We start from the raw sequence: 72,089 nt of genomic DNA, 5'->3' as shown, positions 1-72,089 counted from the left end.
ATTACAGTTATCCTAAATTTCTTTTATTTTTCAGCCCAGTCTTCTAGCTCCTCCATCTTATTAATTCTCCTGTTTAAATTCTCTTCAATATGTCCATATCTTTCCAGAAGTTTAGGCATGTCTGTTTACAGAAAATTCAGAATTAACATCTTATTCATTACAATTCATTGTCATGTCTCACCTTCAAGCCCCATTGGAATACCATCTTTATTTTTCCATCACCTTAATCTCACGCTTGTCTTAGCACTGCTAGCTCCCTTGTTTCTCCCCTCTTCTAAGAACAGAATTTACAAATCCCTTTTCCAGATGTTTATAGTTTTGCCTTATTCCACTCGTGATAAATTTTACACTTAAACTATTGTTTTCATAACCTTAGTGTTTATTCCTTCCTCCAGATCAGTAAGAAAGCTGTGATATTACTCTGATAAAATAATTGGCTTTCTAGACAAAAGAAATACAGTAGATCCACTTTATCAAGGATTCAGTGAAGTGGTTGATATGGGTCATTCAGGTGACACAGTTCAAGAGCAGAAAATGGAGTTTAATAAAAAAGAATAATAGAACAGCTAAAGAAACAGCTAAACAAAAAACAACAAGTATTTCTTAAGGGAGATCTCTGATGTCTGCTCTTGGGACCAATTTTATTTAATATTTTCTTTAACAGTCTTGGAAGAAAATACAGAAAAGCTATACTAAGATTTTTGAAGGTACTTAAATTCGAGTCCAGAAAAGGGCAACAAAGATGGTGAAAGGGCTGTTGAAAGGCTGGAAAGGGATTAGTCTCCTAAGAGGAGCACCAAGGACTTTAGAAGAGGAGACTGAGGGATGAACTCGTTGCTCTCAGCAGGTTTCTGAGAAGGGGAAATGGAGAAGCAGGTTCTGCTCTCTTCTTCCTGGTATCTGGTGATAGGACAGGTGGGAATGTTCAAAGCTGAATCAGGAGCGGTTTAGCTGGATATTAGGAAGCATTCCTTTACTGAGAGGAACTGAGAATTTCTTTACACTAGAACAGGCTACCTAGAGAGGTGGTTGATGTCCCAAACTTGTCAGTGTTTAAGAGTCATTAAGGACATATTTTAACTTTTGGTCAGTCCTGAAGTGGTCAGACAGTTGGACTAGATTATCATTGCAGGCCCCTTCCAACAGAACTATTCTATTCTATTCTATTCTATTCTAGAGACAGAGATCCATGAGCCACCACTGTGATGCTACTGGCTGAAGAACTAGTATGGCTGTGGATAGTAGGAATCTGCAAACATTTTTGCAAATGTACTTTTGAAGTTTTTGGAAGCATTCATATGTTTTATACTTTATATATGCTATATACTTTTTATATATGCTATATACTTTAAACTAACCAGTGTTGACACTTCTCACCCATAAATCATCAGGGAATTCTCTGTAGTTGATAGAAAATAATACACATTCCCTGACTATACTTTATCTCAATGTGTGCCGATTCAATTTAATATTGAAAAAAAATTAGCATGCAGGTTTTATTTACTGAGAAATACTCAATTAAAACAAAATCAGATATAAACAGGTTCATTAAAATAGATGCTTTTTAAAATTCTTTAAAATGGAAGAATTTTAAAGGACTATATTTTATCTCTATGTGTAGATTGACATTTCTAAAGAATCTGAAGATACTCTGCATTTGGCAGTTCTTCAGAATAGTACTGTTACTGTATAATATTGGAACTGAAGACTGTTTATTAGCTTATATGTGAAAAGTAGTAACTCAGCAAGCTCCTGGGAGGTCCTAAAACACATAACCATATTGTGGGTATATACATACGCCTGATGGATACTTGTAAAGACAGAACCAGGCTCTTTTCTGTGGTGTTCAGTGACAGTAGCAGAGACAATAAGTACACCCAAAACCACAGGATGGTCCACTTGAACATCAGGAAAGCCTTTTTCACTGTATGAACAGGATTCCTAGGAAGGTTGAGGAGTCTCCATCCCTGGATTTATTCAGACGTCATCTGGACATGGTCCTGAGCAAGTTGTTCTGGGTGATTCTGCTTGAATGGGGTCTTTTCCAACCTCAACCATTCAGTGATTCTGTGTTTAAGTGTAGTGGTTTGGTCCAAAAGACTCATTACTGTTTACCTTCGGTGAGATAAGAATTAAGAGAAAAGCAAAGCAGGCACCAAACTTGAAAGAATATAAAGAAGTTTATTAACAGACCTAACAGAAGGAAAAAAAAAAACAAAACATACAATACCTTCAGAACACTTCTCCTCCCCCCACCTTTCCTCCTTCTCCCACTGTAAAAAGACAACCCTTGAGATGTTCAGTCAGTTTACCACTTCCATAATAACCTTGTTTAGTTCATTTAGGAAGAGGAGTCTCTCTTGCTTGTACTATGGAGACATTATCACAACGAGACAGCTGCCTGGGTTGGTTCTCTGCTCGCTTCAGTATCACGAGACAGCCGCCTCGGTTGGTTCTCTGCTCACATCATGTGAGAGTCCCTTCTCCTGACTTGCAGCTTTTCCCACAACTGCTTTCAAGGGTCCAATCTTGAGCTACTGGGGTACCATTTTAAGGTTGAGCCATTCAGAAACAAAAGTTCTCTTCACCCATCTCTGGGAGCATTTTCATCTCTAAGAATAGAGGCCCTCCTCCATTCCTGAGAGACAAGGGTCCTCATCATCTTCATCTCTAGGACTATCTCTGGGAGCATCTCTAGGAACAGAGGTCTTTCTCCTTCCAATCGGAGCAAGAGTCCTCATCACTTCCATCTCTCCCTGTTCAAACTTCTCATCAAATTACAACTGCTTCAGCATTTGCTTGTTTCAGGCACAGGTGCTTTTGCTCACAAGTGCAGTTTGAACGCTCCACCTCCCATGCTTTCATGAAATTACGATGGGTACTCTGATATATCATAGTCCGTCACCACCATAGCTTCACAACAGTTTCAGCTTTAAGCATCTCCTCTTTTTCCTCCCTCAAGATTTCAGCTCTTCTTTCTTTAATTAATGTCTGCAGGCTCCATCTTTTCTGGAGGAAACTTACAGCACTAAAAGGGTTAATCTCACCCAGGCCTTGCAGCTGGAATGTCGCTTATTGCTGTTGGTCACATGATCTTTGCTGGGCAGCGGAGCAGCTTCAGCTGAATCTTCGGCTGCACTGGAGAGGGGGAAGCAGGGGTGCACTGTCTGCACGTAGCAGGGAAGGGGGGCACAGGTGGAACAGGGCCCATCAGCTCCAGGACGGCTGTGTCCCAGCCCGGGCCCAGCCCGAGCAGGTCCCAGCAGGGCCCAGCAGGCCCTGCTGGGCCCCACATGGGCCCAGCCCAGTTACCTGTCCCCCGGCCGGAAGCAAGAGAGAGGGCTTCCCAGGGTTTGTCCATTCTTAAATGTGGACCACAGAGGCGTGTCAAAATTCTAAGTGGCTTAAAAATTTGTCAATATTCAAACTAGCCAGCTGATAGGTTCTGTTAGATCATAGAGGAGCTGCAAGCACCTCTTTGCAGGAGCATCACTTCCGGGACTATGCTTGCTAACCCATGACATTCTATTTGGTCTAAGACTGTCAAGACGCATAATGGATAAATAGACAGTGGGGTGGGTGGGAAATTAGCTGACAGGCTGCACTGAGAATGTGGTTGTTGCTGGTTTTAATGTTGCGATGATGCTTCCCAGTGATTAACACAGGGCCCCATCCTGTTTAACATCTTCAATAACGATCTGGATGATGTGATTGAAAACCCCACTGCCTCATTTGCTGATGACACCAGGCTGAGCAATGTGTTCAAAATGTCACATGTATTGAGCCATCTTACAAAGAGACCTGTACAGGCTGGAAGAGTGGGCTAGCAAGAACAGTATGAAGTTTAATAAAGATGAGTGTAGAGTCCTACACCTGGGATTGAGCAATCAAAAAGTCCAGAATAGGCTGGGGTCTGTTGTGCTTGGAAATAGCCATGCCGAAAGGAATGTGGGGTTCATGGCAGAAAACAACAAAAATAAGTAGGATGTCACAGCAGTAATAAAGGCAAGTCAGATCCTGAGCTGGACCTTCAGGAGCATTACTAACAGAAGTAGAGATGTGATCATCCCACTCTATTCAGTGTTTGTCAGGTCTAACCCCAAATGTTTTGTCCAGTTCTGGTCCCCACAATTCCAAAAAGATGCAGACTGAATGGAGCAGGTCCAAGGTAGATCAAAGGGCTGAATAACCTGTCCTATGAGGAATGACTGAAGGAGTTAGTTCTTTTCTCCCAGAGAAGAGAAGATGTCAACAGACCTCTTCACAGTATTCAAATACTTAAAGGGTGCCTACAAAGAGAATAGAAGCTCTCTCTTACGAGGAGAGACATGGAGAAGGATACAAGTTCCAGCAGGAGAGGTTTTATCTTGATATAAGAAAGAAATTTTACACAGTGAGAGCAATCAATCACTAGAACAACCTCCCCAGAGATGTGGTAGAATCCCCATCACTGGAGGTTTTTAAAATGCAATTGGACATGGTGCTGATAATCTCGTCCGGGTTTCCTCTACCATGAAAAGTTGGAACAGATGATCTTTTGAGTTCCCATCCTACCTGGGCTATGCTAGTACTCTATGATTCCTAATCTTTTAATCATGAATAGTCGTTGAATCTTATTCATGCTGCATACTTATACGTCAGTTTTCTTGTGTAGATAGTAAGTATAGAGTCATTGAAATAAATGGAAATAATAGATTCTGCAAGCTTTAAGGGTTCTATACTGTAAATCAGACATTTAGGGTTTTTTCTGTTTGATATATATTCACAGCCTAAAATTGAGATGTCTAGATTAATCCAGCCTTTAAGAACTCAGTGCGACAAAGGCAATATCTCCAGTGTTTGATTCATCAGACTACCTGTAGAGAGCTTTCATAGAGTAAGAAGGTATGTTCTCTTTGAGGTATCTATTCTTGTTTCTTAATTTGAATTGCTCAGAGTAGGCCTACATGTTGAACAAATTAGGACATAACATTTAGAAAACAAAACAGTTGTTAAATATGCACCCTGGCTTGGATCACTTTGAAGAATTATGACTTTTCTGACAACAATGGACAATACTGCAAAATAGGCTTTATAATGGAAAGCCTTGAACACTGAAGGATGCAAGAATGAAGTACATTATCACATGAGCTTAAAGAATTATTTACATTGACTACATATTTTCTTTTTGTAACTACAATATCTAAATTTTACTTTATGCAGTCTCCTGCTTGGTCTCTTTGCCTTTCTGTACCTTGCTTTCCTAGCCTCTTCATTTACAGTGTCCCAGCCTGACTCCAGCAGTTATTTAGAGTCAGCAAAAATCAATTTCTCAATTTACTTACATCTACCTCACAAGTTGTCTCCTGTCATCCAAGTGTTTAAACCAGGAAGTCTGCTCACTGAACAGAAATATTTTTAACTTTCTGTCTGATTCAGTCTGAACAGTATCTCCATTAAAATGACAAATTAATACATACTCAGTTTGGTGGCTGTATCAGCTTCATTGTTTCTGGTTTAGCCTACCAGCTGCTTTATGCAGTTAACTTTTTATACAGTCACAAAATTATTTATTTAATTAATCAACTTGTTTATTTATGTATAACTCTTGTTCGTTTGCATGCGATATTTCATATTATTTAATCATCTTTGGCATCTTCTTATCCAAGAATCAGAGAATGGCCTGAGTTGGAAGGGATCTTAAATATCATCTAGTTTCAAATCCCTTGCCATTGGCAGAGGCATTTTCACTAGGCCAGGTTACTCAGAGCTCCATCCAACCTGGCCTTGAACACTTCCAGGATGGGACATCCACAGATTCTCTGGGCAACCTGTTCCAGTGCCTCACAACCCTCACAGAAAAGAGTTTTTTCCTAATATCTAATCTAAACCTAACCTCTTTCAGTTTGAAGCCATTCCTTCTTGTCCTGTCACTTCATTTTCTTGTACAAAGTTCTATTCCATCTTTCCTGTAGGTCCCCTTATGGCACTGGAAGGTCACAATTAGGTCACCCTGAAGCTGCCTTTTTTCCAGGCTGAACAATCCCAATTCCTTTAGGCTTTCCTTGTAGGAGAGGTTCTTCCCTCTAGTCATCTTGCTGACCCTCCTCTGAACCTGGTCCAAGAAGTCAATGTCCTTCCTGTGCTGGAGATCCCAGAGCTGAATGGAGCTTCTTTTGTATGATATGTCTATGCAATTATTTAACTCATGTAACCCATTGTAATCTTGGTCAAATAAAGGTAGAGGGAAAAAAAACAACATCTCTGTCACTTCAAATCTTTGCTGTGCTGTTATAGATATAAATCAAAACCAATACCAAAGTCCAATAAATGATAACTCATGCAAAAAGAACATACAATTCATCACTTACATTTTCTGTGATAAAAGGAGATTTGTAATGGATACAAGATTTCTCAATAAATGATAAGCTTGTATGAAATTAGAGGTTTACTCCCTCTTTGTTAACAGAAAGGGGTCAAAAAATTGGGGGAAATAAAGACTCTATGAAAGAAATTGTCAGCTTCTTGAACATGGTATTGTAAAAAAGAATTTGCATGTAAACATTATTTACTGTTTCCCTGATAAGTAAATAGGTTAAGGTGACTTTGACTTAACAGTGGGAATACAATCAGGGAATGGTTATGTCATTTGGATTTGCCTCTTGATAAAGCCACAGGGAAAGATGTAATTTTACAGTAACTTGGTCAACTATCTTTTCTGCAATTTGCTACTCTACAGTGTCATATAACTGGAGTAGCATGAAGAAAAAGTGAATATTTGCAAGGAGGGAAAATTCTGCAGTTCTGTCATCAACAAACAGGAGAGTTCAGGGGAGAGAATATGACATAAAAGATCACCATATTGCAGTGCAGAGTGGACACAGTCCAAATGTGATCTTTACTGATGCAAAATGTTCTTCTTGTCTCTAAACAGAACTCCCTGATAAACTCAAAGCATGTTTGAACAAAATTAAGTCTCTGAAATTGTTTTTTACACTTTTTTGTATACAAACAGGCCACTAAATTATTAAGTAGTGAATAACTGTTTATATTTTAAAATTATGTAAAAATTCTAGTATAGTCATTTTCTTTCTCATTTACTGGAGTAGGGCCACATATACTTTTTCCAACAAACTATTCTTAATTCACTGTAGAGAGGGGAGAAACAGAAAAAAGAGAAGCACTGAAGTTAAAAAGAAAGAGAAGAACAGATAAGTGAGCCTTCTAATCAAATACATAATTAACAGTATGAAAAATTTCTAAGTGATTAGAAAATGGTTGCTTTCAAAATTTGTAAATTTTCAGTTTACACAATTTTAATATATTTTAATGATTTTTTAAAGAAAATGTTATTTGTTCATTGGAGGAATATATGTGGAAGATTTAAATATTCTAAATCATAAATATAACATCTTGAAGAGATGTTAATAAAACTCTCTACTTTCCACATTCTTTATACTTTTAAATCTCACAGGCTGAGGATTTAAATCTTATTTTATAGATTGAGGAAGAACAGTTTTAGTTCAGCTCCTTTGTAAAGGAACAGTGAGATCTAGCAGTGATTTGCTTTCTTTAGTCTATTTTAGCAATTTAAAATCACTGTCTCAGATATGTTACTCTACATGGTTATTGTCCTAGGTTACAATGTAGGACGTAACCAAAAGCATGTATTCTATTATCACAAGCTGCTAAAGCAGGTGGGGCAATGTTTGTTATCTCCTACCACGACTCATCCCTGATAACTCCCTCCAGGGACTATCTCTGTTTAATGGGCTATCAAGGACCCACGGCATGACTCATAGAATTACACCATCCCATTGTGAGATGCTCTGCCCAGGGGGAGGAACCAAGCATACCCACCTGGATATAATCTGGGGTTTGGAACAGCACAAGTAGTCCTACCTACTGGGGTCCCAGAGGACCAGAGCCACCACTGGACCTTCAGGTGAAGACCAGACCCTTTTCTACAGGATCACTGCTTCAACAGCACCACTTCATCTGGACTGCTACCACCATCCTGACTGCCAGTGTGTCAGGTTGTATCCTGACTCTGTCAGTGTTCTTGTACTACTGTATTTATTTTAATTTTCCTATCAAATTATAATTCTGACTTGTGATCTCCCACTGGTTTGTTTTCAAACTAGTACAGTTATTTATACAGTTTGTTAAAAGATGGTATCCTACAAAGTGACAGAATTGCTTGCAAGATTTTCCTGCTGCCACCATTAGCATTTTGTAATCTAATTTTGATTGTGGAGTATAATCAATTTACTTTGCATAAAAAGTGACCTAAACTGTTTTTAGTTGTATAAAGTTTGTTAAAACTTTAAAGAAAGGCAAATATACTTTGTATGGCCAAATATGGCTGATTTCAAATAGTCTGATTTCGGGAATATAATAACTGTGAATATGACACTAACAGTTGCAAAATATTGTAAAAGATGAAATTTCACAGCCATCAAGGGTGAACTCACAAGGCACTGTTCCTAGCAATTATCTTGCTATTCAAATCAGTAAGATTGCAGCAAACTGATAGATTTATTCTGTCACCTAGAAGTGGATCAGAGGGTCACAAGCGGATTTATCTTTTGAGAGACGCATGATGGAATAACATGCAAGCATTGAAGTCATTACCTTTATATAGGCTAAAAGCTATACTTTTTCAATAGATCACATTTTTTGCCATTACACTTTCTCTCAAAATATCTCTTTCCAAGTTTTAAAAAAGAAAAGAGAATCAACTGTAGTAGCACATGGAAAAATGTGCCATGTTAACACCTTAAAATATAAGTCACTGTTTGAGATCAGTTTTAAATCCTAGGTATTACTTTCCTATTTGGAGGGAGAAATTACTTTGAATTTTTTTCCCATTTGTGGTGGTTTAGCAGTTTAGAACAGTTGGTTTGTAGAGACAGAAGAAAAAAACCGCTGCTTGAACCTTCTGTGACTGGCACAGAGCCGAGTAGCTGATGGGCAGGTTGCTAGACCAATGGGACAGGCTGGTAACGCCTCTGTTATGACATATTTTAAGGAAGGAGGAAGCATAAAAAGTTTGTTTTTTCCCTGCTTCCCCACCGAGGGTGAGGGGGGGTTTCTGGGGCCTGGCGGTGCAGGGCTGGGCCACCAGGAGAACGACCCTGGAGCCACAAGCAGCTGTGAGCAGCCGGGACCGCACGGCACGGGCCTCTGGGGCCAGCGCAGCCCATGTGGGGCCCGGCAGGCCCTTCCACGTGGCCGGTGCAGCTCGTGCCAAATCGGGAAAAAAACAACACGCGGCCAGCAACGAGACACATGGCAAGTATTTCCCTGATGCAGAGCCCAGACAAAATCAACTTCTCAGCTGCAACTTAACAGACACCAATTTTCTTCCAAGTCAGAAAGAAAGGAAAAGTGAGGAAGAAGAAAACATGGCGGCACCAAGGTCGGTGGAGGGAAGGGAGAGGACAGAGGCAGTCCAAACACCAGAGCTGAGATTCTACTGCAAGCCACGGTGAGGACTATAATATAACCAACTGTTTCTCTATAATTCATTGAAGTGCATGGGGGGTGCAGAGATCCACACGCAGCCCATTAAAAAAGAGTGCTCATGCCAGAGTGCATAGATTGTGTGAGAGACTTTTAGAAATTGAAAAAGAGAGCCCTTGCTTTCAGGCTGGGATAGCTCATCCTTAAAAGACTAAAACTCCATGAACCATGATGACCCACACTGGCAGTTGTGAAAAGACTGAGAGACCTGTGGGAGAGATTTTTTTTTTCACTGAAGCAGATTTGGGTGGGACTGTCATTTGTGAAGTTTGAAACCATGCTAGACGAGTTTGCAGAAAACAATCTTCTGTGAGAAGAATCCCACGGCACAGCAGAAGGAACTTTTTCCATAAACATAAAAAAAGACTTAAGAAATTAAACACTGACCAAAACCCCATGTTTGTTTCCCTTGGGCAGGTTGGTGAAAAGAGGGAGGTACTAGAAGAGAAAGGTGTTCTGAAAGTTTGCTTTGGTTTCTCATTATTCTTGTTACTTTTAATTCTGTTAGTAATAAATCTTCTTTATACTGTTTAAGTTTAGACCTGTTTTGCCTTGAAGTTTTCCTTTTTCCTCAATAATCCTTATTTTGCCTCATGAAAATGAGGTTTTAATTTCCCCTTCTCTGCTCAGCTATAGCAGATGCAAGTAAGTTAATATTTTTCCATGGTGCTTGGTGCCTAACCAGCGTCAAACTGCCACACCATTTTAAGACTGTCAGTCTAAATGTTGCATACTTCTTTCTCTGTAACTTTTTAAAGTGTTCCTCCTCCATATTTTAACACAAAATTCTTGCAGGTAGCATAGAGATATGAACCAACTGAATATAAATTTTGACTCTGAATGTTCAGATCTTAACACAAACCCTTCCAGGAAAAGTTCTGAATCCCTTCAGCTAGCTTTTATGAGTGCCTTTTTTATTAATTACTCTGATTTCATTTTCTTTATTATTATTTTTGAGTTCTCATGATTTTCTTTATAAATTTCTCATAAATTTCCTTCAATTATATTTATAACAATTTACTAAAAGTAGGGTATGATAACTCTTATTTATAGAACAAATTATGAAAACACTTCAGGCAAAGATTATGATCATTTTTTTTTCTCTCCTGGAATACAATAAAAGATAGTGTTTGCAGGCTCATGAGTAGCATTTCAACATTCATGGAATCATAGAATGGTTTTTGTTGGAAGGGACCTTAAAGATCATTTATTTCCAACTCCCTTGCCATGGGCAGGGACACTTTCCATGAGATCAGGTTGCTCAGAGCCCCAGTCCAACCTGGTCTTGAACACCTCCAGGGACGATCCCTGGGCAACCTGTTCCAGTACCATACCATTGTCGTAGTAAAAAATTTTTTCTTAATATCTAATCTAAACCTACCCTCTTTCAGTTTGAAGTCATTCCCCTTTTTTCTATCACCACATGCCCTTGAAGAAAGTCTCTTGTAGGCTCCCTTCTGGTACTGGGAAGTCCCAGTTAAGTCACCCTGAAGCTGCCTTTTTTCCAGGCTGAACAATCCCAATTCTCTTAGCCTTTCCTCATAGGAGAGGTTCTCCATCCTTCTGATCGTCTTGCTGACCTCCTCTGGACTCACTCCAAAAAGCTGATGTTTTTCCTGTGCTGGGGATCCAAAAACTGAATGCAGCACTCAACGTGGAGTCTCACCAGAGCAGAGTAGAGGGGCAGAATCACCCTCAAAGCCTTAAAACCAGGGTAATTGCTTACCACTTACCATAGGAGGTAGAACAGGCTCAACTTGGGAAGAGTAATTTAACTTTTTGTCGATTAAAAGTAGAATAGAATGATGAAAAACAAAGAAAAAACTAAAATATCTGTCCTCCCCTTCCTCTTCTTTCTAGATTGATTGAACCTAGACATGAATGAACTTAATTCATAGCTTTTTTGCTTCTTCTCACTCCAAGTAGCACAGGGGGATGAGGAATGGGGGCTGAAGTCAGTTTATAACACTCTACCTCTGTCAGTCATTCGTCATCACAGTTTTCCCATGCTCTGGCATGGGCTTTCTCCCATGAGATACATGGGAGGAAACTCTACAAACATCTCCAACATCAGTCCTTGCCATGGGCTGCAGTTCTTGAAGAATGTGTCCTATGAATGGGGTGCAGTCCTTCAAGAATGGACTGCTCCAGCCTGGGTCCCTCACAGGCCACAGTTTCTGCCAGGAAACTGCTCCAGCATGGATGCTCCATGGGTTGCAGCTTCCTTCAAGAAGGTCCTTGACAGACAGCAGCATGGATATCTCTACTGTATTCTTCCATGAACTGCAAGGGAACAACCATTCTCCACTGGCTGGAGATGAACCTCAGATCCAGCATCTGGAGCACCTCCCTCCCTCCTTCCTCACTGATCCAGGAGTCTGCAACATTGTTTCTCTCACATTTTCCTCACTCCTCTGTCACAGGTCCTGTATAGCATTTTTTACTCTTTCTTAAATATGTTTTTGCAGAGGCTGCACCAGCCTGGCTGGTGGGCTCAGCTTTGCCCTGCAGTGGGTCCCTTTGAACTGCCTGGAACCATCTGTGTCCAGCACATGACCTCTTATCACAGAGGCCTGCAGCATCCCTGTTAGCAAAACTTTGCCAAGTAAATTAAATGCATCTAGACATGTCTAGAGAGAAATTTATGCCACACCAGGATGAATCTCTGTGATATGTCTAAAATGTGTCTCAGGGTAAATTTGAAGAGAGAGGAACAATTTAGACAAGTTTAACGCAGTGGATCAGATGATGTCATCTCATTTCTGAATGAATCTCAGGAGTGTTTGATCCTCGTGAAACTGATAGCTCCATGGATAATTTGAACAGCACACTCAAAAGTAATCTTGAGGTGATTGGGTTTTGGCTAAACTTGATTAGGGAATACATTGTAATTTTTTCATGCTTTTCCAAAAAATCAAAATTTTCACTTAATTCTGACTTGACTTCCTTTTTTTTTTTCCTAAGTATAAAACACAAAACTCAAGGAGCTTTCATCCCCAGTGGTGTAGAGTAACAATTAAAAAATGCTTTCAGAATTCTTTATAAAGCAAACTCACCAACTTCATACTTCCACAGAGTTATGGTTTAAAGAAAGTTTTCTAATTTGTTTTGTCTTTGGAAACTACAAAGTGACTGATGGCATGCAGCACTTTGGTAAGCAGCATATTAGTCACAATGAAAGATCACTATCACAAATAGTACATTGCTGAATTAGGGAATTACAGCCCTAGTGGAGCTGTACAGAAACTTTCATACATACCTGATAAAAAAGAGAAAACTTTCTCCACCTTTTTTTTTTGCCCAGTTTCTTTTAAATTTCAAGTTTTTGAACAATTGATGGATGAGTCTTTATAAGCATTCTCCTGGATTTTGTTCAAAAGTTCAAACCAGTCTAGGAACCAGGACAGACATTTGATGTAACCTTATGACCTTGAAAAAAAAAAGAATATTTTCTCAAAGTGTCACAAAAAGTGCCAGGCTCTATCAAACATTACAACTAGTGTAAGGTTTTAAAGGTACATATAAAGGTTTTATTATACTTTGTTTAGAAAAAATATGCATCTAGAAAAACAGAAGAATCAAGAAATTACCTTATATAATAACAAGTTCAAGATTTTTAGGGGAATACTGCCTTTTGGAGGAGCTTCTGTTAAAACTTTTCAAATGCTGAGAGAAACATTTATTCAACTATAAAGAAACTGGCCTTTAAAAAGGACTTGGAGATTAGGTTCCAAATGCTATTTGCTGCCAAATGCACTGTTAAACTTACTGAAGGACATTTATGAGCAGCACTGCATTTCTGGTTTTACAGTATGTTTGTATGTTGTAAACTTTGAGAATAAAATCTTCAGTTTACTTACAGAAAGCATTGCCTGAGTAAATGACATACAGAGGTCACAGTGTGTCCTAAAAGTTAATATAATTATTTAGGTAAAACTAGTTTATTATGTTCTTATCATCTCAAAGTATGTAGGAAAGAGAATGTTAATTCAAAACTTTGATTTTTCTCTTTCTCCTCCCTTTTCAATCAAAGCAAAAAGTCGAAAATAAAAAACTGCTTTGAGAATTTTTTCAAGTTTCTCACAGTCATATCATGTTTGCAATTTTTGAGTTATTCTACTGTTACAATTTTGTTATCTTTTTATGTTAACATAATGGCATTTTTATTTTGGGGAAAAAAATTCAGAACATGTTTTGTGATGAGTCACTGGGACCACAAGATATCTTGTAACTTGTAAATCAGAATGTGGTGGTGATGGTATAATATTAAATCAATCATAATATATTAAAAAACCAAACCCAACATTCAAAAAACAAAAAAATCTGCTGCCATGTTTCCTTATGACGTCTATCCATGCTCATAAGATGTTTTATAATTTAATGCTCTGTGTAGCAGTCTCAGTTCTTATTTACAAGTACTTTTCGAGGTCCATGTCAGACCCTGTGACAGGTAATCCTTCAGAGAAAAACCCAAAGACTTCACATGAACTCATATTATATGTTGAAGGAAATGTTTCAAAATTACTAACCTTTAAAATTTCAAATTTTTTTTCAGTGGAACAGTAAATTCTTTAATCCTGAAAAATTTTTAGTTCACCTTTTCCTTAACAAGACAGGAAGGCCTTACTGACTGCTCTGTTGATTCAGCATCATATCTTCTAAAGGCATCCTTTTATACATCTCCTTTCACAAATGTTGCTTTATCACTTCTCTGCTTTTTCTACTAATATATATCAATTTTACAGCAAAGGTATGAATACTAATACCTGAAATGTCATTGACTGGGTAAAGTACCTCTTATAACTGGTTTTCTTAGATATATTTTGAGAAATATAGATTGACCTTTTACTTGTCTTCCTACAGAAAACTTAAGCATTATTGCTGTAATCCTTTGGTTTATATCCTCAAAATTTTCCAGTGTATTTTGTAATCAAATAGTCTATTGACAGATACAGAGATTTGGATGAAATGGGAGCTGATTAATCATTCTTTATAAATATCTAACAATTTATAGTATTTTTATTCACCCCAGTGAAAGACAAGGCATCCTAATAGTACTTTCTTTGTATTTTAACCTTTAAAAAGTGGATTTTAGTAAACATAAGTGGGATTCCAAAAAATCTTGGCATTCCAAATTCCCTTCTTTTGCTATCAAAGTAATCACGTTAAACAGGTAAGTACAGTTATTTCTCCTGCTCTAATAAAAAATACCAAATGCAGTCATAAGGAGTTAAATTTATGATCTACAAACTGAGCTCATCAGTGAAACAAAGATATTGGTGATGTGTTATCCTACACTCAGCTTTACTTCAGATGGAAAGAACCTCCTATTGAAGATGATCACAAAGGAAAAACAAGGCAATAAAATACACAATTGCCTTCCATGAAAATAAATGAGATCATTGCTTCAACCTATACTGATGTATTATAAGTTGATGAATTAGACAAAAACTAAACAAAAAAAATATTTATAGAGAATTCATACATCCTGTTAATGTACTTTTTGATTCTGGTGCCGCATAAAAATATTTTGCTACAGAACCTGGCAACTGCATAAGAATAATAAATGTAACATATTGTGTTCAGGAGTCTAAAACCACCATTCACTATGACCTTGAAACTCTGAAAATGAAAATTACCAAAAAATGTTATGTGTTACTTGGAAATATTTGTTCCACCAGTTAAAAACTATTGCAGTGGAAAGGATGATCTAGATGAACATGTAGCATTTCAGCAGCTCTTATTGTCCTCTACTCACTCAGCTTCATCCTGTTTCTGTTTGGGTTTCTGTGCCTTCTGGAACAGTACAATCTCTGTATATATTTGCTCAGGAGACCTCAGTTCAGGAGGTAATTTTTTAATTTCCCAAAAGAGAATAATTAATAGGAAAATTGTTTACCTACAATAAAATACAACATTGTTGACACAAAATAATGGATCATGTTTGAGAAGTATTGTTAAGTCTTTATTCCACTGTTATAGAAAGGATAAGATTAAATTACACAAATTGGCTCTGATGAACTGATTGTGAAGTTACAAATACGAGAGTCTCCCTGCTGAAATGTAATTCTTAATTATTAGAAGATATCCAGAGATATCCGTGTTTTTTCTTTCTCTATAATAGCTTATTTTCTTTTTTATGTATTAGATACATTTCTTTTTCTGTGTTTCATAATGGTTTGACATTGCACCACTTTGATTTTTGAGATAATATGAGACACACTAATAATATGCTTTATAAATCACTTCACATACATGCACACACAAACTTCATGTGACCCAGGAAGGAGCAATGCTTTTGTTTAAACTCTTCCTGCTAGCTGTTGTGTATCACACAGGTGCTGAACAAGGCCATATTGCTTTACCAGTCTCCTTTTGTTGATGGCAAATACACAGCTGAAAATAGTGTATGTTTTCTTGTACACTGACATGTTGACTGGGAACTAGACTACTACATGCTCTAATAACATGAAACAGCTTGAATATTGTTCATTTGACAGAATTTCTCAAAACACTTCAAAAAATAAATCATCAAACAGCATTTTGGGCTCCATTTAGGAAAAAAAATCCTCTTCTTTCAATATGCAAAATGATACTCATAGGTTATTTTCAAAACTAACTCTGTTTTCTTTCCTAAGATTTCCAGTTTATTTTAAAAGCCAGCCACACAGTGATAGAAATAGAGGAAAATTGCTGCTATTAAGTGCAGACAGGAAGTGCATGCACCAGCTTTAGCTCAATGTGAAAATTAAATCCAAACTGCTACAAACTAGGTCTGGGTTTTAATGTTAATTGTTCACATGCCCTCAATACAAATTATTCACACTAATGTACTACATTAGCCAAGCCTGTCACTTTCACAATTATTATTTTGGTTGCTACTGTTGTTGTTTTGTAAATGCCATCTCATTTTGTGCCCATTGTGGGAATTTAGGTAAGCTGCTTTAGTTGTAAGAAAGTTCTGAGCGTAACATTTAAGGCTGCTGCTGCAGTTTCATGGATCATTAACAATTTGCTAATATTGTTTTAGCTTGCAAATTAGTGCAGCTTAGTGACTAAGGAAAGGTTCCATAGCTGTCATCAATCAGACTAAAATTCTTCATGCATGAGATGAAAAACGATTTTTAGCCTTTGAGGCTCAGACAGCAATTATTGTAACAAAAAAAAAAAAAAAAAGAAAGAAAAAAAGAAGGTGGGGGGGTAGATGGTGGAGTGAAGGAGAGAAAGCAAGCTATAGAAAATGCTGTTAGCAATTCTACTAAATTTATTTCTTGTTGCATTAGAAAAGAACTAACACATGCTGTGTAATCATTCTTTAGCTTCCTGCTATATTAATGAAGTGACAAATTTTAGAGGGAAAAAGAGAACCTTTCCTAGGAAATGACAAGAGATGAGTCAATAAAGAAAGAGAATTTCAGAAAATCCCAGAGTCCCAGAATCATTAAGGTTGGAAAAGACCTCCAAGATCATCGAGTCCAACCTTTGCCCAATTACCACCTTGTAAACTTGACCATGGCACTAAGTGCCATGTCCAGTCATTCCTTGAACACCTCCAGGGATGGTGACTCCACCACCTCCCTGGACAGCCCATTCCAATGCTTAACCACCCTTTCAGTGAAAAAATTCTTCCTGATGTCCAACATAAACCTCACCTGGCATGGTTTGAGGCTATGTCCTCTTGTCTTGCCGACAGTTGCCTGGGAGAAGAGACCAACCCCCACCTGGCTGCAACCTCCTTTCAGGGAATTGCAGAGGGTGATAAGGTCTCCCCTGAGCCTCCTTTTCTTCAGACTAAACACCTGCAGCTCCCTCAGCTGCTCCTCTTCTGACTTGTGTTCCAGATCCTTCACCAGCTTCTGGACATGCTCCAGTACCTCCTGAACAAAGGATTTGAGGTGCGGCCTCACCAGTGCCAAGAACAGGGGGACAATGACTTCCTTGGTCCTGCTGGCCACACTGTTGCTGATACGGTACAGGATAGCATTGATCTTCCTGGCCGCCTGGGCACACTCTAACTCATGCTGTGCTGCTGTTGACCAGCATCTCTACAGACTTCTGCTGGGCTGCTTTCCAGCCACTATTCCCTAAGCCTGCAGTGCTGCATGGGGTTGTTGTGACAGAAGTGGAGATTGTCTTTTATTTTGTCTTTAAACAAGCTTTCTCAGTCAAATTTCTCTTCTCTCATCTGTCATCTTCATGCACTCTCTTTTCCTATTGCCTTTTCTGCACACCTCTTTGCAGCCTTTTCCTGTTTCATACTTTCTCAAAACCTTCTATCAAATCTTCCCCTTTCCCATGCCTCTCCTCTGTCACTTCTCCTGCCTGCGTCGATCTCGTTGTAGCTGTACAGTCTTCTCTTTAAAATATTTCACTTTATGGAAGCAAATAAACTCCATATATCAATATAGAAACTGTATTAAAGAATTAGAGAAAGTACAATAAAAACTGCCAGCAGTATCACTGTCATAACACCCTTTGTCTTCAAACTATATACTTCTCTTTATATCAGGGGTTGTACAGGTTGTTTTTCATTTGTCAATCAGAAATGCATGCAGGAAAGGGCACGTGCCTGTAAAGCAGCCATTGCAGGTCTCACCTGTGTTTAGCATATCAGACTGGTGTCTTTGGAAGACAGGTGGGACATTAATGTGAGACTGCACTGGAGTGACATCATATTTTGTAAAATTCTTTCAAAGCCATTGGAAAGAAAAACCAAAATTTTCAAATTTATCAAAATGCTTTTCAGGATTAGATTCAGGATTAGAATGTATGATTTTTATGTTTAGGGAGAGATGGAATTTAAGAGTCAGATATATCTATCCAGAAGACTCCATAAACAATGCATAACTCTGTGTTAGCATTCAAGATCATGCACAAGTATGGAAACATAACATACTGAGACAGCTCTATTTTATCACTGTGCCACAAGTTAGAATCTTAAGATAATAAATATTTTCTAAAAAAACCCTAGAGACTATTGGGAGAAAAAAAAAAGAAGGTATTAAAATATTCTCTAATGTTTCTTTTTGGGACTTTGTTTGCAAAAAATCCCACTTTTTTCCTGCTTTCTAAAATATCTTAGTTCTGTGTGTTTTCCAAGTGTCTCAGATCAGTTATTTTTCTGAGGCACAGAAATCATAACATTTATGTTACAAACCAAAACCCAAACAAACTCTTTTTTTGCACAGTTGCAAAATTTTTACAATCAATATTGTAAGAAACCAGGAGCAAAGAAATGGACAAATTAGTTTTGTAAGCAAGAAAAATAAAGGTTTTCTAAGTTATTTAGTAGAAATTATTTGCTGATCTTTGCTTTAAAATAAAAATTAATTAAGGTATTAATTACATTTATCAGAGAAAACTGATTAACCATTATTATAACAAGGCTTTTAATAAGTATTATTTTTAAAAAATATATATCTTAAAATGGCAAAAAAAAGTTCCCAGCTCTGATTTCAAATTCAGCTTAACTTAATGCAAAATAAGTGATCTAAGTTAGTAGTGACTTAGATAAGTACATGGATATCTATAGTTATCTATGCATATTATATAGATGTGTTAATTCTATGTCAAATAATGCTGGAGTTAAGATCTTACACTTGGCTTAAGTTTTATGCAAAAGGCTGCTCCCAACAGATGTAATGGTACACAGTCAGAGCTATCTCATCGCGTCCAGTGTAAAATGTCAATAGATCTTCATCTTTGCACCAAAAATGCACAGCATAAATACATTTTGTGAGCTTGTTAAATAAAATAAGGGTCACAATTTCAAGGTTTTTTTAAAGTTTCTCTGAGTGATGAACTTTAAGCTTAGGAACCATTAAAAAAAAATAAAATGCTGCCCCTTACTGAACCAGGGAGGAACAATATATAAAATAACATTTCAAAGAAGATTTTAACTGGGTTTTGGTGTTGTCATTTTGAAGATAACTATATGCAAAATAGCAGGTGATTGCATTTTAACACTTCACCTTGATTGCTGTAAAAATTACAGTTTCAACAAGAATCTTAATTTGTCAAAAAGTTTACTTAATCATGTTTTGCATTTCAGAAGATCTCAAAGTGTACATAGATAACATATATTTTCTCAGTATGTTAAGTGTTAATCATGCTTCTGGTACTATAAGGCATGTATATATTTCTAATTAGGAAATTTATAATAATATCCAACAGAGCAGTTATTAAAGTAAGATTTATTTTATACCCCTACTGTATCTGAACAACATAATGTAATCTATCAATCAAAAAAGTAATAATTTATTGCTGTTTCTTTTCATTTATAAATATATTTTTTATCAGCTTGACAAAATGAGTTATGAGTCCTATTTTTCAGCCTTCACTTTCCTTTAAAATTTAATTTATAAACATCAGATACTAAAATTAAAAATAAAAAATAATAATGGATTAAATAAAAGAAGAGGGAGAAAGAAAACATTTCTCTTTAAACATTTTTGAGAGTGTCTTTTACTTATTGTACTACTGCAATAAATCTGATGTTCTGTTTTACCTAACAAGAATGTGTCAACTTGTTCTGGTAAAATAATTTATTTTGCAGTCAGCCCATATTTATGCATTTAGTACAAGGAAAAATAAAAGAGAAAAAAGAGGAATATGAAATATATATTCAAATATATAACAAATTTCCCACTTTATGTTTCAGAAAATGATTAATCAAATATTTCATTCAATAGGTGTTGATGAAAATATCTAAAATTGTAATCAGTAAAGGTGTTTTATCTTTGGGTTGTAGAATATGTCTTTATTGTCAAGCTTAGAGTATTTAATTATTTATTCCTTTTTATGTGCTTGTTTAATTATAACTATTCCATTCATGTCTAAATTATTACACAACTCAAATTTCCAGCACAGCAGCCAGGATAACCACTGATTAATTAAAAACTAAAAAAACTCCCTCCCTTACAACAAGTTAAGTTTTCTCCATGGCACACAGAATAGAAACTGAAAAGAAAACAATAATATTTTAATAAATTATCTCCTTACAGGTAAGCAATTAGGGATGACTCTGGTGGAGCTTGCTAAATAAAATGCCTAGTATTTATGTGGAACAAACACTTCCTAAATAATCTGTAAGTATTAGTCTAGTGTCTTTAGCTCTTCTAAAGACATAAATGAGAAAATTAATTAAAGAAAAATTTATTTGTTTTCTTGAAAATACTCAAATCATCAAAAACTCACTAGGCTCACTGCAAATGGCTCACTACAAATTTGTGGAAACAATATTCACTTGGTCATAATTTAAAAGTATTAAAAATATTTAGAATAATTTACTAAGCACAGTACACCCACCAAAATAATACTGTAAGGAGCATAGACAATATCTGCACTGGAGCTTAGAAATATATTACTCTTTTTCTAAAAAACTGGAATGATTTGTAGTTCATTCCTCATTAATATTTTCTATGCATAAGGTAAAGGAAACTGTATTGCCTATTAACCACAATTTTTACTATTTTAGCACAGGATATATTTGGCCTATATTCTGTCAAAGGCCATGTAAATCTCATTAAAGATCATAAACAAGTAAAAATGACAACCAAAGCAAAATAAACTTGAAAATGCAACTGTCATCTGGTTTTTTTCCAAGAATGGTCATGCACATCTTGGCAACAATCACAGTCAGTAAAATACTATTCTAAAAATTCAATATAAATGTCATTATTTAATAAATAGTCTCACAATACCTATCTTACAATACCCAACAACACATTGCAAATGAACATAGCTCAAACTATGCCGAAAACACTGCTGTAGGCAGAATAACAACAAGGCATTAACTCCTTTCAGCACTCAGAATTTTTTATGGTTTTTAATAGCATGCCATGAAAAAGAAACAAGGAAAAACCCCCCAAACCTAGAATACATCAATGGAGAATATGATTTTATTCAATCATTGCTAACTATTTATTATAAACATTTTAATAAAAGTAACTGACAGACAATCTGGTCTCCATCTCTCATCAATATTTTAACTGGACTAAAGCTCCGTTCAGAATGTATTTTCAAAAATCAATAAACTACATCTAAAATCAAACTAAGAGATGAAGAACAGGTTCATTCATTGCTTCCTATGCAGGAAGAAAGAGGATTCAAATTAATATAATTAAAAATCTCTTTTTATGGTCATTCTGAAACTGAAAAGAAATTGCATGTTCCAGATACTTGCTCTGCATTTCCATCTTCAAAGAAATTTTGAGGCATGTAGAAGAGTTTTGTGGGAGGATAACAAGCCTCAAGAGCTAAAAGATATAGTGTAGTAAAAAATACAGGCTTATTCTTTTCCTCATAAGAAGGCTGAATATGGATCACATCTTGAAAAGAGTCTTAAGAAGACTATTAGTGACCTGGGAAAGCAATCTGTTGCTTACAAATATGAAATATCTATATATGAATTTATCCACATATATATTTGTACACACACATAAATGTGTATGTATTTGTGTATGTGTATCTATCAGTACATATGATATATACATATGTTGGCATATTTGAGACTAATGTGAGGGGAGTGGTAAGACTGAAAAATCAGACAATTTAAAACTAAAATTATTAAATTAATGAATTACCCCTTTGTACTGAGGTTTGACTAACACAGAGAATACATTACAGAGCTGGTGCATGGATATGTACGGTCATGGAAGGTACTTGGTCACCCCTACATTCATACCATTATGGTAAGTACATCTTTTTAAGGAAATTAATATTTTTATATTTTGATTGTAAATGAATATTAACTATATCCAGGTTTATACAATTCTAATTAAGAGGTGTCAGAGGCTTCTGCACAGGCAACAAATGGAGAGACAAATGAACATGTATTTTACACAATGTTGTTCTTTTTTCTCAGAAAAGTAAAACAAAGACTTTCCTATTTCACTACAAGAGGAATCAGATACAGTAGCTATGAAAACTTACACATTTATTTGAGTCAACTTTTATTTCTAATATTAATAAATTTACCGTTCATATGATACAAATCTCAGGCCATTTCTTGCATAACATAATGAAAATTGTTCATGGTATATATTCCTAGGAAAGTGAAACTGTCAAAATAATACCACAGAGGAATGAAAATAATAGCCCAAAAGTCACAGAAATCAGAGGAAGTATAGATGAAAGAAGCAAAAAAAAAAAAAGAAAAACCCAGGCAAACAAACCATGGCTGCAAATATTACTGCCTGGTTTAGTGCACTGGCGGAAATGTGATGTCTCTAAAGGCCAAGATACTGGTAGGTTTGTGTGTGAACTGAATTCCATAGAACTATATCAGGTTCAACAAAAGAGGACTCCTATCAGGCAGGTCTAGATGAATATTCCTGCTCTTTAGGTCCAACATTAAAGGTTAGATTTGCTTCATCTTCCTGATCTATGTAAATAAGTTAAATTTGCTCCGTTTTCAGCCTACATTTCTTTAGTAATTCTGAAGTCAAAGAAAACCAAGTTTATCTAATGACTTAACTTTTGGATGAACATTTAGGTCAGCAAAAATCTATGCTATGCTAGAGTTATATGTAACTCTTAATTATTTAAATTGATTTGCTTGCTGCTATAAATTATGGTGTTGGTTGTTTTATTTTAAACATTTAACCTGAAACACATATTTTAAGACATCATATTCTTCACTGAAAAGAAACCCCTAAACCAAAACCAAACACTTCTCTCCTTCCCCCACCCTGCAAAAAAAAAAAAACACAACAAAAAAAACCCAAAAAACCAACCAACCAACCAACAACAACAAAAAACAAACAAAAAAAACACGTTCAAAAAAGATAAGACAAAAGGCAGAAGAGGGCATCAGAAATAGGGAATAGGCTGTGAGATCTCTAGCAATTTCATGTGAAGAAAGACAAAATTTCACTTCCCAAACTGGTAGATAACAGTTGGCAATTATAACAATCTCATTTAGTCTCATCTTTAGAGCTGTGCTTTTTTATGTAAATAAAGAAATACAAACTGTATTTGCCAAGTTTTTATACCCTACATGAGGGAAAGTTATTTAATTCTGGGTTCAGTCTTATAGTGGCCAAATGCATGTTTAGTTTTATAGACACATAAATTGCCAGCAAGATGAAATACCAAAAAAAGAGACTACTGATGAATTAGGCACAAAGCTGGAATATAAAAGAGAACCTGTGAGGCAGGTATCCTGGGGTCATCAGATGAGTTTGCAGCCAAAACTCTCCTGTGTAACTCTTTTCTTATGCTCTTCAATTTTAACTGAAACTTTTCTATGTTTGAAAAAATATATTTTTTGGAGAAAAGCCAGTCTATACTAAGGGCTTTACTAAGGGCTTTAAATGTTTGGGGTTTTTTTTCTGATAGAGAAAAATATGGGGTTTTAGTAAGTTTCTGATGACTTTTAAATAGAAATAGGAATAGGAATAAACAGGTGTTTTAGAATTAAAATACTGATTTAAATCTATCCCTGGCTCCCAAGGTCCTCCAATATTTGGTGTCTTAAGCAAGATCAAATATGTATTTCCTCAAGATAGGCAAGCATATATGAAGCACTATTTATTTTACTTCCAAATGAACAAAATAGAAAAGGATGAATATACCAAGATGTAATGTAACAAAAATGTCACAGGAACGTAGGAGAATCTGGGAAAATTTGCCAGCTATTTTGACATATAGGAAGTTTCAGTATGCAGTACAGGTCATCTTTGTATCAGTCTCAGGATCAAAAAGAAAAAAAAATATCATTTCATACCCAGTTTTAAAATCAGTTCTACAAAACCATTAATCCGTCAGATGAGCTTTTCACTAGCAGGTAACAGCAAGCCTGTACTGCTGTGCATGGAGAATGGAGCCAGGAACTGGAAATGCAGCAGGCAGGCAGTGCAGCAGCTTCACCACTGTGACACCATTACAGAGTACAAAAGCAAGAGGAGAAGATGATTGGTGGCAGTGACCAGGGTCAGCCAACAGCCCTGTGAATGCCAGCCACGTCCTTAGTGACAATTCAGGTCTGACACATGGCCCAGAAGCCAAGTCAGTGAGGCCAGGTCAGGGACAGTGGGGTGCAATGCCAGGTATAGGCAGAGCTGCCACAAAACTCTCACATGGACAGAGGTCAAGGGCCTGAGCTTAACACAGCTTTCAAGAAAAGAGGAAAGAGACCATAGTCAAGACTCCCTCTTCAGATTCTCATAGCTTATATTTTCACAGCAGTTTGATCCCATTTGAGCAAAATCAGAGATGACTTTGAACATGGCCAAACTCCTAGGACTTGGGGAAAGCGGCTGGCAGAGCCTTTTAGTTTGCTCAGCATTGTGGTGCCTGCAACAGTCAATTTTTTTCCCCAGAAAGCAGCAGTTTAAATACTGTGAGAATTTAAATCTTTGGCCTTTGGAGAAAACAGAACATTTCACAGAATATTGCCTAAAGATTTTCTTATGTTTGGCTCAGCTTAATAATGGACAGCCTTTTCTGTTTTGGCAGGTACTGAGATTGGAGGGTATAAAAAAATTATAAAAATAACAACTAGCTTTACACACAACAGAAAAAAAAAAAAAAACCAACAAAAAAGTGGGGGGTTTTGTACAGTTTTGAAGGATTCCATTTTAACTTTGCAGATATGAAGAACTGGGAAATAGAAGTGTATATAGAAGTCCCAGTTATCTAACTAATTTGCCATCTTTTAGCCAGAAGAAGGCATTCTTCCATCTTTCTCATTAAGACTTTCAGGGTACTGTAATGCATTCAAACTGTTTCAATGAAACTTGATTATAGCTTCTTGTTTAGGTCTTCTACCAAATTTTGACTATAATACAAATTCTTCACTGTATTTTTTACATTGAAGAATATTTTACTTTACAGATGGGGAGATGTTAAAGTGTGGTATAGAAAATCTCATTATTTTCATATTCCTTTACCACTTTAACTAAGGATCTTCCTTAAGCTGAAATTTAGGACATTTTTAAACTTTGGGAGCTGAAAAGTGGACAACAAATTTCTACATCACATAGAGAAATGTTTCCTCAAAAGGCTACTGGTTCATGTGGAGTATGACTACCAAAGATGTGAGACTTGTTTTCATCTCAGAGTTTTTTTTCTTTCTGATAGGCTGATTTGGATGCTATGAAGTTTTGTGCCCTCCTTAGTACAGAATTCTTCTATGTCACCTGTACTGTAAAATCCATGGATCATACCACACAGCTTTCTATCCTAAAGTTATTGAGTTTGAACACTACCATCATGCATTTCAAATCTTCATATTGTAAAGTTCACTTGCAAAAGGTATTTGGTCTATTTGGACAGGAAGTCATGCTCTAGTGTTTCTTCCCCTCCACAGTAATCTGCAGAGAGGTTTATTGAATTCTTTTAAAAACAGAAGGCAATAAATATAGCGAAAGTATTTCAAAGTAATACATTTTTTAAAACTAATGTCTGTCACACTGTTTCTAAGCATTGGTTCAATTGCTGTGAAACTGTGACTTCTGGTTGTGGTTAATGGTATGGAAAAAGTACGTGATGAGGTCTAAAGTCAGATCACTACCAGGTGCTACAAATTACAGAAAGATGAGTTACTTGCTTTGAACCATTTATTGCTAAATAATACCCAGCCTGCTTGAAATCTATTCCTAAGAGCCTCATTTTTACTGGTGACACTTAACAGCATAAGGAATAAAGTAACTTAACTCAGCATATTTGAATTAACACTAATCAAAATAATGAAAAGAAACACATTTTTTTCCATGTTAGAAAACCCCAATATAGTAAACATAGGTCAAAATATAATTAAGGTGGTTTGGAGAGCTACATTTGTTCCACTTTTTTTTCTCCAGGACTAGCTCCTTCCCAGAGGTATGAAAACTGTTTTGATAGAAAATCAGGAAAATTACATTTCCACAGAGTAAATGCAGAATCATACTCTTCTATTAATGAAGAAAAGACAGCAAAACCACCTCTGATATTCTACTCCTGTAATCACATCTATAAAAACAGATTAGGAACATTTTTCTTTTGAAAATTAAATGCAAATATGCGAGCTGCAGAAGGAACAATGCACTAGAGAATCAGACCTATTGTCCACAGAAGAGATCTTCAGTTAATGCTCAACATCACAGAATTCCATCAAAAAAGAAAGAATTGGTTTACAAACTGCTAGGGACTTTTCCCTCCATTTAAAACAACCTAAACCACATAATTTGTGATAAAACTTATTACATATAGAATTAGTTTTCATTCTTTGGCAGGTTGCTGACCATTTAGGACATCATTAGAAGTAGTCATAGTAATTCTGCTATTCCAGTTGAATATCTCCCTGCTAAGTTAAATTCCCCCAATTACCATAATCAATTTAGAACAACTGTCTTGAATTTTAAAATGGTATAGCCTTATGCTTATTTTTGAGTGATATAGATAGAAGCTTGAAGACTACATAAGAATTTCTGATAGTGCATTTTTGAGCTTCTCATGTTCTGAGTTCCTGGGAACACAAGATGCTTTTCCAGAGCTCCTCTGACACCTTTTTCAGTACAAAAGATAGGTATCCCAATTTTGGCTAAACTGCCTCTGATAAATTACCTTATCCTAGCTGTTTTCCTAATTTTCACTAATCTACTAGTTTCACAGTGTTCACTAGTGAACAAGTTCACTAGTTTCACAAGACTCACCGTGTTTGCAGGCTTGGGATTGATGATGTGGGTGAGATCAAGATTGTGTTAATCACTACCAAGGAAAATGACACTTAGGAACTTCCTGCATTGTCTCCTGCCCCTGGCCTAGGACCTCTTTTCCTCCCCTGTGGAGCTCTCGGTCCTTGTCCCAGCAATGCCCTAACAGGACAATCCTTGGCCCATCTCCATCCCCATGGAGATGCCCAATTCCCCCAGATGGCTCCTGGACTGCTCTGTGCCCCGGCTGGGAGCAGGCAGACCTGGGACTCCCAGCCAGGGTCCATCCGACTGACTTTGTCTTTTGGCAATGGGATTGGGCATGGAGCCCTGTCCTGACACCCTGTGGGGAGGTCCCTTTGCCCCAGACACCTGGCCCATGAGAGACACCAGCCCTCCCAGTACCCTGATACAGGACAAAAAGCTTTAGCTTTTACCCAATAGTGTTCTGACCAGAGGGGATTAATATTTGAGTTCTTTATGCATATTCTGTTTAGCGTCTAAAGGTGCATAATAGAGTTTATGTTATGATGTAAATAAAGGCTTGCAGTGCATACCTTTTTCATGTACAGCAATTTTGCATTGCTTTCAATGTGAAGCTAAACTAATCTGTTTGGACTTCAAGTATCTCATCATGGGTTCTTTGTCTGGGCTGTGCCTGACGTGTGTTAGGCAGAATTCCTCATACAGGTGTTTCAAGGGATGTAAGGCTGACACCAAGGAATATTAACAGAGCTGGTTGGTTCTATTTTATTTTATCACTTAGACACGTGGTGTTGTTCATGGGTTAGCCGTGTTGCATCCTGAATTATTTCAGAATTGTAATCATAGAGTATCCTGAGCTGGAAGGGACCCACAAGGATCATCAACTCCACCTCCTGGATCTGCACATGACAACCCCAAAAATCACACCATAAATAAGTCAGATTATTGACAATCAGTATTATTGGATTCAAGGAAGCTGGTTTTCTTGACTTTCCTTTTTTTCAGAACAAGTAATTAATTTTAAATACATACTTTAGGATTACTGTCTCAGTCACACATGCACACACATATATATGAAGACAGTATCAATTAATCATACCAGCCATGTCACAGTATAGATAGTATCCTATTATTGATTGTTACCCCAGACCTTTCTGATCAAAATTATGTCAGGGGAAAACTCACCTTTTGGTTTACATTTCTTATGATCACATGTAGATAACACAGCCCTGCAGCATGACTCAGATGTGAATGTGCTACAAAGACACAGAAGAAACCAATTTTATCTTTAAGATTTAAATTTGCTTAAAGAAATTACCATTATGGCATATTTTTTCCCTCTATTCCCTCTCTCACTGCTTGCCTAAGTACTTCAAACCTGATTCTGTCCCAGTTCTGGACAACACACCACAGGGATCCCTGAACCTGAGCAGAAACCTCATTTGGGCCAGAGCAGAGAAAGTATGCAGCCCAAATTTGAGATTCTGGGTTCTGTTGGAAATCCTGGCTTGAGTAAATATCATATGAAACTTTCCCTTAAAGATAATGACTTTCGAACTGAGATGGCATTCTTACCTAGGCACTCCTCTGATGGGAAGTCTGCTTTAATTAACTGCAGTGAGATAATTCCTAATCAGTTTAAGAGAAAAGAAACAAAACAACAAAATAAATCTTGCTGCAAATGTTACGATATCAGCACGAGTCCTTTCTTTACTGCAATTTTTCACTTTAATCTCATCTTAATAAAAACTGATACAACTTTCTTATTTATAAAACTGTATGGTAATGCAACTGGAAAAGATAGTAAAATTCCCAAACTGCAACCATTAAAGCTGCTTAGTAATTTCATACCAACTCCTATTAATTTCAAAGAAAAAATATTTCCAAATTGATTAGACTGTTTTGAAGTTGTTAGTCAGCATGCCTAGAGCCCTGTGGTGTTGTTGTGACAGCCACTTTAAAGCTAAGGAAAGATTTATTTGCTATATGCTTGAAAAGGTCACAGAGAAAAGTACTTACACAAGGACAATGCACACAGTTTTATATAAACACAACAAGGTAGTAAGTTCAAATATTTATCCAAATAGAAAGAACACTTACCTGTCATCTTTAAAATGACCTTCCGATTAAAAGAGCATACTGAAGTATTTCTGATTAATTTGAAAAGGCAGTAATTCAGTTTTTCACACAGTCCAATGGGACTGGGCATGTTTCACTCGGATTGGTTTGTTAAATATTTTATAGATCGGTTTTCTGCCTCTATTGAATTGGAGTGTAATCATCACATAATATTTTCTTTACTGTCAAGAAACATGTCAAGAAGCTTTTCATATTTGATTATTTATTTCTAGAGTAGATAATTTATTCATCTGCATCACTTCGTTACTGTACCTGTCTTCAAGAGCCATTTTGGTGGATACAATCTGACAGAACTATTGTGATGAATCAACCGTCCTGGCAAATTGAATAGAATGATCCTTAATGTTGGCTAGTAGAATGTGCTACTTGTTTCTTGTCTTTCATAGAATAAAGCAAAACAAAAAAACCCTAACCTCATACACATAAAAACCTCCCAACTTTTCACTGGTTTAATTGATGATAGTAATGTGCAAAAGCTGTTTTTTACAAAAGGCATTTCAACATAATATGATTTTAGGTTCTGGCTGGAATGTAGTCAACTTTCTTCATAACTTTGGGTTTGCAAGTAAACCAGTGCTGATAACACACTGTTTTGGCTATGGCTGAACAGTACTTGATGACAAGTCTTTTTCTCACTCCACCCAACCTGCTCCTTCAGCAATTAGGCTACATGTGGGAAAGATTATAGGAGGGGATAGAGCTGAGACAACTAACCTGAACTGACAGCATGTTCCATACTGTATGATGTCCTGCACAATCATCATAACCATCTTCCAGGACAGCTGTTGCTCAGCGTTTGGCTGGGCATTGATCTGCCAGCAGAGGTGGTGAGTAGTTGTTGTGGTATGTTTGGTTGGCTTTTTCCCCCCCTCAGTCCTTTATTTGTTGAACCTTTCTTATCTTGGGTCATGAGTGTTCTTGCTTTTGCTCTTGCTATTTTCTTCCCCAGTCCTGATGAAAAAGAGGGTGGAAGTGAGGGGACAGCCATGCTAAGAATGTCAGTCTGAAGGAACTCTTTCTGAAGAATGCATAGTTTCTAGCAGCTTTGCATACACCAAGCATGAATTTTAGGTGTCTCTCCTTGTGTGATAGCAACGTTTGTGCAAAACTAATGAAGAGGGATGATATAGAACCCTCATTAATATACTGCTTATATTTTTTCTAATTGTACCAACACAGTAATTCACAAGTAAAGAGATATCCCTATACAAGGTTTCACACAATTTTCAATGTCTGTAGCTCGCCAATTACTTTGAAGAATTTGCTTATTTTTGATGATGGTTTTTATCAATATAAAAGCCTACTTTGCACTTAAGAACAGTTACCTATGAAAACCACATATTTTTGTTCAGAAGCTGGGGGTGCAGAGGTATCAAACATATTCTTTAATAGGATATGAACATATTTCTCTACTAAAAGAAATCAAAATTACTCTTCTGGTTACACTTCTGATAATTTTTTTACTTCAGTCATATAGGTTGTATATATGATTACAAAAAACTAATATTTTATTCTGTGCAAAATATTTTTTAAATTTTGATATTTTAGTATGTTCAAATAACCTTTTAATTATTGACTTACTCTTCCTGTGGTGTAGATTTGAGTCTGCTCTCTACCCATGCTCCAATTGAGTTAGAGAAGAGCCGTCTCCAAAATGGAAAACAGCATAAATTGTCATATTGGGGTATTTTTAACCCATCCCATCCAGCTCTGTGAAATAATGCAACAGGATGAGTGAAAACTCAGGTATAGTTGCCTGAGTTTGACTCAGAGTGGCTATTTCAGCTTACTGTTATTACATGAAAGCAACACATTAGGGCAATGATCCTCTGGCAGAGACTAATATCTAATTGCTAATCAGAAACTATAGTGACAACATTTGCAAAATGCCTGTGTCTGCACGTCACGGTAGATCATAACATTCAAGGGCCTACTGTAAGCTTGTAACTGTATTTCTTTTATATGCTAAGAGACACACGTGAAATCTTGTTTCCAGCAACATACATTTTGCATTTTTATTTTGTCATGGAATTCATGATTTCTCCCATAGTTTTAGAATTCAGTTCTCATACACATGCTTTAAGGTGTGCATTACCTTTTCCTGTGACAAATAAAAAACAAGGAAAAGAAGAAAAGAAAAGAACTTCTACAAGGGCTACAGCTCAACAGAGCCCTGCATTAAGTTTTGTAATTGAAGCAGCACAGGCCAGGACTGCATCTGAATGAGATACTTCTCCAAGTGAGCTCACGTCCTCTCTTTTATTCAGACAAGGGTTACAGAGCAAGTGAGTGGTCTCCTTTCCCTGAACACAGCACTGAGGAAAGGGGCCATAGGGGAGAGCCATTTCCTGGTTTTCTATAGGGGACTCACTATAAATCCTATTGTGGCTTACCTAAGCACCCAACTCTTTGTTGATTAACTACTTTTTCTGTTAGGAAAGTTTGAACCTTTGTCTGTTTCAGGGAACACAAATGCAATCTTCCTCTTCAGAGAAAGGAAAATTTTTATCTCAGTGACCCAGATTATATTGATAATAACTGATACCCTCCCCCCCATCCCTATCCCCCAACATCCCCACCCCCCAAATACTCTGATCTAAGGGAAAGAAGATATTTGAAATAAGGGAGGTTTTTGCAGGCTGTTGGGAGTTTCTGCTACATGCAGATGGTGTTCATGGTATTGCAAAGTAGTTGTTAATTTGTGTCCAATTTTAAAGAAGAAATTTCTCTCAAAATACTTGTAAGGGATCCTTATAAGAATTATTTGGTTTTCCCTGTCTCTTCATATGAAATCCATCCATCTTTTGTGAAGGTCTCATTTGATTTTTGAGAAGCTCACAAATTAATTCTGTTTTCACCCTCTGTTGAGAACAGACATATATATATGTTTCATTAAGCTTGAAAACAAAAGTGACTCATCCATTTGTATCTTTTGAACAGGGTCTTGGCAGTTGGAAGTATATCACCTGTTTATCTGCTACCTTCCTGCATAGGGAAGGCACACCAATACGTGTAGCAATTAGCAAGTCAGGCATTGTTGGTACAGGCTGTAAAACCTTTGCTTTCATAGCAGTAGATAAAATATGATCAGACAGATGCCTCGAGCAAAAGAATAGTTTTGGTGTGTTCAATAAAATAAATAATGAAATTATGCAAACACCATTTTGATCATTAACAAGTGCAAATGTGACCAGATGTGTTTGGAACAGATCACGAGTGCCAAAAATGGCAACAGCAAATAAGAAAAAGGATGTATAATTTGAATTATCTACTCACAAGCAAGGTTTTCCCTATCCAGCACTATAATTAATTAAAATTCAGAGTGTCAGGGGTACTCAAAGTACCTGACAGACTATGGGGCAGGCAGCCAGGAGCCCAGGAACCTGGAGCCAAGATCTTCTCTGCTACCTCTAGAGAACCCAGGGAGCAGAAGAGAGACCAGGAAATCCCATGACCTGTCCAGGACTACATACATCACACCGACTTCTCCTACTTCTCTCCCACAAAATAGGGAATTGTATAATTTGTAAAGCTGCATAAATCTGTGACTTAAGTGTTGTGGTATCCAAATGCCTTTAGCCTTTAAACTGTCATTAGGTCTTAATCTGTTACTATGTGACTAGATATTGCTCTCCCAAAGCAATATGTTTTCCAATAAAACATCTGCTTTTCAGTTAGATGTGAAATTTGGCATAATTAAACCACTTGCTTAATAATTTAATGAGATCACTTCATATGTTGTTAAAAAAAAGCCTGGCAAACTGTCCCATTAAATACTTGAGTAATGAAAATCTGTAAGTCTCTAGTTTGAAATAAGTATTTACATTCACACTCACACACTCACACACAAATCAAAGATGGTATTACAATGATTCCAGATTGCAGGGAATAAATAATTCCTTGAGTTAATGAGGCCTCTTTTAAATTCAGTTAAATATATATTTAAATTTTCATTTGTTATTATATTTACCCTAGGGACATAGTAAGACATTTTCATTATTTCATTGTCTGCTTTTGTGCATATGTACAAGAGACCTATCACTGGTGACCCATCAGGGTGGCTGTAGATGGAATCTAGTCATCTGAAATATGCTGGCACTCATATGGAAATATGGAGAAGATTTAAACCAACTCTTGAAGCCGACTGGCTGATGGGATTGTTTATTCACATAGTATTCACTTTCTGTTATCTGAGGGGTGCATTTTCATTGATAGCTACGGAATCTGTTTCAGATAAGTACACATTTCACCCAAACATATCATTACTGTGGTTGAAAGTGGTAGTTAATTAACTGCATTGTCACAAAGGGGATTTTCCAAATAGATGATCCATACTGGAGAATGGTTATTATGATGATGATTATTGTTATTATTAATAATAATAACAACACAAATGAAAACAAAACCAGGACATTGTACATCGGGATTTTGCATTTTCAAAGGGTGTATATGAATCCTATTTTCTCTCTTCCACCTTTGTATATAGAAACAATCAATATATAAAATATTTTTTCCTCTTCAAATTTTTTTTCAGTGATTTCAAGGCCCTTGCAGTTAGTTCTTTGGTTTTAGATAACCAATTAAATATAACTAATTACAAAATTTTTGTTCTCCCTTCAATGTGTTAGGTCAACAGACATCTCAAACTATTTTTAAGAGGAGAAGTAAGGAAAAAGATCTCATTTTTTATATTCACACTTGAAAAAAATGAAATACACTGTAGTATCAGTTAACGTTAGATGCTTATTTGTCATGTTAGTTTCTTATTATTTAATTACATACTGATGAACAAATCCTTAAAGGTTTGAAATTCTTACTTAAGCACTAAATGAAATTTTTTCTGTGAACAAGTCTCATGAAACCTTAAATATGGTATCATAGAAGTCCAGGTAAAAAAAGAATGGGTTCATAAATATTTAAAAACAGCAGATGTTAAGAAATGTGTTCTGAAGGAGAATGTGTACCATTTCTATTCTGCAATAATCAAATACAGATATAATATCTTTTTCTTCATTTTGAGTTGAGGAGATATCTAGTCAAGTAAAAATGATCTTAAGAATCAAAGATGTGCAATGGAAAATATTTAAATTTTTGTTTGGACTAATAAAGTGTTTATAGTGAAATACTGTAATACTTCTTGTGCTTAAGATGATTTTTAATAAGATATATATATATGTGTTTGGAATGCATTTCAATTATAAAGCTCAAGTGAAAGTAACCCCTAAAGCTGATATAAAAGGTGAAGGAGAAAGCAAAGCAGAATAATGAAATTAATATGATACATATTTATCCATCAGTAAATGAGGAAGAAGAAGAAACAGCTGAGTTTAAGAGTGTTCCTTTCAAAGCAAGTATGATTCAAAATATGATTTAGTTATGGACTCGATTCTATGATGGCACATTCATCACACAACTTAACTGATTATTCACACACAATTAGATTTAGTTAGGATAGGGGACTCTTACGGACAGTTTAATCATTTGCTTCATGAATTGAAAAGGGGTGTGCATTTGATTTACTGTCATCTGGGTGGGTGATAAAGATCAGCTAGTTGATAAATGTGGCAAATGAATTTGCTGATCGAAGCTATCCTTCCATTTGTTTTGCACAATAATTAAAGATTAATTAAATCAGACATGCCTCTCATGAAAGACTCTTACCTGCAGTTCTCTTCATCCAACTGGAAAATACAAACCAGACCAAGACGAAAATTCTTCAGAGAATGAGGGCTTGGATAAACAGAAAAGAGAATATTTGTATTGTTCCGCAACTACTGATGCAAGCAGTGTTTAACATTTACACTCTGCCTATTTAGAGCAATAATTACTTTTGGACCTGACATTGGTAACATCAAAAACATGAACATGCAACAGTATAAAATTTATAAAGCTGCTTTTTCTTTCTTTAAGTGTAAATGAATTCTGTATTTGACAGAGATAAGCATGGTGTTTAAACTCAAACACTTCTTGCTCTACTAACAGTGTAGAACAAGAGCTATTTCAAGTGCTTCACACCAGTCAAGAAGGCATGTTTTTTTGTCATGATCAATGCCTTAAATTATTCTTCACACAAATATTGTAATAACTAACTAGGTTTGCTCAAATATATGACTCTTCATGTAGGAATTTCCAATTAACATGAGAACTTTGTGCGTGCCTGTGTGCGTATGTTGAACACCGACGGTTATAGCATCTCTGATATGACTGTGTGGAGTTTTAGTGTTGCTCTGCCAGAAGGCATCTGCTGTGCTCCAGGGTAGCTTCACTATCACAGTACATGGTGTCAGAGTAAAATTTCCTAACTCATGATTTAAACTCTCATCTCAAAGCACAAAATTAACAAAAACAAAAGAAAAGAAAGCAAAAATACTGAACGGTTTCACACATTTTTCAGGATGATTTGATGGAAATGGATTGACACACCATGAATATTACGAGTTTAAAAACACTTATTTCAGGGACTTCTCTGGAAGATGCAGGAAAAAAATCAAACTGAAATTCAGTAATATTGAATGTAAAATAGACGTGAGATAAAAAATAGAAAGTTGAATGGTTACCTACATTGTATTTTAGATACTTATTTTAGTTGGGGTGCATTGCCTCTCTAGGTGATGGTCAGTGTGAGGGAAAATATAGTTAATTTGAAACCTAGTTTTAGATGGTTAAAATTATGTCATATCACTTCAGTCCTGGTGGGTTTACTGAAAACAGAAAGTGATTAAATATTAATAATTTAAAATTGGCGATCTTTTGTAAACTTTTTCCTCCAAGATTTGTTTAGAAGCTTTGAAAATATCCTTGAATTTTTAATCAAAGTTGGAATGCAAGAAAAGGATGCAACTCCTTATAAATTCTGTCAGTTTTACTGACACCTCAAAAGATTAGGGCTGTTTACCTGCCTCCAACAGCTGTCATATCTGTGTGTCATGCCAAAATGATAAACCAAAGACATCAGAAATCTCTCAAAGTGCTTTATATTTTTGCAATGTGAAATGTTTATGTTTTCCAAATATGAAGGTCATTGGGCTGTACTTCACTCCTTTTTTTTCTTTTTTATGATTTGGCAGATCAGTTCTAGTTGTATTTAAAAGCCTCATGCTTCTCCTAACACTGTGTACATGTTACTTTCCATGGCAGTAAAACTTACTGCCCAGGTCTTACAGTCTTGTTATGTTTTAGTCTGATGTGGATTTCCTAAGACTTACACTAGATTACTATGAGGAAAAAAAGATATTTCAGTCACTGGGCTTTGAATGCTTCCATATAGAACACGTAGTGACAGGACAAAGGGGAATGCCTTCAAATTGAAAGGGTAGGCTTGGTTTACATACAAGGAAGAAATTCTGTGCTGTGAGGGTGGTGAGGCACTAGAACAGATTGCCCAGAGAAATTGTGGATGTTCCATCCGTGGAAGCGTTCAGAGCCACGCTGGATGGATCTTTGAGCAACCTATTCTAGTGGAAATTGTGCCTGTTCATGGCAGGAATTAGATGGTCATCCAGGTTGCTTCCAATCCAGCACATTCTCTGATTCTGTGCACAGAGTTCTATTCAGCTGTAGAGTGTAGATAATTGTTTGAAAAATTATGAAAATTAACAGATAGAAAAACCTCATAAAATGTTAATTCCACTTTTCTTCTTCAACCAAACTCAAATCTCCATTATCTTTTTCAAATACACAATAAAGGCAGATTCAGAGTTAGAGAAATTTGAGGAGAATATTCTTCAAAAATTAAAAGGGCGTTATGATATTGTGCAGAATGTAGAATATTGTTAAAGCAATGTTAATGATGTTTTTGATCAAATCTTTATGCCCCTTAGAGCAATCACACATGGTGCAAACTTGCTGTGGAAAAGTAGTACTTGTGAAGGTGTGACAATGTAGGTAGTGTGTTTTTAAAAGGACATCTTGACACTGTAGGCTACCTTGACAACAGGTTACAAGGGAAGCACTATCAATGGTATGAATCAATAGAAAGAAAAATCAGTAGGGAACAAGAGACATTGACCTTGCATTATAAACCTCTGTTTCTTGTTTCCTGAGTACATATTAATTGATCCTCCAGTATTTATTTATAAACACCAATTTTCACCATCTGTAGCAAAAAAAATCAGCCTTGTTTTCAAAGGTTTGAAAACCCCCGAATAGTAGCTCGTAGCCTAAGGATCTGCATTGTGTGCAGAAAGATGCAACTCACTTTTGAAAATATCAGCATTTCACTATCATACCTTGCATTTATTCTGAATTAGAAGTCTCATTGTAGGAAATAAGGCCCAAAGGTGACCCAGAAGGATAAGTAACTAGATATCTTTTTGCCATAAAATGACATCGTTTATTGCCCATATTGTTGTCCTACATGATAATTTTTTTTTAAATTGCTATTTACACTGAATGATCTTTCATAAAACTAGAAATACAATCCAATTTTATTTACAGAATTTTAAAGCACAAATAAGAAGTATTAAACAAGACTCTTCCTTGAGTTCATTGTGAATCAGTCAATAGTTTCCAGTGCCATGAGACCTGGAATTTGCACCGACATGTGATACCAGGATGCTTGATCATCTGCTGAGGTATTCTCTCATAGTTTTTTGAGGTTTTTTATCCATCATGAAGAAGCAGGATTCTACGGGGTACTAACATGTGATCAGATCACAAATCTTAAATCCTGCATTTTTTACAGAAGGTTTAGTAATCTGAGATATAAAATTGGCTTGATTGTGTCCAAAACTGTTTATTTTTAATATACTGGTTTTCTGTAATGCTTGGTTTCACTGGCTTCATGCTTCAGAATGGTCAATTTTTAGCACATCTTGAAATTTACCTTTTTAAAATGGGAATACACACTGTAAAACCTAAAACCTGGGCACCACAGAGAAAATTACTTTAGGTGTCTTCCCCAGGTTCAGCTCTCATTATATATGAATATTCAGAATTACTTTTATCGTAGTATATATCATTCTGCCTTTATGATATGATTCACTTTCCTTAATCATTCAGCAACTCTCAAGTAGTATGAAACATGAATGATGTGTGTAGTGTGTTTTCTCCAAGAAATGTTTTATGCCCTGTGCAATACAGGTGTTCCTGTCTAATCTTCTAGCATAATTTTGCCAGTTACTGCTTAATGATGTTCTCATAAAATTTTCTATTGTGTTTAAGTAAGATCATTCCTGGGAGCTCAGGGACTTTTCAAGCAATAACTTACAAGGCAAATTTCTATCATGACATGATTCTGTCTCTACTCTCGTGAGACCCCACATGTCCAGCTGTGGGGTCCTCAGCACAAAAAGACATGGACATATTGGAGTGAGTCCAGAAGAGACCACAAAGATGATCAGAGGGATAAAGCTGCTCTCCTATGAAGGAGAGAGAGCTGGGGTTCAGTCTGGAGAAAAGAAAGCTCTGGGGAGACCTCCTTGCAGTCTTCAATTACTTAAAGGGAAGAGGGGGGCATGGGGTCAGAAGACAATCCTTCTGTGTCTTAAGAATATGTAAAAAAGAGTCACAGAAAAGAATTTCTAGAGGACTCAAAATAAAATAAAAACTCAACACTAGAATTTTTTCCATGTATACAAGTCTTTAGCAAAACTGTACAACAGAAAGGAAGAAACAGCTCAGCAAACACAGATCTGAGTTGCATAAGGAAGAAAGTGTTCAATATAAAAATGCACCATATTTCAGCTAATATGAACTAACATGATACCAATGATTTTGATGGGCCAGTATTTATTAATTCTTAGAAAGCAATCCAGAAAGAAAATTTCTATATAAGTGACAGGTTTTCTTTTTAATTAGAGGAAGATTTTTATTTATTGCCAGTCAGACAAGAATGTTCAGACTTGAAAAAACCAAACTTATTTCTCCTCTTATTTCTTTGAAACAAACAAAAAACCCAACCTCTCCTAGTGTAGAACACTGTAAAAATATATTCATATCTGTAAACAGCATAACAAGTGTTAATAATGAATTTTATGTGAAAAAGCCTCTCATCTGGATTATACAATGGCTTTATATTAGTAATGCATCAGAAGCAGTTGCAAATTTTCAGGGTTTTGCCTTTTTGGTTTCCACAGTTGCTTGTTTGCCAGGAAATATTACAATCCCTTCTCAATTCCTTTGCTGTGTCACCTTACTGTAACCTACATTTCCTGAAATGATCCACTGAAATAAATAAAAAGATATAGTGTATTTTACTCTCAAAATGGCTTTTCACACTTGTCTGGTTTAGAGCAAGGCCACACAGCTGAATCAGCACACCTGAGGGTGTCATAAAATCTTTCAAAGAATGGGGAGCAAAATATCTTAAATTAGATCCTCTTCCAGTGGAACGGTAATGGAGAATGGAAGCCACAAACAGAAAGAAATTGGACTATGTCACAAATTCCATGTCTTTTACAGCTGTAAGAAAGCAATCAAATTGCTCTGCACATATCTCCTCCCCAGCTGAGTCAGCCCATATATCCTGGAGGTAGAAAGCAATATAAGGAAGTGGAATCTTCACTGCTTTTGGTATGAATTTTTTCATAGGATTGCTGATCTTGAGTATATCCTGGGGTTTCAGTTTTTAGAGTGATCATTCAACTCCTGTTCAGGCTTTATTCCCAGATTACAGAAATGTATTTCTGATACACTGTAGCAGTAAAGATTTGCTATTTAGAAGAAGTCATTGGTTTTCAAAATCATACCCAATTCACTGAAAGGTCATGTGTACTTGCACATACTATATAGGTTCGTCAGTTTCCCTGTCGTGTACTAGTCAGACTTTTTTGAAAGACTGAACCACTACTACCCTACATTTTTGGAAGGACAAATTGTGTAATCTATGCATTTAATCAGTAATACAGCTGACAGATACATCTCTATGTATATAATCTGCTTCAGGCTATACTTAACCATCTTCTTCAGCCACTTTCTACTGTTATCACAGTCAAAATATATTACATGTAGAATATAAAAAAATTTGGACATTGTACTCATTCTTTCAAGATAAAAAGGGAGGACAATCCTTAACAGCTTCAAACAGCTTGCCAAAATATCACCTAAAGCAGTGTGATTCAAACCTAATTATACACTGACAGGCTTTAGAAACAAATGGAAATTGTCCCAAGCATGTTGACAAGTACAAGATAAGAAAGAAGAGCTGTCCTCAAATCGTTAGTATCCAGATTCATTAATTTCTTTCAGAAGATTAGATATCAGCAGGGCAAATGTTCATACCATATTTCTAAGCCATTTAGACAACATTGAAAATGAATTTTTGAAACTAAGACACAGTTCAATTAAATGCATGTCATGACTTTTTCAAATGATCATGTGTTAAAGCAAATCTTACAGGCATACAGTTCTGTACTAGTCTCCTAAGCTTACACTTGAGAATTGATGGTCCCACTGTCAGAGATGACTTTAATATCAATCTGGTACGTAAACAGTAAAACTGCAGTTGAGGCTTCTCATAGGAAAAAAAGTCCTATCATCCATATATTTATCTATTTTACCATACCACTTAATGATTCTTAGGAATCTTACAGCTCATCTGTTGTAAAGTAAAATCTAAATCTCTTAAAAAACTGGATTCCTGCTTCCATTCATTAGTCATCACAGAACCACAGAATGCTTAAGGTTGGGAAGTACCTCTGGAGGTAATCTGGTCCAACCCTCTGCTTAAGCAAGGCTACCTAGAGCCGCTTGCCAAGGGTGGAGTCTTCACAATCTCCCTGGGAAATCTGTGCCCTTGCTCAGTCATCCTCAGAGTAAAATATTTTTCCCAATTTTCAGGTAGACCCTTGTGTTTCAGTTTATTCTCTACTTCTTGGCCTGCCACTGGGCACCACTGAGGAGAGTCTAGTTCCATTTTCCGTGCACTCTCCTTTCAAGTATTTATATACATTGATAAGATTCCCCCTGAGCCTTCTGATCTCTAGGTCAACCAGTCCCACCTCTGTCAGTCTTTCCCCATAGAAGAGGTGCTGGCAGTCCCTTCATCCCCTTTGTGGCTCTTCATTGTACCCTCTTCAGTATGTTCATGTCTTTCTTACCCCTAGGGAGCACAGAACTGGGAAAATACTCCAGATACGGGCTCTCCACAGCTGAGTAGCAGGCAGGGTTCACCTCTCTTAACCTGATGGCAGCAATTTGTCTAATGCAGCCCAGGATTTCCTCTCCCACAGGGTATTTCACTGACTTATGTTTAACTTGGTGACCACTGGGATCCCCAGGCTCTTCTCTGCCAAGCTGCTTTCTGATGGGGTGGCCCCAGCATGTACCTGGTACATTGTTGAACTTCATGTGGTTCCTTTCAGACCCTTTTTCAAGGCTGTTGAGGTCCCTCTGGGGGGCAGCATGACTCTCAGGCATATTAGCTACTCCTCCCAGTTTTGTGTCATCAGCAAACTTGCTTATCCTACACTCTGCTTTGTGATCCAGATCATTAATGAATATGTTAACCAAGACTAGACTCACTTTTGGAGTGTACTGCTGGACACTGATCTCCAACTAGCTTTGTGCCCCTGATCAGTACCCTCTGGGACTGATCATGCAACAAGTTTTCAATCCACCTCACTGTCTGCTCATTCAGCCCAGACATAAACAGCTTCTTTGCGAGGATGTCATAGATGTCAGTGTTGAAACCTTACCAAAGTGTAGATAGTCAATATTCATAGATTTCCCTTTGTCTACCAAGCCAGCCAGTTTGTCAAAAAAATTATCAAATTGGTCAAGCAAGAGTTCCTCCTTTGGGAACTCATGCTGCCTGCTCCTGATGATTTTCTTGTTATTCATGTGCCTGTGTTGAGGGATATATTCAGTACAGGTAGCTTGGTGTGCAAGCTGCAGTGAGAGCTGCAGGCTGAGCTCTGGATGGTAGAAAGTGCTGGGAGCTGGAGGAAAGAGTGAACTGGTGCCAACTCTTTGTACAACAAAGAGCACAGGGACCTGTGGCACCAGCCAGGTGACTGTGCACTCAGAGACACAGCCGAAAATGATGACCCAGCAGGAATACCCCTGATTATTGCCCACTTAGACCGTGAGGGTATAAAAGCCCAGTAAAATTTTTCCTTAACACTTGGAAAAATATTCCAGGATTAGCTCCTATATCACTTTCCCAGGAATTAAGGTGAGGCTGATTGACACCATAGTTCCCTGAGTCTGCTTTCTTTCTCTTTCTGAAGATGGGAGTGACATTTGTTTTCCTTCAGTCTTCAGATACTTTCTCAGTCACCATGATTTATCAAGGATTATTGAAAGTGGTCTTACAATGACATCTACTAGCTTTTTCAGCACTTGTGGATGAATTCCATCAGATCCCATGGATTTATGTGTGTCAAATTTTCTGAAATGTTCCCTGACCTGATTGTCTTGTGCCAAGGGTACATCTTCCTTGCTCCATCCTTTGTTTCTGGTCTCTAGGACCTGGGATTCTTGAAAGCTAATCTTGCTAGTAAAGATGAAGGCAAAGAAGGCATTCGGTACTTCAGAATTAAGGCCCTTCTGGTCCTTCATCATTCTGGTGCCATAAAATTAAAACAAGAAATAATTATACATTGAAAAAACCTGACTAATTTTTTCAGCTACTTGTTTAGTACTTGGCTAGCTACCATTTATAAATAACAAGTTTTCCTTCTTCATTTTCATGGTTCCTACAAACTCAGTTGGTAAATGTTATTTAAAATCATAATAAAAACAAACAAACAAAAGTAGTTTTTCAGGTTTTTTCCTAGGAAAAAAATTCTCATATGAAATAATACAGAGTTTGTGTTTTGGCAACTTACATGATTTAAGAATCTAAATGGCTATATCAAAATTTAAATGATCACAGCTTTCACATATTTACTGGAGGATCTCTTTAAACCTTTGCTTCCATTTCTGCATTATCATGTAATAATTTCCCTCTAGAAGACAATGTCTTTGTAGCTTTGTCCTGAAGTGTTCTTAACGTCTCTGCCAGACTTAATTTACAATATTTCTTTCAAGAAGATGGTATGTTCCATGAGTCATTTAAGAGCCCTTAGTTCTATTTTTACACTAACACACGAAGAGGGTTGAAAAACTTATCTTTCTTTCACACATCACACCTGTAAGGCAGGATCAAGTTCTCTGTCAAGCTAAGAGGAAAATTCAAGGGAAAGATTTTTGAGAGATGCTCAAGTAAATAGCATCTTATTTTTACTATTTTTGTTTTTGTTCCATATACATTGAAAGATTTCCAGAAAGCCTATTGAGATCAATAAAAGTTTCTGTTACTGTTTTAGCTTTTAAAGCTGATTCCATGAAGAGGAGAAATTGGTTTATTTTATCTTCTTTATTTTTTAAAAAAAAAGAAGTTGCAAAACCTTTTTCTTTTGAATGTAGCAAAAAAAAAATAGTGATAGGCAGTTTCTTTCTTCAGAAATTATTAACTGTGCCACTCTGTAAACTCCAATTTTCATAGAAATTTCTCTCTGTTTCCTTTTAAGATTAGACCCATGGCTGCTGGATACTTCCATTTTATGCCTGCATTTATTTTGTCTTTAATAAAAGTTACAGAACTGAAGTACCATTCTAATAGCATTTCAACTCAAAGAACCACATTATGCTTTACTTTATTTTGCCATTTTCTCCAAACAACAAGTTGTGTCAGTTCATTCCTCTTCTATATCCCCTGCTTTCTGTTTCTGAAGATCTGTGCCTTCTTCAGTCCAAATATTCTTATCCATAAACTGAGAAATGCTTATTTAAATCACCAGAGATTTTTTCCTGCTAAGTGTTGGTCAGAGCCAGGATTGATGCCCTTTCTTAATTATAGAGTGTGTAATCATCTCAGAATATTGAAGAAGAAATTCCTCCTGTTTCAGATAAACAAGCACTGCAGCTATTCTTCTATGTCTGTTTGTTGGTATATTACAAAGTTCCCCAATATTATCAAGGTTTATGAAGTTATCAATTCATTTAAAACACAGTGAAAAAAATAGCACTTTGATACATTTTCATCCAGAGCTGAAATAATGAAATTCACAGAATATATCCTAGTGGCTAGCATGAGAGGGAGATATGACAACTCAACTCTAGAAATATATGAAAAGATATTCCTTTCACAGAGGTCTTGTTTCTGGTCTCTCATAAATAGATTCTGGATGAAGTACGTATACACTTTTTGCATTTTCAAAGATACTTTATTAGCTTTGACAACCTTCTAGTTCGCTGTTGAATCTTTTTAGATCTAAGCAAGAAAATGGACACCTTATTTCAATTGATAAATCTTCTATCATTTTGGAAAGAGTATGTTCTGTACTCAAAATAAAGGCCCTGGATCCCTTTATATTTGTACTATAGTCAGCCTGGTGTATCCACTCCGGTTCTATTTGGTATATTTGGAGATCAGTCTGTAGAGAAACTGAGAAAACTTCTAAAGCTTAAAAAGTGAGTCAGCATTCAGATCATGCATCTCTGATTGTTTGTATTGTAGGTTGAGGAGAGTAATTAGGATTGAGCCGTATGTAAGTAATGTGTGCTGATTATTGTTAGCTGGCCAGTGAAATGTGAAGGACGACCTAAAAGTTGGCAACTATGATTAAAACTGATTAGTTTGATTCCTGCAAAGAATAAAAACAAAGTAATTTTCTGTCTTCAAGCAGATTTGTTCTGAAACTCATGTGTAAGCATAAGAGTTTGTGTGCATAAATAAATGGAAAGCATGGTGACCATAATTGTGATTCAGTTATTCCTTGACTGACTGTATACATCCTTCATACATACACATACACACACTGTGTATTCTTTATTCTTCCTGCTTTTTTCCTAAACTACTGACAACTATTCTGAATATGCCTTTATTGAAACAATCACTTTGAGGAAATTTTAAGTAGTCACACTTATGTTTCTTGTCAGAAAATGTATGGTATGAGATAATTGACTGGGTTTAGAACCCTTTTCTTAAAAAAAATAACAATTTTCATCAATTATAAATGGTTTGAGGGACTTTAAAAAAGCACAGAAAGATTTTTTTTTTATTCACAGAAAAGCTGCAGTCTGAAAAAAAGAAAATCCCAGTTTATCTTCTGGAGTTTGTAACCTGATAAAATATGGGAGTATGGTTTCAGTTAGGAATATTTGTAGTTGCTTTCTTTCATAAAGGTACTGAAGTAAGTAAAGGAAAAAATGGGGGGGGGGAAAGAATGTGCAGATATTCCTGCAAAGGAATTTATAGAAAAATCTGGAAAATTATGGGAAAATTGGCTTGAGAGTTGCCCTTTTAGAGATGTTTGTTCTCTACTTTTAAAAACAGTCCATTTAATTTACATTTTAAGAAAGAAATCTTATTTTCTACATACTATTCTCCCAAATTTGGTTTTTAATAATAAACTCTCTCTCCTTTCAGAGAGAAAATGGAGAAATACTCTGAGATATAAGTACTTATTAGTACCAGAATAAGACCTACCCCACACTTAAAATACAATATGTAAATGAAAGCAAAACAGAAAAGAAGAGACAGCCGGTAATTTTAATCTACTGTGAGGTGATGATTGTGTCCAATGATGACTCAAGAGTTGTGTACACTAAAAACCAGAGAGAGTGAATCTTGAAAGCTATGTTCAGATTGTTAGCAATATGACAAGAACCAAAATCATGCCAACAGTCAACTAGACAGCAAAAAGAAAAAAGTCTTAGCGTTACTATATTTCTTCTGGTAAAGAACTACTTTTGATGAAAAAGCTAAGTCACATTCTCTCACTTTTTTATCTCTAGAGAATATGAGAAGGCACTAGCTTAGAAGAGAGAAAATTCCAGGATGCCTAAGGACTGATTATTTATACTCTACCTTGGAATCAAACTATTAGTTTGTACCAATGTCCCTGCTGCAGATGTCCAAGAACTGATAACAGGAAACATAAATAGTATGCTTGGTAAAGATTTATCTTCTCAAATGAATTGAGATAATAAGTCATAGAATTTAAAACTAGTTTATAAGTGTTTAACTTATTAAAATTAGGTATGAATCTTATAATGCACTCAAAATAGGTACTTTTATCTCTCTGCTCTTAAAGAATATGTCAATTTCTACATTTGAGCTACTGGTGACACGTTCATCAAAATATGTCTGAGTACATCTACATGACTGTTTATCTCATTGTTTTCTATGACATCTCCTACCAAACAGAAAGAAAGTTTGAAATAAGCTTGTGATTTGTTATTTCAAAATAATCCTCATACTCTGAATATTGCCAGTAATTCCCAGGCAACATGGAGAATTCCTATATTTAATCCTTTTTTTTTTTTCACTTTCACATTCCTCTCACTAAAATATAGACCAGTGAAGAACAAAGTAAGTTCTGGTAAAAGACGTAATCTTAAAATTCATGGCACACAGTGGGATGAATCATATTTTGAAATTTTCAGAATAAGTCTATTTCTACATTAAAAATTTTATTCTATATATCCTTTTGCTTAATATAAAATTATCCACTAATATGGATTCATTTAAATAAGCAAGGCATTAAGTGCTCACTCCAGTTAAAAAATGGTTCACCTATAAAATCACTTACTGAAGAGTATATAAAATGGAAATCATAATAAGGCATGTTTGTTATCAATCCATCAATTAATTTTCCTGCTGTGCTGAATTCTAGATATGATATCATTGATGAACCTGAATAAAATACTGATTATGCATCAATAATAAAAGGAAAAATTCATTATAAGTTAATAATCTAACATCAAATATTAAATTTCATTATAATACTGATCAGAACATCCTTTATGTTATTTAAAGAAGTTTGCTCTCCCTTAGAATAAAAAAGTTACGAGAGATAGCACAGCTGGATATTCTCTTACAGGGACAGTTCCTCTTTTGACTTGGGAGCATATTAAATTTTCTGTGTTATAATAGTAAGTTTTCCATAAATGTTTGCTTTCTGTAAACCCTCCATATTTTCATTCAAAATACACTGTACGAAAATTGCAGCTCACACTGCCAGATAATAATTTACCGAGACATCGGTGACATTCTGAATTATAGACTTGTGTGGATAAAAAGCATCTAGGACAAAGAGAAAAATATAAAAAGATTATATGGTGGGTCCAGCATGGTGAATTATATTCCACTATGTCAGTTGTAGAAATAGAATTAGAAGAAGTTTCTTTTGTTTTAATCCTAGTTTTCATCTTGAAAACACTATAAAATCTTTAAAAATCATAAAATTTTGTATCTATCTAAAAGGTCAGATTAAATCAAAAGATTGATGTGGTTCCATAGACCCTTTCTGTCAGCAGTAGATGGTTAGAAATAGATTAAAATAAAGTGGACATCTCTGAAAGGAGCTGACTTCATTAATGGCCCTGGTTTTAAGCTCTAATGACTTCGAGATTTTCAAAGCCAGTCTTTTTTTATTGTATTTTGAATACCTCTGTAGTTTCAGAAAGGATTTTTGCCTCATTATTTAAATCCATTCTGGACATTTATGACTATACTGTACTCGTGTAATATTTGGGACCCTTACCAATAGCCTAGATTTACTCTGAAAGCTGACCTTTTTTTTTGCCATTTCTTCTTTGCTATCTTAAATCAGTTAGTAATCCAAGAAAATATTTTCTCGTATCCACCTACAGATTAGTTCTCCATGATAAGACTTCTATAAAGATTTTCTAAATCCAAATGCATTATATCTGCATGCATAGCTCTTTCAAAGAATTTTGGAGAATTTGTGAGGTATGATATCTCTCCAGAATGCCATGTTGTCTCTACCCCCATGCAAAGTACGTATCTATGCCTGCTGTTTGCCTTATGTACTATTGCTTCTGCCAGTTGCTCAGAAGGCAGTCCATTAATTATTATTTTCTCCTTTACACATAAAGGGTCCCAGGCTCTTCACTGACCCAGTAGGTCACATGCTTTGTTGGAGCTGGGCTGGGCTGTTGTCAGCTCCTGCCTCTGGGTCAGGTGTCTGTTGCCTCCCCTGCCTGAGCCTGAGCTGTGCCAGCGTCTCCATGGGAAGGGTGCCACCACCCAGCAAACAAGAGCCCCTGGGGAGGCTGTGAGAACCTGTTTACTCTTAGTCGGGAACATCCAGACAGCAGCTGCCCAGGGTAAAGGAATGCATAAAATAAATCCAAGCAAGCTCAGGACAGAAAAGTCTTCTCCCCCATCCCACAAATTTCATACTAATCCTCCCAAAGACCTCAGGTTGATGGTGTCATGTGTTATATACTTCTCTTGTCATCATTCCAGGAGCTGATCCTGTCAATTTAAGGATGCTCTGGGGTATTTGAGGTATGTGCACAGTCCCATGGAAAACAGGTAGATGCCAGGAAGGGCCAAGGGATTAAATCTGTCATTAATAAGGATTTTATCTGCATTAATTACATAGTTTGTATCACTAGAGTGTTAAAGCATTAACAGTACTGCAAATGGGACCTAAATTCATATATGTGGTGGGTTTCCTTTTGCTTATAACGAGATTTTGAAGATGGCAAGCACAGAGATCAGACCTATGACCTTTTTACAAGCTCACATTGCATAGCAAACATTTAATTTCTCTGATACCTAGCCTGTTTAAAAACATAGCTCTGCTTCACAGTAAGCAGTTAAGCAATTTAATATTTGAGTTTGCCTGTAACAGTGTTAGAACAGATCTTGATCCTTCATATACTTTTCTTCTAGGCTAAATAATTGAAAATAAGATTGTGGAGTCAGTGTTCAGAAGACTTTAATCTTTTACAGTAGTCCTATAGGAAGAGGTAGTGTTTCAAATCTACAAGCAAAGATAAATCAGAAAATGAAAAAATACTGCAAACTGAAAAGTTGCCATTACACTTTGGTCAGATTTATTTTACTCCTCAGTGTCTTCCGCTGCTCTTCTGAAGCACATGCTTCAAATATATTTCATGGAAGCCTTCTTTTAGAATGAAAGTGTGTTGGAAAAAATTTTAAAAAAACCAAAAATAGATGATGAAAGGTAGCACAGTGGTAGGAATAGATGAATATGATCTGTTCATATCATAGTGCTTTAGGAACAATGCATACAGACAGTTTCAGTGGAAGGTATGCTATGTCTTGGGGTAGGTAGATGGATGGAGGGATGAATGCAAACTCTCCAGAGATTATCTATAGCACTCTTATTGGGTATTTATTGCATAAACTTGATCAAGTAAAAAACTATAGTATGGTTAACTTTAAGGAGATGAATAATCCCACTGAAAGCAAGAGAATCAATGTTCTGTCTGAGGCTTCATGTGCATTTCCTCATAATATAGAGATCAAATGAGTAATTCAAAATCTCATTTTTGTTACCCTTTTAAGTGAAACTCTTCTCTTACTGTATTAAATCTTTATTTTTTATTGAAACTTGGCTAAATATGCTGTAACTTTGTTGCTGAAAACACCAGCGTTTTTTCTTTCTAAAAAATCATAATTAGTAGCTGAAGGTTTAAAAACTTATCTGTAACACTACATAGGAGTAAACAAGGAGTGTTGCACAAATAGATGCAACAGTATCAGAGCTCAGAAATTTATTAAGTAAGGCTGATGTCCAGAGACGTTTTAAAGGCAAAAGAAGTAATGCAAACATGGGTCTATTATCAGATTCTGATTACTGTGATTCACAGGCAACTGTGGGTTTTCAGTGAATTTTAGTTTCTTGGTTGGGGGGTTTAATTATTTTTCTATATATTTTAAAACTTATTAGTAAATAGAAATGCTTCCATGTACTCTTTGTTTCTTAAGATCACACCAATGAAGTCTTTCTAAAGGACAAACACCAATAAACAGAGTTGAAAGGTCCAAAACTCCCCCTTTTCACTTCAGCTTTCTCTGATCCTTCCCTCCACTGCCCTCCATTATCTCCATTACAGTGATTGCTGCACTCGAACTGCAGTTCTGAGGACAGACAGTTTGCAATATCCTGCTGATACAAATGGTGGTATTCCCATTCCATTCATTTCACTACAGATCAAACTGTTAGATTCAAGGGCAAACTGTTATTTTCTACAGTGTACAGTTCTACATCATAGGAAATTCTGAGCAGCACTTCAATCTATGGAGAAAAGCTGTTTTAAAGACCAATACAACTCACATTCACATGTGAGTTACCAAAAGTGTTGCAATGTTTTTTTTATATATGTCTGCCTACCAAGATTGCACAAACATCAGGTTTTTTAATTAGTAGCTGTAATTGCTATTCCACTCATAAAGAAGAAAAGAAAGTTTAAAATTAAATAAGTCTATCAATCAGGCTGTGTTATCTCTATATCAGGATTTTGCTAATGCTAATGACATATTTCTGTGTATCTGTTACTTCTTTAATAGGTAATACAGAGACTAAATGGCAGCTGAGTAGCCTGTTGAGAACAATTAACTCAAAGCAGATGGCATTACAAATACAATTCTTAAAGGCTCTTTTTTTTGTTTGGAATTTTCACCTTCCTTGTTGATTTTACCCCCTGGGTGAATTAAGGTCTTTATTGATAGATTTAAGATGTTCCTGACATTTGATTAAGCAAACTTCATACTGAGACTGTATTAAATTTTAATATCTTTCAGAAGTGAACAGCAGTTTCTACTGGATGTTTTCTTCCCAAGTCTAACGTTTAGTATCATATAAAGTGACTGATAGCTGAGCAACTACAAATCCTGAGAAAGGAGTACGAATGCAAAGACCTGTAATAATAACAGCTTTAAAACATTAACCCTAAGGGTCAATAGTGTTATCTCCAAATAGAATGGTTATTTTGCAAAGATTTTAAGAAAAATGAGAAGCAAATTCATTGATATGGATATAAAATACAGGAATATATATTTTTTAAGCACTTGAATTTTCTAAGTGCTGATGTTTTAAGAAACGCCTTGCATTAATGGAGGCTGATAGACTTTCTTGGCATAGGGCATAGGCTTCAATAGCATAGGTTTTAGAGATTTCAATGCAAATTTTAGGCACTGTATGTATGTAAAGACATCAGTGAAAAATATCTCTCCCAGTATAACTGAGGCTTGAGAGACCAACCAGTATCAAAGATGTGTCCATCAGGTAAGTGCTATACTTAAAGGGACCCAATTGTCCTCAATCTGTTTGTAGTTCTGTTTCTGATGATGCCTTGAGAGGCCTCCTAGAAACAGAGGCTAGACAGGAGTAAAGGATTAGAAGAGGTATTTATTTGAAAGGCCTTCAGAGGTACACCCTGGGGAGCTTGCAGCTATTCTCAAAAATGGACACCAAGATGGACCCCAGGTCACGAGTTCTTCACTCTTTTACAGGTTTGGTTCATTTGCATAGCAGGATTAATTTGCCAATTAAAGCTTCAATTTGCCTCCCTCCCCCACCCTTGGCATCTCTGGTTTATACTTTTGACCTAGGACAGTCTTGGTGTCCTTGGAAAGCAGGGTTGGAGGGGCTTTGTTATGTCTACCTAGCATGAGAGAGCAGAAATTAACAGGCTACAAGAAACTTCAGAGTCATACACCAAGCACTACAGAATTTGAAAAACAGAAAAGTTAAAACCTAAGGCATCACTGACATTCATTCTGGTGTTACAATAAGCAATGATTTTTGCCTCTCCTTTAGAGAGTGTTCAAAACAGATTTAATCAGAGGTAGATATATGGGGGTTATAAGTATCATTTGCATACAGAGTATTTTAGGTATGCAGAATGGTTGACAGGATGATTTGCAAAGTTATTAAGTACAGACTTAGTATTGTATTTTTTTTTTAGCAATAAATGTTCCTTCTGGTTTATAAAATATATTTCTTCAAAGTAAAAAGCAATATATATATACACATGAGTCTATTTTTATAGAACTTTGAAATACATTTTATTGTATTAATGTTAAAAAAAAAGAAAAATGAAGAAAAGAAAAGCAAAAAAGAAAGCAGCAAATAGAAGACAGTGCTGCATCAAAGTGTAAAAATTGAAACAACTATTGTCTTGCTTCCTTTAAAGAGCTGTTTTTGGGGTTTCTTCTGATGATTTCAGTGTGATTTTCTGATGATTTTCTGTGCCCTTCAGAACCTAAATACCTACAATTTCAGGTTTTTGCAAGCTACTTCTTTTGGGTTGGTATTAGCCGTGCTGATCAACACCTAATCATAATTAAGCTTATTTTGAAGCAGTTGCACAGAATTCACTAGCAAACTTCTGATAAATACTAGCTTGTGAAAATATAAACATGGTAATTTAAAGGCACAAAGTATTTTCAGGTAAAAGGCAGAAAATTGTGATTATAAATCAAATAATATTTTGAACCATATACATTTGCAAAGCTGTGCTGTTCTAAGATCTTTAATAGCTATATTACTCTCTGGACAGTGTATCTGTCTCAGTCTTAGCACACTGGAGGCTATGCCTCAATCGTAGTAAATATCCTGTGACATTTTTTAGTCTTATAATACATATTATCAGCAAAATTTATGGTTTAGATTTCATATTTGTCTTTATTATCTAAGATGAAGCAAATTTTAAAATACATAACTAATTTCAAGACAATGACAATTATAGTAGAAAGAGGAAAAAAAACCCACCACTGCACATTAGTGAGGTATGGTTGAACCTTGAAGGCAGGTAACTTAGGCATGGAGGTGTGTGTTAATATTACAATTAGATTATAATGACCAAGTTCATCGAAGGAGAATGATTTCACCATAGTTGTTGGCTCAGCAGCAGGACATCTCCTCTCTCCCCTGGCTGACAGGCGCTATGCAGTTTATCAGCTGCAAAGAACCATTAAGCTCCTCTCCTTGAAAGAATTTCAGCTGAACTTGGCCATAATGTCTCCACTCCACCCTCCGTTCCATCCCCCTTAGCAGGTGCTTACATTTGCAGATTGTGAGAGTGGGGAATCATTGCGGAATTGGTCTCAAGTGTGCCAAATGTATTCCAGCCAGGGAGCAACAACTGTACTTTATGCTATAATCTACATACTTGTGTTAGGATGTGAATGTAGCCTTTCAGCTTCCTCTAATTTTACCCTTAGACATCTTTCCACAGATAGGTGGCCAGAAACATGGCAATAAACTTTTACAGATCTTTTAAAACAAACACATTTTAAAAAAATTTCAGAAATGCATTAGAAACCAGCAGTAAAGAAGAATGTGATGCTTTGCCATCAGGGTTTTTAAGGCTTTAAAGTTTATTGTTATTGATAAAACACTTTAAAAAAAAAGTTAAACTTATTTTGTTATCAGTGAAAAAATGAGCTAAATAGAAATTGCCAATAGAATTTACTAATGAATTCTAATTCATTTATATGTATGTAAACCAGAGTTTCAAATAAACATAACTATGTAGTATTATATTTTACACTGAAGTAAGGAGTATTGTAGCTTTGTAAAATATAAGAGGCAAGATGTCTTTTTATGTGGGACACCCACATGAGTACTTTGCTACCTGACCTTGGAGGAGCAGCTTCCTGTCTTTGGAGTCTCTTTTTGTATCTTTCCTTCAACCGACTGTCTAAACTATAAAATCTGTAGTAAATACTGGCTCTAATATGACAGTTCAGCCTCTCCTTTCAGACCCTGTTTAAAACGGAAGCATCTCCTGTAGCATCCAGTGAAGATTGCAACTCTTGGTAGAATATATTGGATATGCATGTCTATCAGATCAGCCTATTGATCCTACAGGGAAATGGATCTGTAAAAGAGTTTCAGGTTAAAATTGTTAAATTCAAGGTCTCACTTTGCACTTCTCTCTGAAATGATATAGCTAAGAATGCTAAGAAGTGCATTTTCTTGATATATAGATATTTTGGGAACACTAAGTAATGATAGAGCATATAGCTTAGACATATTTCTTAAGAAGAGAAAAAAGTTCAAGATGGTTTCAAGTTGTTTTAACACTTCAATTTTACATATAGTTGTTGTAACAGAATGGAATAAAGCCTTTTATTTTAAATGATTAAGGACATATAAGGTTTATAATTTCAGCACTGTTCTTGAATTTTTGCTAGAATAGTTGGTGAGATATCAATCTTACAACCACTCTAAAGTAAACATACAAACATAATTCTTCTAGACAAACCTAATTTATCTCACTTTTTATAACCCTCAAATAATTGATTAACATTACAAAAGTATATTTGATTTAATTATAATAGACATATTCTACAGGCCAAATCTTTTTTTTTGAATTCTTGAAGATTTTTGAAATGGCTCTATGAAGACTGAGTCAATATTTTTATTTATTTTGTAGTTTTGTAGGTATATAGGATAGGTTTCATCATGAGTATATAGTATAATTTTTTTAATTCAATGTATTTTGTTGATGTAATAAATGTATTTAAATCCTTACTTTATATCTTATTATGTTAATATTTTGTTAAAATTATTAAAAATCAATATATTTAAAAATTGCAAATAGAAATCTGGACCCTCACAAAAATCCCAGATAATTCACGCTAAATTTTCACCAGCCTTCAACTTCAGCACATTTTTAATGGGATAATTTCCTTTAGGGTTTGTGGTGCTATTTAAAAAGTGTTCATTGATTCATTTATTTTTGAGAGAGCTTTTCCTTTAGATTTCAAGATACTGAAGACTTACACTGCCATTCATCTTTAGATATTATTAAAGTATATTAACTAATAAAAAAATTGGATCTTTGTTATTCCCTCAAAATGCACTTTGTCACTCCTTTTGTTTTAATATATCTTGATTAAATGACAACACAGTCTTTACTTCTACTACCAACTTTTTTTTAGATCACATCAAAGCATTACAATCCCACCTAGACAATATGGGAGGATGTCATCATCATGTCTAATATTCTTTTAAATTTTCCACTGCATTCTGGTCAGATGTCTTCTAGTCCCACTTAAGCAAATGTCATATTTGAATTATCTCAAAACATTTTCTAAAACAAGCCTCGGTATTTAACTGAAGTGCTGTGTCTCACTGAATCATCATGTCTGAAAGTATTTCTGGATTAAGCCTAAACTAACTGACCACTTTACAGAATGCAGGAAGCTTCTCTCCCAAAGTAAAAGATGTATCTTTCTCTTCTAGCTACTATGCCCCTTGTTTAGGGAAGAATTTTCTATAATAATATTCAAACTCAGTTTGTGAATTTCTTTCAAATATCAGTTAAATGACTCTCATAAAAAAAGAATTACTTATAAAAACAAATTATTGCTACTTAAAAAACTTTGTATGCTTGTCTTCAATGACTTAATGTATATTTCTCATTCTACTTATCTTGTTTTAAAAATATTAAGGAAAAATTATCAGCTGTCATTAGGTTAAGCCCATAATAACAGCAAAATATTTGAGGGAAAGAATAGAGAAGATGAAATACAGATACAAAATTATATTTAATCCTGCAGAGTAAGAGCATTAACCATTTTGAAACAGATGATCTCTAAGAATAGAAATGTTATCTTTGCTACTCATATTCACTATATGGACTCTAAAAGAGACAAGAGATTAATAGCACTGGTTGTAACACTTTACTTCTGAAGCCTGTGATCTTTTGTTAGAAACTTCTTTGCACAATAGTTCTAGGTAGCTGATACTTTTTCAGTGTTAAAAAACCCAGACATGGATTCAGGTGCTAAACCATAATTCTTGCAAGAATTGATGTTGTATGGTAATTATTTAAATTTTGGGCAAAGACAAAAGTCACCATACAGTTTTTAGACGCAGATGGAAATATTATAATAACTTAGTCTACAGGATGTAAAGAGACAGCTTGCTGGAGTATACCCACTGCTGAATCACCATCAAACACTCTCAAAGTGCAGAAACAGGATTTGTCAAGGAATTATCAGCCTAAAGTAGCAATAAAGCTGTGTGTTGTCTGCATAACAATAATATTTAAAGACATTTTAGGTATTAATGTCAATCAGTGTAAATATAGATAGAAAGAAAGAATCTTAGAAGTAAAATTTTAAGGTGGATGTTAGGAGGAAGTCAGACAAATCCTGTTAGTCATAATCAGCAGGATTTGTGTGCTTATCTTCTGTACTTTTTACATTGAACTAATTTGTTTTGTAATACAAAAAGGCTGGCAGAGCAGAGATGTACCAACAGCTTCAGACCTACTCCACAGGCAGAGGCGATATTTAAAAGGAAAATAATTATAGTCTGGGCCTAGTGCCTCTATGGAATCCAATGAATCTATAAAAATGGATTGTATCCTACACTTCTGAAATGTTTGTAGTGGCTTTACACTACACATATGTAGTGAGTTTAACACATATGTATAGTTATATTATTTAGACTATGCACAGTAGTTACACATCCTGAAGTTTCATAGATCTGCTACAAAACAAAAGTGACTGTTCAACCTGTCAGAATTACTATCCTGGTAGTGTCTAATGTGTTGCAATGTCAACAGCACATTCTTGAGAACTTTTTAATCCTGCTGATTATTTAATTGCTGTAGATAAAATAAACATTTTCTGTCGATAAGAACATGATTTCTCCTGAATTTTCAGCATGAGGAGGTGAATATCTGTTTCAGTGTGGTCCTCCATGGGCTGCAGGGGTCAACCTTTGTCACCATGGTATTCCCTACAGACTGTGGGGGAATCTCTGCTCTGACACCTGGATCACCTCCTTTCTCTCCTTCTCCACTGATCTTGGTGTCTCCAAGGCCGTTTCTCTCACGTTACCAGTCCTCTCTCACAATTGCTATTGTGCAGTGTTTTTTTCCTTTTCTTAAATAAGTTATCACAAAGACACTGCCAACATCACTAATGGGCTCAGCTTTTGCAAGAAGCAGGTCTGTCTTGGGGCTGGCTGGAACGGGCTCTGTCAGACATGGGGACAGCTTCTGGTGTCTTCTCATAGCAGCCACCTCTGCATGTTCCCCCTTCACACACACACATACATACACACACCCCCCTCACTGCAAAAACCTTGCCGCATAAACCCAAAACACAAAGAATTTAATGAATTTCTTTGCTCCAGAGAGCTGAGCTTATAAGCAGGGATATAGGATATAAGTGGTGAGTTAGGAAATGATAGTTCCATGTTAAATGACAGGCATGATAAGCAGAGATAGAGCCTCTCTTAGCAGTTATGGTGCCAAAAAAGAGAGAGCAGGAGCTGCTGATCTTCCCGTGACAGCAAATAACAGTATTTTCTACTTTCTCTCTCTTATCAGCCTACTACATGGGATATTGTTCCTTCACTAGAGTCAAATGGTTTTATGGATTAAGCTGAGAAGTGGACAGAACTTCAATAACAAATCATTCCCAAACAGTAATTTCTCTTTTTCATTATCAGTGGCATACACTTGACTGACAGCATCCATCTCAGCACAAATGTGTTCCCAGAGCTTCTGTGCTCTTCTCGGTACAATTCATGCACACAACCTCTAAGGAATGAGACAATGTGAGGACAGGAATTTTATTTGGCTCCTGATTTTATTGAGCAGTTTTTCTGCCATAACCACAAGGTTTGCACCAGGATCATTCACAGTCTTGTCTGTCAAACATCTTCAGGTGTAAATAATACATCTCTTGCTCGCTTCAGCTTTAGATATTAATTCATTTCACTGCTATGTTCTAAGCCTAATAAATATATTTTGATTATTTTTAATTTAGTGAGTACTTGCTAGTACAATTTAGCTCTTATTAGGATTATTTAGTATTGTTAGTTAAATTCACTAAGAGACCTGTACTGCTCTCATGCTGTTTTCAGTGCCATGCACAATTATACATGTGTGTCCAGTGGGGTTCTTCCTCCCACTTTATATACTAAACATATGTCACATGGATGACGTCCTTTGACCTTTGATCATTTGGGGTGGGCTGTCCCAGTTGTGTCTACTCTCAACCTCACATGCATCCCCAAGTCCCACACCAGCATGGCAGTACAAAAAGCAGAAAAGGCATTGGCTCTGTGCAAGTCCTTATCAGCAATTACAAAAACATCTCTATGCTATCAACTCTGTGTTCAACACAAACAGAGCCCCATACTAGTAATTGGGAAGAAAGTTAACTCTACCCCAGCCAAAACCAGCACATTCCACCCCCCATTCCATACCATTTACATCATGCCAAGGTCCTACAGTATTCAGTACATCATTACCCGCCACCTCTCTTCCTCTTCTTTAACATAATACTCAAATATTTTTCCTCTCTTGAATTTGTTTAGTCCACAGCTTTGGGCGCCATCTCTTATGGTGATCACTTGGGCCAGGAGAGGTGGTGTGCGATGTGGAGCTACTGGACACAAATGCCAGCTCAGGTCAGGTCACTGTTGCACTGAAACTTCTTGTAAGGTTTCTTCTGTGTTGGTTTGGGTGGTTCCTGTTCTAGTAATATACAACTCAAATCATGGCTTACAACAATTTAAAGAAAAATCCATCACAATCTACACTGCTGGTCCTTTTGGCCCTGATTTTAGGGTTTAACATTGCAATGAACTCTTCCCCTTGTCCCCAGCCTGACTGCAACAAGGGGTTCCTGTTATAGAATAGTCCACCATTAGTATAGTCCACATCACAGTCCTCCGTGGGCTGCAGGGGCCCAGCTGCATCACCATGGTCTTCACCATTGGCTGCAAGTGAATCTTTGCTCCCCTTGCTCCAGTGTGGGGTCCCCACCCACGGGAGATAGTCCTCCTTGAATGTGTCCAACATAGATCCTTCTCAGGGGCTGCAGTTCTTCACAAGCCTTTCCAATGTGAGTCTTCTGTGAGGTCACGAGTCCTGCCAGCAAGCTTTCTCTGTCACAGGAATCTCACAGGGTCACATCCTTCTTCAGGAACCCACCTACTCTGGCATGGGATCCTTTCATATATCACAGTCCCTTCAACTCCAGTTCTGAAGTTCCAGCTTGTCCAGTACAGCAGCACAGAAACAGCAGCAGTACCCTGGCCAACTGCCAGCCCAGGCACACTGCCAATGGCTGTTATCAAAACGTTCTCAGGCACAAATCAGTAAGGTGATAAGCAGTACAGCACTACAGCAAGCAGCGAAAGCAAAAAGCAGCCACTAACAAGCACTAGACTCTAATACACAGCCAGGAAAGTGAGCCCCATGGCAAGCAAAGAAGCCTGATGATTACTAGCTAGGCAGCACTAACAGATATTCAAACCGAGTACATCCAAATTCAATTGAGTACTTCCTAGTCAGATCTGTCTTTATCTCAAACACTTCAAGCCCGAAATTGGGTGCCAAAAAGCACCATTGTCATTTAACCCCAGCCAGCAACCAAGCCCCACACAGCCACTTGCTCACTCTCCCACCAGTGGGATGGGAGAGAGAAACAGGTAAAATCTGGAAAATTCATGAATCTAGATAAAGATAGTTTATTAAGTGTTTTGGTTTTGCTTGGGCTGTTTTTTGGTAGCAGGGGGGGCCATAGAGGTGGCTCCTGTGAGAACCTCCTGGAAGTTTCGACCATGTCCAGCAGAGCCAATAATCTCTGATGGCTATGAAAAATGGACATGATGCTGGCCAAAACTGGGCCAATGAGGGAGGTGGGTAATGCCTCTGTGATGACATATTTAAGAATAAAATCAAAACAAAGTCAGGGGGGTTTTGGCTTCTAACCAGAGAAGAGGGGGAGGTGAGAACATGTGAGGGAAACAACATGGAGACACCAAGATCAGTGGAGAAGGAGGGGGACAAGGTCCTCCAGGCACCAGAGCTGAGATTCCTCTGCAGGCAATGGTGCAGACCATGGTGAAGCCGCTGTGCCTGTGCAGCCCATGGGGATCCACGGGGGATGCAGAGATCCACCCGCAGCCCGTGGGGGACGTGCCTGTGCCGGAGCGGGTGGATGCCTGGAGGAGGCTGTGATCCAGTGGAAGACCCCGTGGAGAGAGAGGGCCCTGCTTCCAGGCTGGAGCAGCCTGACCTTGGAGGACTGCACCCTGTGGAAAGAGAGATACAAGGTGCAGCAGTTTTGGGAGGGCCGTGTGCCCATGGGAGGGACTCATGCTGCAGCAGGGGCGGTGTGGCTGCTCCTCATGAGAGTGAAGCCACATTGGAGAGGTTGTGAACTGTGTCCCATAGGAGGGACCCACGGCCTCACAGGGGAAGACTCCTCTCCTGGAGCAGCGGAAGGAAATCTCGATGATGAACTGACCAAACCCCCATTCCCTGTCTCCCTGCGCTGTCGGTGGGAAGGAGGGAGGGCTGGGGAGAAAAGGTGTTTTAAGGGTTTATTTTACTTCTCATTATCCTCTTCTGGTTCTGTTAGCAATAAGTTCACTTTGTAAGTTTAAATTAAGCCTGTTTTGCTCTTGAAGTGTTTTCTCCCAGTCCTTATCTCAACTAAAGAAGCCTTTGTTAATTTTTCCCTCTCTCCTCTGCCCAGCTGTGGCAGGGGAGGGTGAGCAAGTGACTCTTGTGGCTGCCTGGCATTGGGCCAATGTCAAACCACGACAATTAGAAAAGCAAAAATTGTGCACACAAGCAAAGCAAAACTAAATAATTAATTCACTATTTCCCATGGGCAGGCAGGTGTTCAGCCATCTCCAGGAGAGCAGGGCCCCATCATCATGGTAATGGTGATTGGGAAGACAAACACCATCACTCCAAACTATTACCTTGGTGCGGCAGTACGAAAAGCAGAAAAGACCTTAGCTCTGTGTTAGCTCTGCTCAGCAAAAGTCTTTAAAGCTCTATTTCTTGTTCCTGACAGAATTCAAACCTGTCAAAGATCAGTAATAATCTTTGTTTCTCATTCTTATATTTTTCTAGATTCAGAAGTAAAGTTTGTTTACATGTCTCACAACCTAAAGGGTTACCCAGGCTGCTAGTGATAAAGATCACAGCTGTGGGTTCATAGGAATCCAGAAAACACAAGCACACAGAATTTTTATTGTCTCAATTTCCCTACTTGATTAGGCATTATCAGAAATATTAAAAAAAATCACAACTGGCAAATAGATATATTATTAATACAGCAAATATATATATTTTTATATACATATATATATACAGCTATTTTATTATCAGGAATAAATAGTGTGGCAGTAATCAATAATAGCAACAATAACAGAATTGCAGCAATAATAGCAGGAATAGATAATAGCAGCAAAAACAATTTATAAAATTACAGGTTACTACAAATTTATCAGTAGTAAAGCGACTTATCGATAATGTAACAGCAAATATGATAGTTTACTTATATGAATACATACAATAGCAAAGTGCATTAAACAGATTTCAGAAAGGGACCAAACCCAGAGGGGATTCAGCTGTCCCAGAATTGGGAGAAGTAACTGAACTAGGGGACGTCCCAGAGGAGAACCAATTCAAATCAGTTTGGAGTCAGATGATGTCCCCCTGAGGGCTCAAGATCTCATAAAAAGTTCACACAAACTTTTGTGGAAAGGGAAATGTATATGCAGCACAGGGAGTTCTCAGAAAGAGGAGCTCTACTTTTGATGAAAAATAAATCGTTATTTTATTATAGAGGCATAAGAGGTCATAGGACTGTACCACTTCAAGCAGTAAGTAGACGCTGGCCATTTATATTTTTTCATTTGGAAGCCAGTAGATGATAGAATTTTCTGTTCTATGGGATAAACTTTTTATTTTTCTAGACTGTTTTCCTGTTCTTGCTGTTAGAACAGCCAAAGGTGGTTACCAATTCTTACTTTCTCGTGATGTTTTCCCCTTTTCACCAACTATTTTTCACCTTTTCAGACTAGAAGCCATTGTTGCAATTCCCTGGGTTTTGGCTTATTGGTGGTATCTCAGGATGTACCGAGGTTGTTTCTGGGTACCCAACTGTATTTGAGAGGTACCAGCTGTGCTCATAAAGGATGCTTCTGGTTCCTAGGCCTAGTTCCTAGGCTAACATTTCCAGTCTGGCAAGCATTTTCTTTGTCAGTATTTCAACAAACACATTTTTTTCAGTTTTTTTTCCCTTATAACCAGGCCTTCTTAATGGCTCCTCACACAAACATAAAATAAAATAAAAAAAAAAAAAAAAAAGAAAGAAAAAAACCCCCCAAAAATAACAAAAAAAAGAAAGAAAAGAAGCATGCAGTGATTTATGTACCCTTTCTTGTACTAAATCAAGAGCTTCATTTAAAGAGTTTTGTTCTTAAATTTCTCTGTTACTTATGAAAGAAAATTGTGATAATGCAACCTTTATTCTGCCCTTGTCTTTAAGGTATAATATGTCCTTTTCCCAGATGGTCAGAGCTTGTTCTTCATTTCAGGTAATACTTCATCCAAGGCAACAATTTTTCCAGAATGGCTAGCAGAGTCTTCCCATTAACAATCAGTTTAAATTCTAATTTTGAATAATTGCCTGATGGTAAATGCTGCCTTACACTGCTGATCTCTAAAAGACATCATAAAGAAATGGAAAATATCCTCAAAGCCATTCCAATATGAGCTATGACCAATATGTCTAAGCTAATGAGACAATTTAATCTGCCTTAAAATAATGATTCATTTCAATTATTTACAGCGTGGTTTTTACAATTCACGTCTCATAAGGGAAAAGCAAAAATATGTGACTGTCATCAGGAGACAGCCTGAAAATGAAATGATGCTTTTCAGTAATTACACTACACAAAAGATGAGTATTTATTATCAGTTTTTCACAGATGTCTTTGATGTTCACACGGAGTCTGTAATACTCTTTAAGAAAATGAGAAATCTGGAATCCATTCAAGCTATTTCTAAGAATAAATGTCAGCAAGCAGCCCTCAGAAATTTTTGGAGTGCCTCAGAAACACTACATTTTTTTTATATTTGTGGAACCAAACACAGAAAATGAAAGAATTTTTCTGATATTTCTAATATAATGTATAAGAAACTTTTTATTTTCATTAGAAATGACATGATAGACCAAAAGAATGTAACAGGAAATCTCTAAAGCACAGCTGAATGAATGTTAGAGGAGACTTTTTGGAAAAAAATCATCATATATTTTCCCTGTTTTTTTACTGATTGATGACTCTTGCTGTCCACTGACAGACAAGAGATAATATGTTGGATCTTTTTAAAGATACCATATGATCATTTCAATTTAACAGAAAGCTGCTTTAAAATTGGTACTAGTTTACTTTTCAATTAAATACATACATTTTGATTTTAAATTTTAAGCTTCTCTTAAGCAGAGTGGCACATTGTAACACAAATTCAGCCTTTCAAATTAAATTTAATATTTTAAAACGGTTCTGAAAAAAATGAAGTGATTCTATAAGGATGAGGTCTCACACACATAAGCAGAATTCCTTGAAGAAATATAAGATAGGAATGACTGGATAAATAGAAAGTTTGCAAATCTGCAGAGTGCAGTATGTAACAATTTAAAGAGGACTTAACCATGATCAAAGCAGTTTTTTCTTTGCAATTGAAAAAAATAGAGCTGTATAAACCAAGACACAGGGAGTAGTTATTAATCTACTGGTAGCAATACTCCCTCACCTGAAACATTTTGCCGGCTTTGAGCACAGCACTTTGGGAAAGAAGTTTTCTGGAGAATATCAAGAGACAAACAATGAAAATGACTAAGGGTGAGCCTAGAAAACACTGTTATCAGGAGTCACTGGAAGATAGGGGTTTGTTGAGTTTAAAGATGACTGAAACAATTGTCTTCAAATACTTAAATAATAGGTTCAAAAGGAAGGGATCAGAAGTTCTTCATGGATGAAAGAGGAAAGAGGGATGATATATAATAAATACAATAGTCCACATAAAACGGACATTGTGTAACTATAAGCAACAATAAAAGATCATTGTTAATCATTCTGTTATTGAGCTCTTTACTTTATGAGGTTTCTGTACACTGAGCACAGTACTTCATAGGTCTATGCTTGTCTTCTTAAGTGACAAAAATGACAAAATGATTAGGTCAGCCTTCCAGCCTTTACTGCACTGTTTGGGGATGATCAGAAGCAATATGGCACAATCAAATGTTTTCTTTATCTTCATAGTCTCATGATATTACAAAACATTTTGTAAAGAATTCTTTAAAAATTCAGACTAAAACATCCTATCTTCATAATGTGAATCAAAATTATAAACTTGCTTTCAGAATTCAACATAGAAAAAACTATAATTTTCCAGAGACTGCAGTAAACTATTATATTTACTGCATAGACCTAACAGACCTAACCCTACTGGTTTTAGACTTCTGATAAGTCTTAGGAAAATATTCTGTAGTAGATATTTTTAGATTACAATTTAATATTTAAATCCTGTAGAAATGGATAAAACATTTCCTTGAAAATTTCTAGATCATATTCAGATGAGATCAAGTAGTGTAGAGCATTGTGATGTGCCTAACACACCTCTTAACACACTTTTCTGAAGAGAGGATTAGTGAGAGAAAATTTTGTGACAAGTTCCTTAACCCTGCTCAGCTGGAAAAGTAAATATGTGCCTCTGACAAAATACACACTTACATTCACTTAGTCTTTTACCAATTATAACAAAATGACTACAAATTCAGAACAGGATTTTGAAAGAAAAAGGTCCTTGATCTCTTCAACATTTTGTGTATTTTTACTTAAACATTGAGTAAAAGTTAAACACGTGCTTAAGTAACATGTTAGCTTAAGGACAGAAAGAAGAACCCTGAGGCATTTTAGTGACGCTGCTTAGTTCATGCTATTCCTAACTCTATCATTTTCACTATAATTTCAGTATAAGATATGTTTTCACTACAAATTATTTCACTATTTTCACTGTAACAAAAACATGCAAGGCTAGCTCAGAGGAAGTGCACACATATGCTACTTTTTAAAAATGTATCATTTAGATAACATATTAACTATATATTCAAGCCTTCAAGAACATGGAAACACCAGAACAAGTATATAAGCCATAAAAAGGTATATGATTTTCAATGTATGATATATCTTAACTTAATATTCAGCATTTAGGCTGTATTAAGTTAAAAAAAAAAAAAACAAAAACAAAAAACAAAAACAAAAAAAACCCAGCTTTATTGACAAGTATTCTGTGATCTAAATTTAAAATCTCAGTTTTAAATTAACTGGACAAATTGTATAAAGCAAGTGATCTCACATTGTGAAAGGTTACCTCATGATAGAAGTATTTAATTAATTTTAGATATGAAAATTGGATATGAAAAGGTCATAGAAATACTTAAACATAGCATAATCAGGTAATTAAGTCAGATAATTCAGATCATCATTGAATGATTAAAATTCATGATACTAATACCTGATTAAAATAAATATTTTTTGATCTCTACATAATTGCCTTCTATGGTAGAACAACTAGCTGTGTGGATGAGGGGAGAGCTGGGGATATGATCTGCCTTGATTTCAGTAAGGCATTTTTTCTGGTCTCTCACAGTTTCCTTGCTAATGAGCTGCTAAGATATGGACTAGACAGAAGAATAGCAAAATTGGTGGAAAAATGAATACACACCAAGTTTGTGGATGGCATCCAATTGGGAAGAGAAGTACATGAGTCTGGGCACATGAGTCACACTCAGTGTGATCTCTGCAGGCTGGAAGACAGACCAGCAAGAAATCAATAAGAATTAACAAAAAATAAATGTGAAATCCTGCACTTCGGACAGAATAATTATAATCTCTGTATCTAAAGGCTAGGGACTGATTGCTGAGAAGCAAATCTGATTAAAAGGTCCTGGGATTCCTGGGGCTCAGTATGACTCAGAAGTGTGTCTTGGCAGCAAGGAAGGGCAATAGCTTCCAGGTGTCAATCTGAAAAAGTGTACCAGCAGACTGTGGGACATGATTATTCCACACTATTCCACGTGTGGTATGCCACACATGGAAAAGTAAACTGATTCTTCTAGTTTAAGAGAGACATTGATATATCCATAGATGACTGCCAAGATGATGAGATAGCTTGGGAAGATATGAAGAAAAAGCTGAATGAACTGGGTCTGTTCCACCTTGAGAACAGAAGTCTGGTCTGGTGTAGATGGAGGGGAACCATATTCCAGTCACACTCATTAAATAAAAGACAGTTACAGAGGAGATGGATAAGTATCTTCACAAGGATTCACAGTGACAGGACAAAAATCCATGGCCACAGTTTGCATTAAGGAAATTCTGTGTGAATATAATAAATGCTTCCTTGTGACAACAATTAATCATTCTCATATATTGCTTGGAGAAATGATGGAACCTCTCTCTCCAGAAATGCTCAAGATTCAGGCTTACAAGGTGCTGGAACAGAGCCCTGGAAAACTAACTTAGGGCCCTGGTTTAACAGAATTCTGGACCAAATGAATCCTGGAAATCTATTCCAGACTAGATATTTCTATGGTTCTATCATTCTACAATGAATTATAGCCACAAATATCTGTTTTCAGGTGTTTCTGCTATTTATTCTTTTTATTCCCCTTTTGTAGAAGCATAGACACTTTGTCAGATCTGCTGGAGAATGTTTATAGACATATTAAAGAGATTTATCTTAGCTTAAAATGCACCAATAAATACTTGACATATAATGAGGTAATATGATTATTATTTCTCTGATCCATAGGGATGCACAAATATAGAAGTTAACACAAATTCTTTTGGTCCTTAGCACTAGCAGAGTTTCAAATTGTTAACTATGAATTAAATGGTTCAATTATTCAGTCCAAATTCATCTAATTATCAAAGATCTAAGATACCAATCAAAAACTGCTTTGCAAGGACTGTGCTTAAGTTCTTGCAAATGTAGTCTAATAGCAGTGCTGTAAGAAGCATCTTATATATCTCATTTATCTCATATAGCCTGAAAAAGTAGTTTTGGATGTAATTTCATGATAGAGTCACAATTTTAAGTTTGTAAGAAGCTCTGGAGATCATCTAGTCTAAACCCCTTTATAAAGCGGGACTTACACCAGGTTGCTCAAGTCCAGTCAGGATTTAAATTTCTCCAGGGATGGAGATTCCACAGTTTTACATGGTCATCTCTTCCAGTGTTTGATCACTGTCAGTGTGATTTCTTTTCTTTAGCTGTAGTGGGAATTTTCCTTTCTTCACCTTGTACTTTTGCATCTTCTGCTGTCACTGCACCTCCAAGGAAAGTTTGGTTAAGTGTTTGAAGATATTCCTTTAGCTTTCTCTCCTTAAGACTGAAAAAAGCCAGTTCTCTGAGTCTCTGCCTCTACATTGACATAGGAAAACTTGTTGGGGGTGCACTCAATCCCACTGTTCATGTTGCTGACAAAGGTGTCAAACAGTGCTGGTCCCAGTGCTGACTCCTGAATAAAGCCACTTATCACTGGTCTCCCCTGACATCAAGACATTGACCACAACCCTTTGAGTGAGACCATCCAGCCAATGCTTTATCCACCAAGTAGTCCATATGTCAAATCCATGCCTCTCCAGTTTACAGACAAGGACGTCATGCAGGACAGTGTCAAATGCTTTACACAAGTCCAGATGAATGGTGTCAGGTGCTCTTCCCGTATCTACCACTGCCACAACCCCATCTAAGAATGCCACCAAATTTGGCAGGCGTGATTTGCCTTTCATGAAGCCATGCTGGCTGTCACTAATCACCTCGTTACTGCCCATGTGCCTTAGCCTAATTTCCAGGAGGATCTGCTCCATGATCTTGCTAGCCTCTAGGTTGAGAGGTACCAGCCTATAGCCTGGCTCTTCTTTCTCTTTTTAAAAATGGGGATTATATTTCCTTTTTTTGCAGTTAGTGAAACTTCACAGGACTGCCACAACTTCTTAAATATGATGGATATTGGCTCACCCACTTTCCCCACCAGTTCTCTTAGGACCCCTGGATGCATCTCATCAGGTCCCATGACTTGTGCACCTTCAGCAACCTTTGATGTTCTCAAAACTGATCTTCTACAGTGGGAAATTCTTCAATTTCCTAGTTCCTGCCTTTACGTTCTGACTTGGATAGTGTGGCTGGTGTACTTGCTGGTGAAGACCGAGGCAAAAAAATCACAAAGTACCTCAGCTTTCTCCATGTCCCAGGTAACCAGGTCTCCTATTTCCTTCCTAATAGGCCCCACATTTTCCTTGTCATCCTTTTATCAGTGACATACCTATAAAAGCTTTTCTTATTGTCCTTAACATCACTAGCCTTATTTAAATCCATCAAGGCTTAGCTTTCCAAACTTGACACCTGGCTGCTTGGACAAAATCCCTGTACTACTTCTGGGCCACCTGTCTCTGCTTCCACCCTCTGTAGGCTTCCTTTTCGTGTTTGAGTTTGTCCATCCATGCAATCCTCCTGGTGTTTTTGGCTGACTTGCTCCTCCTTGGGATTCATTACTCCTGAGCTTGGGGGAAGTGATCCTTGAATAAACCTTGGATATTAATACTAATAAAAATAAAATAATGATTTTAAATAAACCCTCAGTGTTCATTGCATACACATTACTAGAAATATTTTCACCACCACCTTAAGGTCAAACTAACAATACCTGTATAGTAATGTGGGGGCTGTGGTGTTCTTTTCTTTCCTATCATGGTATTCAATCATGCAACAGTACGTTAGGAAACCTTTTTTTTTTTTGATGTGTTTGCAACCACCATTGGTTTTCAAGAGAGAAAAAGCTCAATTTATCAATAGCCTTCATACATAAATCAAATATTTTGCAACCTGTTGTTACCTTGGAAAGCATTAACACCTGCATCTTCTGTTGCCTCATGGTCTCACAGCTGATAAAAGTCCATCTGGGGATCTACATTGTTATATCAGCTCCCAAAATACAGAAACTGAGTCACATGTATTTGTCATAAGACACAGGTTTCCTGTAAAAAAAAGTAACCTGCATGAATTAGTTTAACTCTATTTAATACTTAAGGAAAATATGATGGCCCAAAACCCATCAGTTTAGCTTCTTTTAAGTTTTAGCATGCCCCACACCTGAAAATTTAGATTATTTTTATTTTCATATCAGAAATTGAGTTATTGATTATAAAAAAGGAAACAAACTGGGAAAGTGTAAAATTATAAACAAACAGGATATTGACAATCTATCTAGTAATTTCCCTACCATTGGGAAATTATCCTGGAAAGAAGCTTTTCAATTCACACTCTTTATTTCTTCAACATTGACACTCTGTTGTTTTTTATTTATTATATTCTTGTTTCCCACTTTTTTCTCTGCAGGAATTAAGTTTCAATTACATATATATCTTATCACAAAAAATGATTCACTTTGTTGTTTTCACCGCCCCTCCCCTGTATTTTCTCTATCTCTTGTGTTGATCTTTTTCCTAAACCTTTTTAATGTAAATGAAACATTCACTACTTGGCCTTAGGCTGATTCCTTGTAAATTAAGCATTCTATTTTATCAGGGGATGAGGGAGGAATGATACACTATTTTCAAGACTGGTACAATATTTAATAAATCGTATATCATAAGTATTTACTTTACATAGATCCTGTGCAATTCAGAGTCTCCATAGCACCTTTACTTTTCCGCTGGCATTTTAAACTCTTTGTTATTAATATGCATGAAAGAGGCTTGTTTCAGAACTCTCTTTCCTAAGCTGTTACTTCTATTTCTGCTCCTTTTTTAGTTCCTTTTGTGCATAGCACAAGTTTTACCACCACCTCCGCCCAAAAATAAACAATTTCACAGTGAAACAAACAAAAAAGTTCATCAAAATTAAATATTCCCTGATGTTTTTCTGAAGCAGAATTTCTCCCTTAACATTATTTCCTCATTGATATAACTGAGTTTCAGGAAGGATGTTATCTTAAAACACTGAAAACACAACTCTAAATAATAGAGGCTAACATGAGTAAGACAGTCCTAAGTATTCAAACAGTTCCCTTTTTTTAAATCATTTTCTTTTCACAGACTTTAATCCTTGACTGTGACTGTCACCATCCCCACTCAACCTTCACACTAATGACTGATAAAGGTCTTTTTGCAAATATATAGCTAGGTTCTGACAAAAAGGTACTTGCATGTTTTTTACTGGAAACACCTGTACCTAATTTAGTCTTTCAGTTTTATTTGAATCCAATTGTGTAATATTCTATATAAGTAAATGCAACAATATTATTTCATTATCCTTAAAAAACATTTTGGAAAGGTCTTCCTCCCTCTGTCTTTTCAGAGGGGCAGTACATTATATTGTACCACAAAAATGTAAGATGAAGAAAACTTGAAAAAAAATAATACTTTACAAGGTTTTTTCCCTATATCTTGCAGTAACTTCTTAAAGTCACTATCTGTATAATAGTAAGACTTGAGGCAGTTGGCAAACATAAACAATAGACAAACTGATTTGTCTGAGGGTACCCAAATGCATCTGATCAGGGCTGACAAAAATAGGGTTTGCACATTTCTGGATGGCAGGAAAGGACAAAACAGATAGACAATCTTTGGACAAGCCTGTATGGCAGCAGCAAGCTACATTTAGTCAAGACAGTCCCCACATTGTTACCACCTCTCATTGAAATGGAAAGATAAATGTAGAATTCATCCTATGCCTTTTATGGAAATCTTATATTTTCACAGCAAAAAAATAATGAAGAACTATGCATGTAGTCAGAATAACTTTCAGGTCTAAGTAAAATTAAAAATTACAAACAATTAAAAGACTCTTCTTTTATTTTCTTTGTTAGACTATCTCAAGAAAGACTAAATAACAGTGTAATTTTACTCTTCTTCTCCAAGATTTAATTCATCTACTCCCCACCTACCCCAAAAGTTAATAGTCTGAAATAAATGAAAATCTTCGGTATGAAGAGACATTACTAGAGTATGACTTATCAGTTCAAATACATATTTCAAGAAAACTTAATTTGTGTAATTCTTATCCATTTTGAAGAAGTTTTCAAGAAGTTCTATTCTTTTGGGTTCTATGGCACAATCTATAGTTCACTGAAACAAAAGTGTGCCTTGAATTCTTTTGTGCTAGCAAATACTGTAGGAAAAAAGTGCAATTTATGCTTGCTTTTAGAAGTATTCTTTTTGCCTATATTTCAAAATCAGATTTACAGTAAGTGTTTATCTTTTCCAGATATCTATATTGGTGTTTTACCTGAGATACTTGGTCCAATACTGACTCATTCTTCTTTGTTCCTTGTGGTGAAAATTCTTCGTGTGCACCTCTCTTTCTCCTGTAGCTTTAGAAACTCTTAAGTTCTATCTCGAAATATGTAGAAGACATTATTCTTATAAACAGCATAACCAGTCCTGTTGTCTTTATCTGGAATGTTCCAGTTAAAATTCTTGGGTGTTTCCTCTTTATCTGGCTAACAATTTCTCCGAATCTTTTAACATTTCAATAGTATCAATATTAATGTTTCTAGTGTATCTGGGGCTAAGTATATTTGTTTCAAACAATATGGAATAATTTCAGAATAACTCTGATCCCAGAAAGCACTGGAAACATTTTTTTTTTTTTTACTTTAGCATCAAAAAACCTACTTATCAGAGATTTGCCTATACTGTAAATATCTTTGTGATCAGGATTTTTGGCTACATTCCATAAAACTGCCTTTTCCATCTTTTCCTTTACTTCTTACTATATTGCTACATAATATGTTAAGTCTCCAAGTCTTCAAAAGGTAAAAAAACCCCGAAAAACAAATTAACAGAAAAAAACCCCAAACAAATCAGCAAGGGAAAATTGAAGGAGTGCAATAGAGGGTGGCCTAACAAATTTTTGTTGGTATGAATATAACCTACCTATGATTATAAAAATGTAATAAAAATCCGAGACAGAATCTTTGTGTGAGAACTGCAAGGGAAACTGTTTTGAACTCAGCAGCTAAATGACTCTGGTTTATAATTGTTCTTTCACCTCTCTACTCCATTTCGTTTCGCAACATTTTTATTTTTTCTTTTTCATTTATTTCCCTTCCCCAATTCAAGAGAATAAAATATAACCAAAAAGTTCCTTAACATTCAAAATTATTTCATGATAAAATATACTAATATTCAGTACATTTCTCTCATTTTTTGGATAAGCATTGCATGCTGAAGGAATATGTTCCTTGTCAGCATTAAGTCT

Source organism: Aphelocoma coerulescens, chromosome 1A (assembly GCF_041296385.1).
Source record: "Aphelocoma coerulescens isolate FSJ_1873_10779 chromosome 1A, UR_Acoe_1.0, whole genome shotgun sequence".
Lineage (NCBI taxonomy): Eukaryota > Metazoa > Chordata > Aves > Passeriformes > Corvidae > Aphelocoma > Aphelocoma coerulescens.
This window is presented reverse-complemented; position numbering follows the sequence as displayed.